This window comes from Callionymus lyra, chromosome 8 (genome assembly GCF_982586985.1).
Source record: "Callionymus lyra chromosome 8, fCalLyr1.hap1.1, whole genome shotgun sequence".
Classification (NCBI taxonomy): domain Eukaryota; kingdom Metazoa; phylum Chordata; class Actinopteri; order Syngnathiformes; family Callionymidae; genus Callionymus; species Callionymus lyra.
The window spans coordinates 1,903,166-1,958,461 of NC_141825.1; the positions used below are offsets into that span (position 1 = coordinate 1,903,166).

The 55,296-nt window shown below is 41.9% G+C and overlaps 3 protein-coding genes across 8 annotated transcripts; all 3 read right to left on the reverse strand.

Annotated features, from left to right (window-relative positions):
* Positions 1–1,051: 1,051 nt before the first annotated feature.
* spire2 (spire-type actin nucleation factor 2) lies at positions 1,052–34,668 on the reverse strand. Of its 3 annotated transcripts, none has more exons than XM_087797693.1 (16): positions 34,639–34,668; positions 24,708–25,099; positions 17,993–18,030; positions 17,537–17,920; positions 16,864–16,944; positions 16,626–16,790; positions 16,481–16,567; positions 15,925–16,042; positions 13,665–13,837; positions 13,313–13,523; positions 12,970–13,088; positions 6,830–6,967; positions 6,690–6,757; positions 5,779–5,806; positions 5,349–5,446; positions 1,052–2,991 (listed from the first exon to the last, which is right to left on the reverse strand). In XM_087797693.1, the coding sequence occupies exons 2-16, from the start codon at positions 25,003–25,005 to the stop codon at positions 2,721–2,723; spliced, it is 2,277 nt and encodes a 758-aa protein (XP_087653819.1). In that variant the 5' UTR covers positions 25,006–25,099; positions 34,639–34,668; the 3' UTR covers positions 1,052–2,720. The 3 variants fall into 3 exon arrangements, with proteins under 3 accessions (XP_087653819.1, XP_087653820.1, XP_087653821.1); XM_087797694.1 differs by lacking the exon at positions 34,639–34,668 and adding an exon at positions 32,212–32,222; XM_087797695.1 differs by lacking the exon at positions 1,052–2,991 and having other exon boundaries at positions 5,401–5,466.
* Positions 34,669–35,364: 696 nt separating this feature from the next.
* On the reverse strand, positions 35,365–39,335 carry chst6 (carbohydrate sulfotransferase 6). Of its 3 annotated transcripts, none has more exons than XM_087797295.1 (3): positions 39,249–39,335; positions 38,696–38,838; positions 35,365–37,457 (listed from the first exon to the last, which is right to left on the reverse strand). In XM_087797295.1, exon 3 carries the CDS (start codon positions 37,442–37,444, stop codon positions 36,248–36,250), a length of 1,197 nt encoding a protein of 398 aa, XP_087653421.1. In that variant the 5' UTR covers positions 37,445–37,457; positions 38,696–38,838; positions 39,249–39,335; the 3' UTR covers positions 35,365–36,247. The 3 variants fall into 3 exon arrangements, with proteins under 3 accessions (XP_087653421.1, XP_087653423.1, XP_087653422.1); XM_087797297.1 differs by having other exon boundaries at positions 38,696–38,847; positions 39,249–39,321; XM_087797296.1 differs by lacking the exon at positions 39,249–39,335 and having other exon boundaries at positions 38,696–38,970.
* A 9,917-nt stretch (positions 39,336–49,252) lies between these two features.
* tmem231 (transmembrane protein 231) lies at positions 49,253–53,119 on the reverse strand. 2 transcript variants are annotated; one of them, XM_087796898.1, is made up of 7 exons: positions 52,742–53,119; positions 51,778–51,944; positions 51,565–51,693; positions 51,198–51,341; positions 50,193–50,274; positions 49,803–49,908; positions 49,253–49,579 (listed from the first exon to the last, which is right to left on the reverse strand). In XM_087796898.1, the coding sequence occupies exons 1-7, from the start codon at positions 52,878–52,880 to the stop codon at positions 49,417–49,419; spliced, it is 930 nt and encodes a 309-aa protein (XP_087653024.1). In that variant the 5' UTR covers positions 52,881–53,119; the 3' UTR covers positions 49,253–49,416. The 2 variants fall into 2 exon arrangements, with proteins under 2 accessions (XP_087653024.1, XP_087653025.1); XM_087796899.1 differs by lacking the exon at positions 52,742–53,119 and adding an exon at positions 52,026–52,715.
* Between the last annotated feature and the right edge of the window lie 2,177 nt (positions 53,120–55,296).

The following is a 55,296-nucleotide window of genomic DNA, read 5'->3' on the forward strand; positions in this document are numbered from 1 at the left end:
ATTTAAAAATTCTGGTTCTTACTTTCGTAACTATTCATAGTCAGGCTCCTCCTTACATCAGTGATCTGATACAGACTTACACCCCAGCTCGGGCTTTGAGGTCTGTGGATCAGAATCTACTCATGGTTCCGTGCACATATGCTCTATGTGGTCTTGTTTTTTTTAACTATGTGTTGCTTTTGATTGTTCAAGTGCTTTGTGACCCTGGTCTAGAAAGGCGCTTTACAAATAACTGTTACTTAATTTCTTACTTATTTACACAAATATATTACACACATACGCCACAAACACAGTGTGGTCTCTGGAATGATGAAGCATCTCGTACTGTGGTGAATCACTACAGCACCAGATTGTGATGGTATAGAGGGGGTCCCAAAATAACATTTTGCTTAGGACCCCATAATGGTTTGGGTCGGATCTGGATGGATAGAAGAATAGGTGGATGGGTGGACATTAGGTAAAGTCATTCTGTTTTATCTTAAGGGCTCAACCATACCTTTTATTTTGAAATAACAACCAGGCACTTTTCAACAGCATCAGGTGACTTGTTTATGGTTTATTCATGATGATGGAGTTATTGATGTGGCAGATCCTTGCTAAAAAGGCAGCTGAAAATTTCTGTAATGGATGACACACTGACCTTTGACCTCCCACTCAAGCAAAACACTCTTGCCTCACATAGCAATTATTTTCAGTAAGTAATCTGTTCCTTTTTAGAGTTATAGACAAAAATGCAAGTACATTTTAATGACGCGAATGATGCTTAGTAGTCTTCGTCTTTAGCTTCCTCCAAAAACATCCATATACATTCAATACAAGATGGACATTACAGACGAGCACCAGGGAGGTATGTGGATTTTTTTAAGTGTATTTTTGCAGAAAGTAAAGACTACTGAGCATCATTCGCTACATTCAAATGAACTTACAATTTTGCCTGTAACGCTTAAAAGGGATGGATATCTCAAAGGATTATCCCCCAAAAAATGTTTATAGGTAACAAAATTGTATCTTTTCCTCATAATCCCTCCATTCAAAGTCATTACTTTCCAACAGTGTTTCATTGCTTTATTGACGTTTTCTTGTGTTTTCACAACCAGTTCAGAATTAAAGCGCGCGGACACACATCTGCATGCTGTGTAAGTTAAAAGATGCCATACTATGCAGCTTCAGTTGCTACTAACAGTGTCGCCGCTCTGAAAAAATAAATTAACTTACTCGACAGTCTAAAAATCACAGCAACAAAACTCTTAAGGTGGTCATTATGTCACTCTCATGGAGGTAAACTGGTCGTGTTTAAAGATTGTAAAAATTCCAAAGAGACAAAAGTGCTTAAGAAAGTATCAACTGTCTGGTTGACCATCTTCAGAATTTTATTTTCATTGTTTTTTTAACGAAGATGTTAAGGCTTTGGATGGGGTTCGTGCCACAATGACAAGTATAAAATACATTAGTTAGCAAAGCATGCCGTGTATCGGGAAGGGAAGGTACAAGAGGCACTGTCTCCTTGTCAAAGATGAATGCAAACATAATGAAAGGTTTTTTCTCTGATGTAGTTATGACAAATCACAAGGAAATGTTGATATTTTCCACGCAAATATTGTAAAAAAAATGTTTTAATATATTTAAGAAGAGATTTTGTTCTCACTTCAGATGTTTTAGCAGTGTCTAAATCATTCATGAAAGTTATTATCATGAAGAAAACTTTTCACAGCAGGTTCGGAAAGGATTCAAACCCCCCTGAAATTTGTCGGACTGGCCTCCTCGGTGCAAAACATATGCTGGTTCACATTCCAAAAAGACAACGATCCCGGGCACAAAGCAACAATAACGAAGGAAGGGTTCAGAACAACTCTCTGAATGTTGAATCTTGAAACGTATTTAATTCCCGAGAACTGGATACTGAGTAAGGGTGTGAACAGGAATGGTGATGTTTTTTGTTTTAAATCTGCTATTTTTTTATGTTTGTTTGCCTGATCTTGATGACTTCGACACCCCCAAACTGCTTGACAGAACGTCCTGAAAGATTGCATTTAAACTACTGGCATCTCAGAGGTTTCAATTATTTCAAGGGGAGGTTAAATTTCAATTACATTCTTGCTTTATGTTATACATATTTAATGAGAATTATTTCCATGATTTCAGCTCCTTTCAGCAAGTGTTAGGCGCATAATCCATCAGAATTTACTCTGTTCTCTGCTCCCCATCTCTTTTCAGATTTCTTGGGGGGTTATTCGATTTAAAAATATATATATTTCTCTAACACCTATAATATATCAACTACTCAAATTGTAAAAAGCAACAATTCTCCCTCGTTTTTAAAATGTTGCAGGACACACTTGCAAACGTAGAACTCAACCTTCAAACCTTTGGTTTTTGGCTTGTCAGACACTCAAGAGCCAGTTTGCCAACCTTTGTATAAGCATAGATCATTTTAATTTTACACACGTCAGGAAGGGACGCAAACACCTGCCAGAGCAAAAAGGAATGTGTTTACTTCAAAACTGCTACACTATGATCATCGGTGAATCAATGTTCATGTTATTCTCCTTTAAATGATTGACTTCGTCCTGAAAAAAAAAGTGATCAGGCATCTAATGACAGTGATCTGGAGGGTTGAGGCTGGTTCTTAAATATTTATTGGTTCTGCAAGCTAAAATCATGAGCGCTTAGAACAGGCACGTTGATCTAGTCTATAGTGTTCCTCTGAAGCTCTTTGTCCATCACACAGTGGAGCTTTGTGATTTGTGAGGCTGCTGTGGGTCGGGGCGAGGCAGGACGTCCTGCTCCGGGTGGTTCTGGAGCCGGACCGAGGTCCTCTGGGCCGCCTTGGTGGGTGTGTTGTTCAGGAAGTCCAAGCTGCGGCGGCTGGACGAGATCACGTCGGCCACGAACTTGGTGCAGTCGGCGCAGATATCCCGCAGCGAGCAGCCATGAGCGTAGAGGTGAGGGAACTCCTCTTCCACAGAGCGCCGGCACAGACTGCGGAGAGGCCTGTGGACAGACACCAATGATCAGCCTCAACGTTTTGAACACCCATCTCTTCATTTGGTCGTCGAACTACAGAAAGTCAACAATGGTTCTGAGACAGAGATTTCTACCAGAAAAACTTCTGATGGGCAATTTATATCAATCGAAGGAAAATCCATCTGATTCAGTGTGTCCTTTTTATTTCATGAACTCTGTAAAATGTACACATTTCTTTAAAAGACAAAAAGTGTAAATGTTAATTTTTTTTACAACATCAAAGTCTACATAGAAAGTCCAAATTTTCATTTTGAAGATAATTTTCATAATTTCCTAATGAAATTGATGCTCTTGATAGTTTACACTTTTTCCACCTGGAAACTCTGTTGTTGAAATGTTCTGCGGCTACGAACACAGTTTCTTAAAGTGACATGACAGACAGATGATTAAATCACTCAAACCCTTGCAGGAGCCAAGGTCAAGTAGTCTAATCAGATTGATTTGCTCATGTTGGTAGTTAGACAGTGGTTAAGTGAACTTACAAAACTAAAGATGGAAAGTGAGACAAACCGTTTTAAACAACAATAGTTTTTTTTGCTGAAACTTAATGTTATTAAATTATTATTGAGGAGCATCAATCAAATGATTAATTATTAGGTTCTCATTGTTATCTTAACTCTGTGATCATCATTATGATGATTGGATTATTATTATTTTTATACTCTACGGTCCATATCTGTGAAAGAAGCTCTTTACTGCCTTTTTTTTTTTTTTGTCAGATCAGGGCATAAAACAGAGACACTTGTTTTATGGCACAACTCAGTCTTCATTATAGTGGTTTGAAGTGTCACTGCTGCTCCCTCTTCTCTACAGACACATTTAATCTGACACACCATGAGTCCAACCTACTTATCTACTTAAAACACAAGCTAAGGTTTTGGAGAGCTCATCTTATCATTTAGCTGCAAAATCAAACTGAAACACGAATCAGTTAACCTTCTCTGAAGGTCAACAGCAACTCTCAGAACTGGATTAAATAATCCGCACCACTTCAACATGAATTATGAAGATGCAGTTGCAGATTGACAAGGTGTTACACTGTGGTCAAAACCTACTTGAATCTTGCTGACACAATGAGTGAAGAATCTCGACCAAGCACTGAAAAATTATATTCTTCTGCCTGCTTTCAAGTCTGTATTCTGCTTCTCTTTAGAGATGAAAAATAAAATAACTACAGTCTCGAAACAAGAAAAATTAAACCTTTAGGGGGTTTCTTTCAATGCGTCACAGGATATTCATATGGGTAGGATTTGGCGCAGGTTTTGACTTTATCAACAAAAATTGGCTTTAGTTCAGCAGTCAGCGAGATCTTCACCCAGTGAGTGTGTGCATTTGTGCGCGGCTCTCTAATAATAATTGTTAAAATTAATGTTTTCCTGTGTCGCGGGAATGCCACCTCCAGGAGCCGACAAGGTTTGTGTTACGTAAACCGAACCTGTGCAAATCCTAGCAAGCTGATCTTCCTGTCATGTGTTTAAAGAAGAAAAAACCCATAGGGGGAGAACCCTCTCGATTGCAAGTTCCCATGGTTATTCTGTGTCTGAAAGACATTTAGAAGGAATATTATGCATCATGTCTGTTCCTGCAAAAGTGATGGTGATGATGCTTAACTTAATTCAAAACATAAAATGTTCTCACTTTTGACCACTTCATGTCCTTCTAGTGCCAAGCATCAATTTAATCATGGAATTATGAAAATGTGATTCAAAAATGATTATTTTGAGTTAATATGTTTGTGATAATTTTATTATATATTATATATTTCTATGTTGTTAGAATGACTCAATTATTCTTTTTACATTGACACACCATTTTGTTCACACTAACACTTTTTCAGCGTTTTAACACATTGAATGAGGCAATAAAGAGGACCATGTTTTCAAATGATTGGTTTAAAATTTGAAAAAATATTCATAATGTATATCATATTTTAATCTTTTATCTGTCTTTGTTTTTTTTTTATTACATTTTTCCTCTTTATTTAACTTTTTCATTTAAACACTGCACTTCAAAAATAAATGTAATATTCATATGTCCGATTCGTTTAAGTATTACCTGTGGACCTCTGGTAATTTGTAATAATTGCGGAGAATGATAATTATAATAATAATAATTCTCAATTGTGCATATATGCCACTGTAACAGACTTTTAGGCACTCACCAATATTTACTTCCGCTGTTTTATTTTGGTTGAAACTGAGGTTGAAAAGGAAGTTCATCGCGTTCGTTGTTGTTGGCTTTCAGAAATGCATATGCAGTGGTGGAGGTTGTTCATCTTGACACCAAAAGCAATACAAGAGAATGGGTTGAATGCTTAGACTTACTTATAAATGTGACTTTTATATTCCTGGTTCTTGGTGGGACTCTGGAAGCCAACAGTATAAACGGGAATATGGGCCATCTTCTTGGAGGGGATTTTCATCTGCAGAGACCAGATCAGGACTGCAGCTGATTATTTGACCTGTAGATGCTGGAAATACTCACAGCTACACACGCCACTGACTTCACCAAATCACAAATCAAAAATGCTCACAAAGCGGAACACACACACATGGGTACACTCACGGCAAGGCAAAGTTATAAAAGCCACAATGTCAAACCTACAGAGCACAGAAGCAAACATCCAATATGGGCTGAGGCAACAGAAGTCGACAGAAACAGTTAACATGGCGCTGATCCAGCAGAGAACATGATAATGTCTTGACTTTATCTCATAATGACATAAACTTGTCTCAATATCCAGAGAGTTTTTACCTTCACGCTGCAGCAGCTGCACACCGACCTGTCGGAATAGGAAAGCAAATTTAAATATGTACATGTATTTTTTAAAACTTAAATTCCTATATGGCATGTTGTTAATAAATATCTTAATGACCTTTTTTTGTTATCAATTTTTCCCCTATTTGGGTGTAACGAACAATTTAAAATGGCAATGTCCTAAAAATGCAGCCTTACCTTCTTTTAATTTTTGTTTAGGGAATGTGACCCCTACTCTAACTGTACAAAGATTACAGGTACATACGTTATTAAAAGGAACTTTTTCTACACTTCCTTGTACATAAAGACAATAAATATGAGATCATGGAAAGATATAACCATGGATGCATGCAATATTAACAAATCTTGAACACATTATCAAGATCTTTTTTATTGTATTTTATTATAGTCTTCCCTTTACATTGTCATGAACTGTCTTCGTAAAATAATTTATACTTTACTCCGTTTAGTTGTGATTTAAATAATTCACTTTCATTTTAATATTTTTCCCACGTTAACCCAAGTTTTAAAAGTTAAAGTACAGACTATGGTACACCACAGTTGACTGTGACTCACCAATGTCACATTTGTTTACCTCTCCAATAAACTTCCGTTTGACCCCAATATTTAACTATTTTCAGTTTGTAATCTTTGCTCTTCCTCCTTATCCACTCAAATATTTCCTTTTCTGCTCTTCTTTAAACTCACTTTAAATTCCTTCATTGTAAAAAAAAAAAGTGTTTAAAAGTGTTCTAAATTGTAATGACGTAGGATGACAGAGAACATGTAACGTTTGTCCATTAAACTGATTTAAATGTATCCTGTATTTTTCTCGCCTTTAACCAGTGTGTTTGCAATAGTTTCAACCATTTTTTAAATAAATGATGGAATTCCCAACGAGTCCATACCTTTTGCACAGTAGACAGGTTGATGGCCAGGAGAAGAGAGGGAATCTGGCTCTGCAGCAGCAGCAGATCTGACACAAACGCATACACACAACATTTCATCCCAGTAGGCAAATATTGGGGGAAAAGTCTGAGTGTCTCACCCGTCCTTTCCTTAGGTTATGGTAAAGCTCCTTGTTCTGAAGAAACTTCTCCATCTCTGCCTTTACCAATACTCGGCGCACGTTGATGACCTCGTCGACGGTTAAGGCTAAACTCTCCACAGGGTGACTGAACTCATCCTGGACACAGATCAAAACCAAACAGGTATCATTTTTTAAAGATTAATTCATCTTTACTACCCCATAACACACATCATGTATTTTACAACATTCAATGTGTTCCTGTCATAAACACGTCATTCTATAATATTAGAAATATATTGTATTCTTTTGTCGATTAACATTCTAATCTGCAACATATTTAACAATGTTAGAGTTGATATTTAAAGGGCAACTAATGTGGAATTCGAAATGTAAAAGTTTTCCTCTCCAAGTTGCAGTAAGTCCCTCATCATAAGCATCATAAACAATTTCCCGATGGAGGCCTCCAGAGGGATCAATGAAGTTTATCTCTCTTTAAGAATGTTTTGAAGAGATCACTTTATAAAGTTCTCCCCTCACTGAAATCTCGGCAAAAAAGAGGTTACGAGAGCAAGGCCATTGTGACTCAGACGTTGTCCGCAATTATAACCTACTCCAGCCAGTTGTAACAATAAGTCCCTTGGAGGTGGAGACTATGGGGAAGAACATTCATGCTTGATCAATCACAGCACAGTGGGCGTGGTAAATTTCATTTACAGAAAACAAAGTGTTTCCAGTGGGCGAACTTAAGCACATTTTCAAATCAAAATATTTCAACCAAAAGAGAGTTTTGTGCAATGAGACACTTAAATCAACACATTATTTGCGCATAAATGTAACTGATATCTTTTTCTAAATTGATTTAGTTATATTCAATTATATTTGGAGGGTATTATATTTACATATGCATCTGTGAATTTGTACAGGAAGTTTGGCCCATTCTTCCTTGCAAAACAGCTTAAGCTCATAGGGTGTTGAGCGCTTCCGAACTGCAGTTTTCAGATCTTTCCATGTATTTTCAATCAAAAGTAGGTCTTGGCTCTGACTTGTCTATTCTATCAGATGGGTATTTTTTGTTTTCAACCATTCCATTGTTGCCATGGCTTTATGATCAGGGTCATTGTTGGAAGACGAACCTCTGTCCCAGTTGCAAGTCTTTTGCAAGTTTAAATCCAAAATTGCTCTGTATTTGATCCCAGTATCTAACCTATAAAATCCCATTCAGCCAGGTGAAAAAGCAAAAGTAAGGTTTAAAAAAAAGAAAGAAAAAAAATAGGTTAAAAAACAAAACAAAAAACATTCAATTAAAAAAAAAGATTTGGTTAAAAAAAAGAAGATGAAGTTAAATGAAGTAGCCATTTACAGTTTAGGAAAAAATTACCGTTGCTGGAGTTTATATGTTGATAATTTGTACTTTGAACATAATCAACATTTTGTGATGAACTCAACATCAAAAATCAAATTAAATCACGTGCAAACCCCTGCAATGCGGCAAGAAAGCATGCCAAAATTACAACATTGAAGGATTTCGGAGTTACGTGAAAGCATCGCACATCCCTTCACACCCCCAGTCAGTGTAATACCTAGTTTTTCTGGCGGAACATTCCGTCATTTTCACACAGAGTTTATTGTAGGTACTGTCTTGTAACATCTCTCACATCACTGTGTTTTTCATTTATCGTGAGGAAAGACTTGGTTTCATGCAAACCCCTTTACTTTGCATATGTGTAAGCAAAAATATTTTTTTGTTTTTGTTTACAGATTGAAACATTAAGAGCGTCACAACATGACCCAAAGGTCATTGCTGGGTATTTTATGGACACTGTGACCAAAGTCTCTGGTTGTACTACCAGAGTGAGACTTGATCATGGAACAGAAAATAGCCATCTTACAGAAATTAGGTCATTTTCCTACAGAAAACCTACCTCAGACAGACAGTGTCACTTTGATTTGACTTTAGACTTTCTTTTATTGTCATTGCACAGAAAACACAGCAGTGAAACTGGCAACGAAATTTCATTGCAACACAGCAGAGTGAATGTATATATAAAAGTATAAATATAAATATTAATAAGTTAAAAATAGCGAAATATAGTATAAACATAATAAATAAATAACGTTTTAAATATTGCATAGAATTAATGTATATAAAAGTATATATATTAATAAGTTACTTAATATTTTTAATACTGCATAGCTCAAGTTATATTTCATTCAGTCAATTCAGTCTTATGGCCAGAGGAAAGAAGCCATTTCTAAATCTTTCTGTTCCGCAGCATCTGCCAACAGTCCATGGGGGAGGTGGGTGGGGTCAGTCAGAATTCTGTGGGCCGTGTTCAGAAAGCGTGTTTTTGCAACGTCCTGGATGGGGGGAGTACTGTCCTAATTATTTTCTCCGCGGTCCTCAACACTCTCTGCAAAGACTTCCAGTCGGTGGCCTTGCCGCTCCCCGACCTGATGGAAATGCTGGTCAGTAGGCTTTCAATGGTCCCTCTGTAGAAGGTGAAGAGGATGGGAGGCGGGAGAGACACCTATCTCATCTGTTTTAGGATGCTGGGCTTTCTTGACTATGGGAGGTGGTGTGAAGTGTCCAGCTGAGGTCCTCTGTGATGAGCACCCCTAGGAACTTGGTGGTGCTGACAACCTCCACCATTGTGCCGTTGATTAGGAGTGGTGTGTGGCTTTGTGGGGATCTTCTGAAGTCTATGATGATGTCTTTGGTCTTGTCGACGTTCAGAAGCAGGTTGTTCACCTCACACCAGTCCACCAGATGTTGCACCTCCTCTCTGTAGGCCAGTTCATTGTTGCCCACACAGACAGACTGGGTTATGTTGGTAAGGAAGTCCAGCAGCCAGTTGCACAGGGGGGTGTTAAAGCAGTCCTGCAGTGCAGACATAGCGCCCTCTGGTCACACTCTCACCTTCTTCACAGCAGGTTTTTCTCTTGTGAGAAGGGGCTGGTATGCTGAAATTAGCATAACAGAGAGATTGTATGAGAAGCCGAGGTGTGGGCGAGGAGCTTCTCTGAAGGCCATCTTAATGTTGGTGTAGACCCAGTCCAGTGTGTTTTTTCCTCTGGTAGCAAAATCCACATGTTGATGGAATTTAGGAAGCACAGTCTTCATATTGGCCCAAAGTCATGTATCATACTACTCGTCCTCCAAACAATGGCAGTGTCGTCAGCATACTTCTGGTCGAGACTCAGCTCGGAGTTGTAGCAGAAGTCTGAAGTTTATATGATGAAGAGGAGAGGGGCCAGTACTGTCCCCTGAGCTGCTCCTGTACTGCACACCGCAGTGTCAGACGTGATCTCCTTCAGCCTGACATACTGTAGTCGATCAGTGAGATGGACCAAGATCCAGGTGACCAGACCAGGGTCCACATGCATCTTTTTCAGTTTGTCCTGGAGCAGAGTGGACTGGATGGTGTTAAAGGCACTAGAAAGGTCCATAAACAGGATCCTCACTGAGCTGCTTACTTTATCCAGGGAGAAGTTCCGATGTAGGAGGTGAAGGATGGCATCTTCTACACCAACCACAGGCCGGTAGGCAAACTGCAGGGGGTCTTGTGAGTGCTGGACTTGTGGCCTTAAGTGTTTGAGGACCAGCCACTCCAGTGTCTTCATCAGCTGTTAAGTCATTGCTACCGGTCTGTAATCGTTACCCTCGCTCGGCAGGATCTTTTTCAGGACTGGAACGATACAGGAATTCTTCCACAGGGTTTGTACTTTCCCAAGCTGTAGACTGAGGTTTAAGACATGCTGGAGCTGCTCAGTTAGTTCAGCAGTGCAGGTGTTTAGTAGCCGAGCAGACGACTTGTCTGGACCAGCAGCCTTCCCTGGACGAATCTTCTCTACATCCACGATAGCGGTGCTGAAGTTCCATCGGGATATCGTGACGATCTCCAGCCCGTGCCATTGACTTCAGTGACGGCAGATCCTCTCTTGAGTAAACAAGATGATTCTGTTGTTCAAAAGTATTCATAGAAGAAATTATAATAAAAATGAATTAAAACAAGAAAGTTATTGATCGTAATTGATCGTTACTTTTGAGCTACGGTGCCTTGTGACGTAACATCAGTTAAATAAGTACATGTTTTGGCCTGGGATTTTTGTCTTTTAACAGGGGTATGTAAAATGTATTGGAATAATTTCCCTTATTTGTATTTATATTTAATTTTAGTTAAAGTGTTGACTCAAAGCATTACTACAAGTGATCTGGTTTTAGTACTCCTGGTTTGTCCACAATTATTTAACAAATACATTGTTATCAAAAATGTAATCTTTATTCAACAAAACAATAAATTAGAAGCATATCTCAACATTGACACAAGACCAAATACTTCATGGTGAGTAGCAGACTTTACCAGAGCCTCTACCACTCTTTGGTTCTTTGTCCTGGTGGTTTGAGTCGACAAATCTGATGAACTCTACCCATTTCTGTTTAGTATCAGAAAGTAGATGGAGGACTTTTACACGTTGACAGTTTTGATCAAACGTTTCCCCCTCCGTTTCTCATCAAAATGGAATCTCCTGATTATCGGCTGCTCTGTCAGATACCAGGTGAGTGCCACAAGAAATCGAGGAGAGGTTCACGTTCTAATGTACAAGTCAAGAGAAGACGTGCCGCAGATGCAGCTGGCCTGGACTCTGATGTCATCGGACATGCTCGATGTCTGTGCTACATTCCTCCATGTGATGTGTGACAGCACTTACATCCTGGAGCCTACACAGTGCTGGAGTGGTGGTCAAACATAAAACATGCATACAGAGCCATAACCCTCCCTCATCTTAGACAGTATACTCCTCAAGACCAGTGATGCTGCATTCAGGTCCAGAGATAAAGCCCTATACAGAACTGCTCGAGAGGACCTGAAGAGAGGCATTAAAAAAGCTGACCACAAGAGAAAGATCGAGTCCCATCTGTCCAGCAACAACACACGGGCGGTGTGGCAGGGCATTCATGACATCACCAACTACAGAGGCTGCCCTGCCACAATGACAGGAGACCTGAGTGAGGCGCTAGCAAAGGAGCTGAACTGCTTCTATGTTCACTCCGAGACTTCACAGCAAGAGTCCTCAGCCCCTGCTCTTGCTCCTTCTCCTCCCTCCAGTTCCAGTACCTACAGACTCACTGTTAACGAGCATGAGGTCAGACAGGTGCTCCGGGCAGTGAACCCCAAGAAGGCTGCTGGTCCAGGCAGGCGCTCAGCACATGTGCCTCCCAGAATACAACCATTTTCACCACTCATCAGATTTTCAACCTCCCCTGGCCCAGGCAGTCATCCTGCCCTGCTTAAAATCCGCCACAATCATCCCGGTACCCAAGAAGTCTCTTACCACCAGCCTAAACGATTACCGCCCTGTGGCCCTCACTCCGATAATCATGAAGTGCTTGGAGATATTGGTCCACTAGCACAAGAGGCTTCGATCTTCACCAATTTGCATGCCAGGCCAAAGGATCCACTGAAAACGCCATCACAAGATCACAGGGAATTCAACAAGAACTCCTCCATGCTGCTGATTGAGAGCATCCTAATGTACTGCATCACAGTCTGGTACAGCAGCTGCACCATGGCAGACAGGGAGAGGCTTTGGAAAATCCTTAAGGCAGCCCAAAAAAATCATTGGCTGTGCCATAAACTACTATACAAGAGCGAATGTTAAAATAAACAATAAACACTTAGTGCACCAACATTTGTTGGAGCAGACTTACCTTCCGCCAAACTTACTGCTCACACAATTTGCATGAGGTTGTAGTTTTGGTGTTGCTTTCTTGCCTCGTTGCAGGGGTGGTCACGTGATTTAATTACATTTTTTACGTTGAGTCCATCACAAAATGTTGAGTATGTTCTTAAGTACAAAGTATCAACATATAAACTCCAGCAACGGTCATTTTGACTAGCAACTTTTTTTTTTCTTTTTTTTTTTTTTAAATCAAACCCCTTTTGAATGTAAATAAAAATAATTTACTATATTACCAGTAATTGTATCACACAGTTGTAATGAGTCTGTTCTCAAATATTGCCATATTAATGACTCTATGGGCCATGTTTGACACTAAAGAAAAGGAATTTGATTAGCTGTTGTAACTGAGCTTTGACTGTTGCAGAACATGATAATACTCAGTAAAAGTGAACTGTGTTACCTCATTAACAACTCACCATCCACTGATGTTCCTCTCCAGTCCTGAAGGTGGACTCGTCTGTGGTCTCGTTCATAGAGTTGAGGGACAAGCGCGCCGGGGAAGCTGGTGGGACCCAGCCCTGGACAGGGAGAGACGCTGCAAGTGCGTCATAGTGATATAAAGTGGAGGAAAGATCAACAGATGAGACCAAGAAAATCTGACTTGAATTAGACTTGAACAGAATCACTTCACAGAACTTATCTCAAGATCATGCTTTATTAATCTGAGGCTCTGGAACTTCACATTCAGAGAATTAAAAAGGGACGAGTGGGTCCAAAGCTTTTAGCCAGAAAAAGATATTTCATTTCTGCAGTACTGACCTCTTTGCGTGGGCACAGGTCCAATGCCAGTCAGAGTTCTGGACCGATCACCTCTCAGCCTGACTGCTCCGTCCAGCTCGCTGGACTCAAAGACAGACGGAGGACTCTGCCCTCTTAGCAGGGCCAGGTCGTGCTCCGAGAACGAGCGGTCTCTCTTTATGGGTCCTCCGACCGCCATTCTGAGTTCCTCGCTGTCAGGAGAGTCGTCGTCCTGCAGACAGGAAAATTGTCAACTGATACAGAGAACAAGATGGCAGACTATAGGATGACATCCTTCTATGAACAGCAGCATGATTTCAACCTGAAACCTTAAGTAAGTGGAGCAATTATAGGACTTTGTCTCGTCCTTCACCTCAGACAGGTTCATCTCCTCCATCTCAGCCAGAGTCGGCGCTTTGAGCAGCACTCGAGGGCGAGACGGCGTTTTGAACCGGCACCCATGGCCTGACAGCGACAGATCAATGCAGGAAGTGGATTTGATGTTACAAGGGCAAGCCTGAGCCAGACAGGGCAGAGATCCGAACACTAGCGGAGGAGAAAGAAAAGCAGCATTGTAAGGAAAAATGGCAACTCCAAAATAATAAACAATAGATTTGCATGTCTGCTACTGAACATTTGATCAGTAAAATGTATTGAATAAAATGTTGTATACAACTCATACAAGATAGAGTTATCTTGAAATTATCTGGATAAACTATGTTATCTAGCTGTTGTTGATGAAGATGTCGATGTTAGATTAACAATTATTATACACTATACGTATACGCCATACTTAAATGAATGCTAAAAGATAATCAAAATATAAAATATAAATTACTAGCTTCATCTAAGAGCTTAAACGTTTGAATACACATTCACAATCAACATTTCACTGAGACTGATTCAAACGGTTTCAAGAAAAGCTTGGAACAGAATTAGTAAAATGACAGCGGTTGGTTAAACGTTTGTCTGCCCTTTTCACACCTGGGGTCGTGAAACAAAGAGCGAAGCGGGACACACCCAGGAAAGGGGGGCTGGAAGACAAAAGCATCCAACCACGCAACAGGGAAGCAAGGAAGTTACTCTCCAGGTGATCGAGACATAGACAAACTTGAAGACCATCTGCCCCGGAAGAGACGACCCCCTGGACGGGGAACCTTCCCGTAAATATAGCGATGCTCTACAGTACGAGACTGTCTCTCCTGGAGCTATCGACCTGAAGAGCTGCCGACAGAGAGCGCGTCCGATCGATCGTAAAAGCTTGTATTTTGTTTGACTTGAAGCGGCGAAAAAACGACCCGTTACACTCTGCATTGAACATTTGTCTCCATAAAGCAAAGTATAAGACCCGGATGTGACGGCGTGTTGGAACTCCCGGAACGGACCTGAGTTCTGACCGTTTTTTTGATTATCAGTAAAATCCAGGTTAAGTCCAGGGAATCACTCTGATAAGGTTATCAGTCATTAGGAAGGCGTGTTGAGTTGTTGAGAAGTTCAGCGGTGATTGTTATGAAAAAAAAAAAAGTAGAAGCTTTGATTGTCATTCTTCAGACAATCATCTAGTTACAGTCAGCTTCTTCAGGTTGTAGTCCACTACTACGCAGACAAGGTCAGGAACAACAACCAGCAACGCTTGAGTCTGAGAGCTGACAGCATTCCACTTCCCTTCACAGTGTTAAAGAAATTTGCCAGTTGCAGTTTCCAGAAACCTGTTGAGTCATAAATTCTGGTATTCGGACAATTCTTCCACAGACGAAGATTTAATATCACCTGGGAAAATGATTTTCCATGAACATCAAAGCTGAAGCTCTTTATATTGGTGTTACACACCGATGCACTTGACACACCACTGACAAACATTTGCACTGAAGTAATATGTGGAGTCAACAAGTCTTGAATCAACACGGACATTCATTTACTTCAATTTCCCCTCACACACACATACACACACACATATACAAATGCATAAGTGGATATAAGGTTAACAAGCTCTACTTTTAGAAAGTAGTGTTGAAAGCTCAGAAGAAGGAATCAATGGAGCTCTTAGTCCACTAGAGTCTGAGACAAGGCTTTTATTTTTGCAGATTTTTGTTTTTCCCTCTATAATCTTCTTTATATCTCTTAGGTCTCGTCAGGCGGGGGCAGCAGCAGAGGTAAAGAGGCCCAGACACGTCCCCTCTTTTCCGAAACTTTCGTTCCTCATTAGGAATACAGAGACGTTGTCTGCAAGACATTATCTGCCAATGTGTCACCTTAAATGCCTTCTCTTGGAGGAGCAGTGGTTACACAAATCTCTCCTTGATGACTAAAGCTTATGTTTCTCAAGATGTGTGAACAACAAAAGTGACAACACATGTACTTATAACACATGAGCGAGTAGTTCTTGGTAAAGAGTCAAAATGGTGAATCAGAGTCACAATTAAAACATCATGTAATGTGGAAGTATGTATAAAAAATGATGTTGGGTGCATGCATTAAAAAAATTAAAATAAACATCTAATAAATAAAATAATAATAAATTGTTTCAGCCTTCATAATTAGATTATTTTTGTTTAAGTTTATCTGACAAACAGTGCAGGTGTGTGCTTGACTGATGACAACTTGTCGTAACTTTGTTGAATTATGTTTCTTACATCTGGAGTTGGGTGGGTCCACAGGCCGGAGCTTTCTTTCCTTTTTGATCTCGGCCAGGACCCGGTCGTGGAGTGACGGCTGCTGCAGAGGAGGAGGTGGGAGCCAACGCTCAGCCGCCTTGGGAAGAACAAATACAACTACGTTACTGGTCATGCATTTATTTACATTTGCAAAACATTATTTTGCTTTGAACTGTTCTTATTAATTTGTTTACCAGATAATGTAAAGTAAATAGGGTCAGTTTCGCATCGACAAGTTTTGGCATGGGTTAGTTCAGGGGGGGGCAAACTGGTCCTCAAAGGGCCGGGGCGGTGCAGGTTTTTCCAACCGATCGAGCATGAACAGTTGAGGTTTCAGCTTAAACAAGCAACACCGACAATCGATTGACTGATTACACTCCTAAGACTCCTGATTGGTCCAAAGGTGTCAACTTGATTAGTTGGAACAAAAACCTGCACCCACTGCGGCCCTTGAGGACCGAGTTTGCCCCCCCCTGGGTTAGTTTCAGCTCTTATTTTTCGTGCTCTCTGTGGTGACCAATTGAAGCCGACTCACTGGCTTCAGCGGGGGTCTGGATCTGATGAAGTCCAGCATCAGCTCGTGGGCGTTCATCTTCACCCTGGTGGGAATCTCTCCGTTGACCTGAGGGATGGATGGTTTAGGTGTTCTAGCTACTGTAGACAATACTTCCTGATCTCACCATGACTTTGCGCAGCTGGAAACTGCGTGTGCGAATGTCCTGCATCAGCATCTCGAACGGGGTTAGGCTGAACTCGATGGGCAGCAGGTTGAAGGGCTGCTCCTCGACCTTCTTCAGCTTCACACCCTGCCGGAGCTCCTTCATCAGCCCGACCCACAGGCAAGCCTGAAGACCCAGAGTCACACGTCTAGACCTGTCACCATGACAATAGCACCATCTGTGCCCCACCGTGTCTCACCCAGTCTCTGTGTTTGAGTTCGTCCAGTTCGTCTGTTGCTTTGTTCTCCAGCGGGTCCTCTTTCGAGATTTTCTTCAGCATCTGGAACACAAAAATCCAGATGATGTTTTCATGTTGATTTAACCTGTACTGAAAGTACTTTACTGCACTTGTCCAGGCTAGGTTTCCTGCTGGAGCAAAAATTGTTAATATGAAAGAAAAATATGTGTAAATAAATCAAAGAAAGTAATGAAGCCACAATGATGTAATGAAGGGGAATATTCTAATTGTTTTTAATTTAGAATCAGCAATCAAAATATCAATAATTTTACTTAATAAAATTGCTGATATTTTAAATATATATTTGGAAAAAAAACAATAAAATGTACAAATCTGTATTTGTTTTCAAGAGATAAGTCAAATAATAAAAATATCTATTTAAAACAAGTGTTGTACATCTTACTGACGTTACATGAGTAAAATAGGTTAACAGATCATTTAACATGAACACATAATATATATATATATATATATATATATATATATCTCAAATTCAGTTTTTATTGTGGTTTTAATGTAAATAATTTAGAGAGAATTTACCTTTAATTTATAAAAAATAATTGAAAAAAACTTCATCAGTCATGTGGTGTTGGCTGACCTCTCACATTGTTGCTATGGTAACTGATAGGCTCACCGCTTTGGCATCTTTGATTTTGATTAGAAATGTTTGCAGCTCCTGCGTCTCCACAAAAAGAGCCCTGCAGACGGCCTGGTAGTGCTCCGGCGCTAACCTTCTGTCCGCCAGCCGGGCCGCACACAGCGCCATCACTTGGTGGAAAGAGCAGACTGGCCGGGTGGACCTTTCCGTCTCCTCCTCGTCCTCCAGCTGCTCCTCCTCCTCGCTGTAACCTTCATCACACGTGCCATTACTGCTGCAGACGTCTCCTTCGGCTTGACCGATGCCTCGAACCATCTGCTCAATGAGACGCTCAAGCCGAGGAGTCAGCTGGCGCTCCTCGCTGTCGTCCAGACCCCAGTCCAGGGCCTGGTAGATGGCCACACCCAGAGACTGGACCAGCTGGAAAGAAAAGGGATCAGGAAACATCTCATGAAGGTTCCAAAAACATTATTGTGTTTCTGAGTGATTCACCTGACGCTCAGCGGCTCGCGGAACTGGAGGACTTTCATCTGAGGAGGAGGAACAAAAATATGACTATCTTCCACTTTAACAATTCAATTCAATTTTCAATTCAATTTTATTTAAAGTGTCTTATCAAAAAAAAGTTATCTCAAGACACTATACAGTTGAAATAAGACTACAGTTGATTAAGGAAAAATAGATCCCAGCAATTCAACAAAGAGCAAGAAACAAAACACTGTATAGTGAGCTGTACAGTGAGCAATGGCGAGGAAAAACTTCCTTTTAGAAGGCAGAAACCTCGAGCGGAACCAGACTCATTGTTGACGGCCTGACGCTTTGACCGGCTGGGAGGAAGGATGGGGGGCCAAACATTAAGTCAAATGAAGACAGGTGTGTGGTCCAGGAGCTAGGACGCAGTCATATGATCAGTTCACATGGACACAAGAGAATTTAAATATTGCCGTCATCTGCCATTCGACAAAAACGTTTTTTATTTGCTCTTAAAATAACCAGCGACTCCACAGTCTCTGCCTAGTCCATCTTTTCACTGAACACAAACATATTTACAAGAACAATACAAGAACCCCAGTAAGAGCACCAATGATTGATCCCGATGAGCAGAAAGAAGGAGGGGGACCTTTTTGCTGTGTGTGTGTGTGTGTGCGTGCGTGCGTGCGTGCGTGCGTGCGTGCGTGCATGAGACTAAAAGCTCTCTGTCCTAGCTCAGATGTCTGTTACGACACCCGAGAGGCCTGAAACTCTGGGATCAGCAGCTTTTGCTGCAGAGAAACCAGAGACGACATAACGAACGGACGGTGAATAGCTCCAGACTCTCTAGAGAAAGAAGAAACACACACAGAGAATGAGAGAGTGAGATGATGTAAACAGAGTTTTGCTTGAGACCCCCTCTGTGTGATACGCCCCTATACCTGCCAGGCCAGTTCTGTACAGGTCTACGTCGAGTCACCATTGAGACCTCTGCAGGTTCCCACGGTCCTGGGTCAGCTGAAACACGAGACCAGAGGAATCGGGCCATACCTGGATCCTGGAGAGCTCAATTTCTCCATCATTGGTGAAAAAGACCCTAAGAGACTTAAAATTATCCATTTAACTGTTACATGACTCCACATAGCTCCGACCTGGACGGCACACTCGGACTGAGAACCATGGTCTCGGTCTTGTAAGAGATGGCCCTCATCCCAGCAGATGATGACAGTGTGTTTCTACAACTCCCTCATACTCAGTGATCCCGGAGACACAGGAGAGTAGAATGAGAGTAGAAACCTGAGAAACAAAGGTTACTACCTCCTCCACCGAGTTTTGGGGATCAGCAACTAAAACAAAAGTCAACTAGTGGACCAAGCTCAAGAATTTGATTAAGTAATTTCAGATTCACTCAAGTCAAAAACCAACAACCTTTTCCTTCACATATTCTGAAGCTCTGAGCAGACACAGACACTAGACTCTGACCAGGGTTTGCCCAGAGGCAAGTAGTAAATCTGAGAACCAGAGTTACCTGCTGAGAATGTGAATCTGATATACTTCCTTAAGCAGAACACAAAGACACAGCCTCACTTAACAGCTGCTACATTGAGACTCCACCTTTATGGTTTGCCAGAACAAAGACCCATCTATCCTGGTGACCTGTAGCAGTTTCCCGTCATCATTTGTGTTATGTTCTATATTCACTGTGGCATCAGGTCATGTCTTAGTTTGTCCTTCGTGTGGTTGTTGTTTAAATGCATGATGGTCCCTCTGGCCTGGCTATTTCAACCCCCCAACCCCCCCCCCCCCCTCTCCTCTATATATCTTCACCCGTCACCGGAGTCTGTATACCTGTGTATTGTCTACATTTGTCCCAAACCCACACCTTTTTATTTCTCTCCCGGAGCCCCAGGGATCCACCTCCAGAGCTGCTGCTGATCCAGGATCTTCACCACGTCATCAGATCCCGAGTTCTCTCCAGCACCCCCATGGACCCTCCTACACTCTCCTCTTTTCTCTCACTATATCCTCCCTCACTCCTCTCCTTATCCATCTGTCTACCCCCCCATCCTTCCTCCCAGCCGGTCAAAGCGGCAGGCCGTCAACAATGAGTCGGGTTCCGCTCGAGGTTTCTGCCTTCTAAAAGGAAGTTTTTCCTCGCCATTGCTCACTGTACAGTGTTTTGTTTCTTGCTCTTTGTTGAATTGGTGGGATCTATTTTTCCTTAATCAACTGTAGTCTTATTTCAACTGTATAGTGTCTTGAGATAACTTTGTTATGATAAGACACTTTAAATAAAATTGAATTGAATTGAATTGGTCATGTTTATTCTGATTTAATAGTGTGTCCCATTTTCTTTTTAGTATTTTTGACATGCGATTTCCTCTTTGTGATCGTAATAATTTCTATTTTTTATGGTTTTTGAGTTGTAGGATAAGCAAAACCACTAGAGTGAGAAACAGACGTTGAGCTCTGCACACAAATTAGTACTTAATAATCATGTTATTGTATTTTTACAACCTCAAAAAGAGGTTAATAAATATAACTTAATTAATTGTGTTTGTCTTGGCCTTTTGGAATATATACATTTGTATGCATTTTAACTCTGTATGCTTGATATCCTGCTGAACATGAAAATAAAGTCAGATTAAGGTTGTTTTGTTTTTTTTACAAGAAAAATTAATAAAATAACTAATTAACTAATTAATGACATTAACATCTTTTTTTCTCTTAATAGACTCCACAGAGTATTTTTGAAAACTATGAGGGATAGTCTTGTAGATCCCTCCTCTCATGGCTTTTCTGTGTTGACTTTAGGTTTCTGCCATAACACCTTCACAAAAGTGGGGTTTTTTTTAATCTGTGGCTTCAAATCTCTGCAAGAGTCAAAGATGTTCTTGTGAAACATCACTTCAGTTTTATCAAACTGAATCTGCAGGTTCAAATGAAAGTGCACCCATCAAAGCCATCTCCTTGAAAAAAATAATCAATACACCATACCAAGATACAGTATCTGTCAGTGTTTTCATTTTATTTAAAACTCTGTTTTAAGGCCAAAATTAGTCCAAACATCAGCTTTAAAAGCTGAGTTTAAATATATATTTTACCATAACATTTTACTTTAATTCGAAGTTATTTTATTTATTAGTAAAAAACAATCAAAAATCGTGATTAACACATTTTAAAAGTAAGTTAGTAAAGCGTTTAACAGTGACTAAATAAAATTTGTAAAAAGGATTTTTCTGTCACCATCGATCACCCTGAAGTTGTGTGAAATTTAAATTTAGAACAGCTGACGTCACAGAACTGCTTTGTTTTGTTTCGTCTTTCTCGTTTCTTCGATCTGCTCATATCCTTTTTTCGTGATGCTTCTGTAGATACTTAATAAAGTTAGTGCTGTTGAATCCTGCGGAGGGATTTCTCCTCCAAACGTCCGCACACAGCAACACTGCAGCAGAGCCGCTGCTGTTAGCTCTGTTGTTAGCAGCGGCTGCGTCACTGGCGTTGGCGCGTGACGTCAGCGCAAATATACAGTATATAAAAAAATATTGAATAAATATTTTCTTACACCCCTAACTTCCTAGTGGGGAGTGAACACATTTAGAAAGTTAGAAAGGACAAGGTCAATAAACAGCATTTATCTCTCTCTTCCCTCAACATACAAAACATGTAATAGCTCCATCTGGCTTTTATTTGTATTTATATCTATATTTATATCTAGCTTGCCTTGTCCTGTGATTGGAGAAGCACCACTTACAGTCAACTAACATGTTTGTGTTGTGTCCTGTGATTTGTTGGGTACTTTGTTAGGGACACATGTTTTAATTTTCGTAATCTGGTGATTATGTCTTTGGATGAAAACTGCAACCTGAAGCCTGATCAGGCATAATCAACACATTCAAAGACACTTTTCATCCTTTTGGAAATTCAAGAATCGATTTGGAATTGGATGAACGAGAATAAACATTAGTTCCCTCTTCATTTATAATACTCTTCAAATGCCTTTCACTAATGTTCAAAGCATGCTTGCGAAAAAGCATGGATCCAATATCTTTATATTTAAGGCCAACTTCCAAATAAAATTCTACACGGTTGTTGTCTCCCAGTCTTTATTGTTTTGGTTATTGGGCCAGGATGTAAGTAAGTAAGTAAGTAAGTAAGTAATTTTTATTTGTATAGCGCTTTTCCAGACCAGGGTCACAAAGCGCTTAAACAATCAAAACAATATTTAATAAAGTATATATTTTAAAGATCAAGATAAAACTGAGTTCCAGAAAATCAAGGAAAAGCCTGAACAAATAAAAAGGTCTTAAGATGTTTCTTAAAGGAGTCAGTAGACTCCATCAAGTGCAAAGAGAGAGGAAGATCGTTCCAAAGCTTAGGAGCAACAGCCTGAAAGGATTTCTCTCCTCTGGTCCTGAAGCGTGTGCGAGGAACCATAAGTAGATTCTGATCCACAGACCTCAGAGCCCGAGCTGGGGTGTAAGGCTGGATCAGATCAGTGATGTAAGGAGGAGCCTGACCATGAATAGCTCTGAAAGTAAGAACCAGAATTTTAAAGTTGATCCTGAAAGAAATGAAAAAAAACAAAAAATGTATTTCCTACTCATTTCGAGATCTCCAAAAGTATTGCGTGATCTCGCAAAAAGGTATCGCGAGATTCGCAATGTATTTTTTTTCTTCCAAGTCTCCTTAAGTGATCTTTACATTAATATAAAAGAATCGTCTTTGTAGAACAAATATGTTAGCATGTGTATTGTTTGTGTTGGAAGTATCATTGAAAGAAGTGGGATTTTAAGCATCACCGGTTGCAGGTCAACTTTCTGTGCATTTGCATCCTTGAAACTCCCACAGTGCAACACTAAATCATCCCCAGGATTTTTAACTACATTGTGTTAGAAAGAACAAACTGGAGAGACATCCAAGTTTGTGTCCAAGTCCAAGAGATAAAACAAGCTAAAAACCCAACTATAATACAGTTTGTTGTGTTTATTCATTTTATGTTCTATCCAATATGATTTTGTGATTTATAATTGATCGTTTCACTTGTTTGTCAGGGGGCAGCACAATTGTGGTGTCTATCCGATTTGAAGTGAATTTGATTTAAATCATGTTCTGAAAAAACAGTGCGTTTTTGATGTTGAAGAGGTCGTATACGAACATCAAACGTTCTTCATCTGAGCAGCAGCAGGTGAGGTGCAGTCTGCTCCACCTAAATAAATCATGTGTGCACGTCAAATTAACATTGATCACACAAATTCTCATTTGCTCCAATGTATTTAAAGCTTCAGGGAGATTTAATCAAGGATCAAGAGGAATTTAACAACACAAATGGTAAGCGAGTGATCACTAGCAAGTGAACTCCGCCTAAGGGGGAGGACAGGCCTGTGTTGTTGCATCGGAGTAGACCGGTACACAAGACTCACTCAGCTGCAGCGAGGACATAAACACGTCACATGCAGGAGGTGCAGGATCATGTTAGCGCAGAAACAACAGGAAGACAGTGGAAAATACCTTCCTGGCTTCAGTATAATATTTAACAGAACCAGTTTCTTTGGTGAACCAATGAATCATTAAACCTTCATCGGCACACACAAGTCTTCCCGGCAGCAAGCAGAATGCGACAAAATAAAGAATAAACTTCTGAATTATTTACGGATCATGTTTTCTGAACAGTGAAATCACACATTTGTTCAAACCAATTTGAGACTCAGATCATTTATGATCTCGAGTGATGTTTTAGGACTTAGTCCAACATTGAATTACCATCATACCATTTCATCCATTAAAGATTCAAACCATTCAACCAAATATTAATCAGTAAGTGATTAACATTTTACTTCAAATATTAAACAATGTTATAAAAAACAAAAATGTAATTTCTTATACATTGTGCAGCAATTTGATATGCAATACTTGTTCTGTTACAAATCCACAGTTCAAGTCACATAACAGCAGATGACACCCTTGCAGGAGCCAAGGTCTCCAGAAGTTTTGTCAGATTGATCTTGTTTCTATTTAGATAGTGGTTAATAATAGTGGTCAACTTGCATAACATATTAATTCCATAATTAAAATGATACCATAATAGTATATCCTTTCAACTGAATCTTGTCTCAATCTTGTATTGAGTATGGTATAACACATAATTGATAAATGTTAGTACAGTAAAGTAATGGTTATTTGTCATGATAATGTTTGTAACTGCCGTGAAAAGTGAAGTGTATTTTAAGATTGTATTATCTTGTTCTTTCTCTTTATTTCTCTTTGTTCTTGTTCTTATTTTATTTTGATTTATTATTTTTTTATGAAAATTGCTGTATTTTCTGTGGCTATCGGAAAAAAACAATTTCCCTCCTGAGGGATCAATAAAGTTTTACCTTACCTTAAAATGCTACTTAGTAGCTTATACAAAAACACAACACAGAACATTAAATTCCTGTATTTTAAGGATGTGATAGAATTACTTAATTATTCATTACCAATGTTAATGTCTAAATTGTTCAGCATTTCTAAGCTGCAATACATATGTCATGGCAGAATTCCTAGTGTGAATATGAACTAAATATTGGACTCAACGTTGCAAAGACATTCATTGTGGATATAAACAGATTCGAACTCAAGAATGGCTCGTGATCTTTCTAGATGGACCATGTGTGCTACTTTGCATGGAAGTTGCAAACATTCAGCGAAACTTTAAAACGTTTCTTTTTGTGATAAAGTTGTGTACTGCTCTCACCTTTGGGAGTCGGTTCCGGTTGTATCGCCACGGTTCCGTCCCTGAGCAGCAGGATGGAGGAAGGGCCCTTCACCCGCTGGACCTTGACGGCCTGCAGGCGGGGCGCACGGAGCCCGCTGCAGCACTGGTAGCACACCGCCCACGCCTGCTCCTCGTTGATGGGCTGCTCGTAGGACTTCAGCACCTCCTCCAGAGACAGTTCCCGGGACTCCGCCAGCTCCCGCGGCTCACCGCCGTCTGCCGGGCCGCTCACCCGAGAGTCCCCGTCCGCCGAGCTCCCGTTGGTGGATCTGGCCATAGCTGCGCGGCTCTGGAGACCATACCTCAGTCCGGAAGAGACATCCGTGGGAACTGTTCCTGCGCCTTTAGTGGACCTGGAGCTGATGCCGCAGCTGCACCTCGACACAGTGACGTCAAGTTAGCATTAGCAACTGGTGACTTCCGGTTTATTAACAAGTAAAACACAGACCACGTTACCATAAAACATACACCATCAATAAAACAAAATCAATAGATCAAAGAATGACTACAACATTTGAATGTATTCTGTAAACGACCTCCTCGAAAATACGTACATTTTTTCGCTAAACATGTTGTCACTATATAAGCGTCAAAAAACTTAAACTAGAATAGAATAGAATAGAAAAGCTTTATTCATCCCCAGAGGGGAAACACACTTTCACAACAGCGCAGTTTAAAAAAATAAAGTGCAAGGAAAAATAAATAATAAAAGAGATAATACAAAATAAAATAAAAACGATCTTAAGAATATACAATTATTTACAAAATTAGAAATTTAACACTATTAACAAAATAAAATAGAATAAAAATAAAATAAAATAGAAATAAAAACGGAGAAAAAAAATAAAAAACCCACGAGAAGAAAAACACTACGGATTAGCATCAGGATATTTAAAGTAGAGAGTTAAATATCCTGACACCAGTTGGGATGAAGGACCTTCTATAACGCTCCGTCCTACACTGGGGGTGCCTAATAATAAAATAATAATAAAAAAATAAAAATTATAACTCAGCAAGTCTTAAAAAATAAAACACAACATGGATGGGTGCCATTCTCACTTTTAAGGAGGATCAGTGCCATCTGAATATAAGATGGTTTAATTTAAAATGTTAAAACTTTGATTTTTTTTAATTGTTTTTTTGTCACCATTTAATTTTTTTTAATATTGAAAGGTTACATTTTTTTGGATTGAAAAATGAATTGAATAATTTCAATGTTGTGATATTTGTTTTTCATCGAATCATTTATTATAAAAATCGAATATTTCCAAAATAAATTACATTATTTTACAAATAGAGTTTGATATTGCAACCCAAACTATTAAAAATACAAGTTCGCATAATATGCCACCAGACAATACCGAGCTTCTCGATCATGTGCTTCTACATCAGGGCCGGGTCTAGACAGGCATGTACGAGGGGGCAGCCACAAATCTTGAGGGGGCATTGTGCTGTTACTTACTTACTTACATGTAAGTTTGAGGGGGCACAACATTTATTTGAGGGCCCCCTCTTGCCCTGCCTAGACCCGGCCCTGTTCTACATTAAATGTTTTCCTGTCTCAATTTGATGTTAAAAAAACATTTTTTTTAATTCCATTGAAGGTTTACATCATTCACATTCTAATTTTCAACATATACATTGAAGCAAAGTGTTACGTGTGCTACATTTGACCTACTACAGCTGTGGAGGATTTCAGATGATTTAAGTAAGTAAGTCATTTTTATTTATATAGCGATTTAAGACCCAAAAATAGGATGTAAGATAAAGTAAAAACCTCAAGTTCATAGTTGAACTTCTTTTGACCAGAACACCAGTGTGCTGAATTTCCTGAGCATGTGAGGAGATGTTTATACCAGGAGAGCCGAATCCGGTTGACCTGAAGTTAAGAAAAAGAGATGTACTGCCAGAACGGAGCCCGGTCAGCCAAGACCTCCCTACATGGAATTGTTATGAATGTTGAGAAGAAAAATATCTGGAAGATGTGAGTAGACAGGAGGTCGTGGTCGATTACCGGGAAATCATGTAACTTACGGCAAAGGGGACTGCCCCCCGAGAACGGTCTATAAAATGATTGTGTTTTCAAGAGTTTGATGATGATGCTTCGGTGTTCTCGATGATCCGGGTGCATTGCTACTAAACGATTCATCCGTTATTCTGAGACTGCTGAACTTAAATAAAGACACCTACTCATCGCGTCATTGCTGTGCCTTCTGCTTCCTCTGGGCCCATCCTGCCACAATATAATTGGTGAGCTAGCCAGAACAACAAACACTAAGAAAGCACACACAGCTATCATTGCCTCTCACATATCACATACATAGAAATTGTTTTTTAACTTTCTATGTATGACCTGTAACAGGGTTGTATGTAAAATTGCATCATTTAAATTATGAAATAAATGTATATAAATATAAAAAATACAATAACATTTTTTTTTAACTTTAATTTATTTCCCAATTAAAATTATAGAATGACCAACAAGAGACTGAAGTGACTAGTAGCGGAAGGTTTATAACGAAAAAGAATGTTAGTTTCTCCGTGTTCACGTCAGGTTTAACTTGTACGGCTTATGTGTACTTGACCTGGCTTGATTATTAATCGAAGAAGTCGACATTAAACCTGTTATCACTTTACAGATTGTTATGTGTTGAAAAACATCTATACTAATGGTTCTACAGGCTGTCGCTATGGGTTACTCTTTCCACTTGCTGAGAAAACTTAATGCACTCGCCACCCAGCAGCACCCTGTATAAGGCCTCACCTCCAACAAAATGGCAGTATTTTTTCACTCAGCTTTTGACAAAAGGTTATGTGCTACTGCTTGTCAGGATTAATCAGGAGATGGATCCCCACACATGTGTCTGATTATGGAACTACAGTTCAGCAAGATTGCAGTTAGCACGACCGTGTTAGAATGGCCAGGCAGCCAAGAGCATGCAGGCACAGGTGTGTGGAGAACGATTGTTGTTGACATGAGGTTAATCGTGTTGCTCAATACTTCCTGGCCAGGCTAAAACCAGGGTGGATGACCAGAAGGCAGCATGAGATATCCTCTGTTTACTCACAAACCACGTGCGCCATGACATCGGGAGTTATGAGACCACGTGAGACCACGTGAGACCACGTGAAACCAAGCTTTGGTTCACGATCCGCTGTCTCTCAGGCTTCAAACAATTCAAAGACTGTTTACATTTACCTGCATATCAGGGAATCACCCACGCAGACATGCCCACTCGTCATGACGTACACTTGAGTGTGACGAGCGGGGAGCAACGAGGGGCACCTAGGATAACAGCTACCTGCATATGAGTGAGTTCCAGAGATGGTTTGATCGACCCTAAGCGGGACCGAGGTCGAAAACCAGCTCGGGTTCTGCAGGACATCAATTTGATGGAACTCTCTAGCCAACCTCAGACGGAGAGTTCCATTAGGTTGCGTCCTTCCTTACACTCAAGTGTTCACAGACGCATCTCTGACAGGTTGGGGAGGCACCTAGAGTCAGATCTATGCCAGCAGGGTCTGGAACAGACCGGTGTACAGACATATCAACTGGCTAGAGTTGAAAGCAATTCACAACGTCCTGCTTCACCTCTCTCTCCAACTTTTGCAGTCCAACACCCTAGTGCTATCAGACAGCTACACCGTTGGTGTATGTGAATTGCCAGGGTGGAGTCAGCCCTTCTGAGTGTCGCAAAGAAGATTTGGCTGTGGGCAGACCTTCACCTGCTCTCTCTCAGAGCTCAGCACGTGCCGGGCGCGCTGAATGTAGTAGCAGACAGACTGTAAAGGGGGCTGTCCACAACAAATGGGGTCTGTCCGAGTCGTGGCTGCAAAGATGTGGCCTTGGTTCGGTCAGCCGGTGGCGGAGCTCTTCGCCAACAAAGAGGACTTCAAAAGTCTTCTTTGGTTCTCCCTCAGGGCCTCTGATTGCCCCCCACTAGGCGTGGACGCTTTGGCCCACTTGAGTTGGCCAGCCGGCTACTGTTCGCCTTCCCTCCTCCGCGACTCCCACTCCCCTTGGTACGGTGAGCGAGCAGGAGACTCTGAGGTTAATCGTGGTGACGCTGTACTCCCCGGGCAGGGGGGACTCTGACAACACCCCCAGTGCTGGGTCTGCCTCTCAAAGTGTGGCTCTTGCATGGGACGAGCTGGCGGGACTCTGGACCCTGACATTCTCCACACACAGGCCTCCAAATGAGGGATGGTCTCTCGCTGGTGTGCAGACAGGTCCCGGGACCACAGCTCCTGATTGGTCTCTGCTGTCCAGTCTTTCCTGCAACATTGCTGAATAACGGACGGACTGTGGCATCAGCCATAGCAACAAGGCACATCGGGTGCTTTGGCACATGCCCTTTTTACTGGGAGCCTGCAGGCTTCGACCTCCTGTGAGGCCTTTCTGCCCTCAGCGGGATCTCCAGCTGGTGCTGGATTCTCTCGTAGGCCTGACATTTGAGCCTCTTGACCAAGTCCCACTGGACATTTTGTTTGAGGTCTCGCTCCTTCTGGTACAGACATCCACGAAGAGAGCAAGCGAGCCTTGCGCTCTCTCCATTAGTCCAGTTGACAACACAGTTGCTGGAAGCTTGACGTCATGTGTCAGCAGGCGCTGTTGTGTCCCTCCTGGGGCTCATGGCAGCAGCTCACACGGCGGTGCGGCTAGGCTTACTGCAAATGAGTGACATTTAGTTTTTTAAGGTTTCACTCCGTCTGGTCCTGACATTCAGGAAGAGAGCGAGTGAGCTTTGTGCTCTCCCCTCAGCCCTGAGTGTCTTTCCTTTTGAGTCGAGGAGTCATCAGTGTCATTGCATCCGAACCCAGCGTTCCGTCGTCCGAAGGTTCTCAACTTCTCCTTCAGGGCAACAACTCTCACGCTGCTGGCCTTCCAACCGCCGCCCCACTTGGACCCGGGTCAAGATATTCTTCACCTGTTGTCCTGTGAGGGATTTGTTTTGCTGCGCCTCATTCGGTCGCTCTGATGCCTTATTCATCTGCCACGATAGATGTTGGCTGGGTGAGCCGGTCTCCCCTCAGAGGTCTCTCATTGGGTGAGATCGGTCATTATCCAGGCCTACCAGGCAGCGGGTAGATCTGCTCCTAGCCTATCTCCTCGACATGGCAACAGGATCAGTAGCTCATACTGTTTTTGAGCGATACCATCCCCCCCGAGGCCCGTGGCCCCAGTGGATTTGGATCCTGGATCAGGGCCTTAGTGATGCTGCTGTCAGTAGCGGTGTCCAGCTAGGGGTACATTGATCACATCGAGCTTCGCCTTGGTTTTAAACCAATAGCGAAGCGGTTAGCACCAAATAACCCCTGAGTTATCATCATAATCTCAGGTTCTAAGAATTCGTGAAAAGCCTCGTCACCCAGCAGCCGGCTTTCTCGCTGAGTTTTCAGTTGGAGGAAGTGCAGCGGGTATTTCCCGCCTTTATAGGAAGTGGACTGCATCCAGCTGGATGGCGACTTCATTAAGCTTTCTCAGAGACAGGACAGATCCAGTTCAATCAAAAATACCTGACCTTCGCTATCATCGGCAGTTCTAAAACAGTACATGGAGGAGTTTGGACTGGCTGATAGCTGGAGACTGAAACATCAGGATGAGAGAGGATTCACGTACTCACAGGTACATCACACTCGGTCTAGAATAGATTAATTCTTAATAAGCAAATCTCTACAATTAATTATATCAGAAACAAAAATCCATCCCATAATAGTAAGCGACCACGCACCAGTCACACTTGATCTAAATATTAAACCTCAACTGAGTCTTCCACTTGATGGAGGTTTAACACATCTCTACTGAAAGATTTTGATAATAATTTTAAGAAAGAATGGTCCTTCTTTCTAGAAACTAATGACACACCAAACATCTCTGCTTCCCTTGTCTAGGTAACATCTAAAGCACTACTACGTGGAAAAATAATCTCCTTCTCTTCACATAAGAAGAAGACTGAGGACCAAGGAGAAAAAGATTTAGAGAGAAAACTAAAAGAATTTGAGGTAGATTATTTAGACAACCAAACCGATACTCTTCTCTGTCAGATTAGGAAAGTTAAATTAGAATTAAACGATATCTTGAATGAAAAAGTGAAATTCCAAATAAAAGACTATGCCTTACTGAACTCCAGCACAGCAATAAATCAACCAAATATTTGGCAAATTTAATTAAACGAGAAAAAGAAAAATCATTATATTATAAAGGACAATAGTGGAAAATCCTTTCACACACAGGAATACGTTAATAAAGTATTTGAGGACTTTTATATAATGCAGATTTAACCCAGACACAGATGATATCATGAAGTCCCTCAACGGATTAAAATTACCACAATTTTCTAGAGAACAAGTAAATAGTTTAGACAGGCCCATATCACCAGAAGAAATGTTCATAGCTCTTAACAAGATGTCCAACAATAAATCTCCAGGCCCAGACGGGTTTCCAGTTGAGTTCTACAAATACTTCTGGCAGACTATCTCAAATCTTTTCATTCGAATGGTAACAGAAGTCACATCAACAACTAGGATTCCCTCATCAATGAACACTGCTATGAGTACGCTACTCTTAAAACCTGATAAAGACTCAGCTAACTACCTCCCCCTTTCACTGATCAACACAGACATCAAGAACTTTAGTAAAGTGTAGGATCTAGAATACACTCTAAACTGGTCAAAATCAACTATTTTGCCACCTGTAAAGGCCAAATAATGTCTGTCAACGTTAGTTTCTCCAAACCGTCTAACAGTAGATAAATATAATATATAAATATAAATAAATATTTAGGAATCTAAATCGCCTGAATCCCCTTATCTATTAGTATTGTTCCCCTTGAATTTCTCTCCACTACTTCAAAGGATACAGGATGACCTAAATCGCTGGACAAAATTACTTTTATCACTTATAGAAAGAATAGAAACAGTCAAAATGTCAATTCTGCAAAAAATCAATTATCTATTCACAATGATTCCCATCACTCCAAACTGTCTCTGTTTCAAAGCTTTAAACTCTGCAGTTAACAAATTCTATTGGAAAAATAAATCTCCAAGAATAAAATCAACTACATTGCAAAAACCAAAGACACAAGGTGGACTTGAAGCTCCAAATTTTCAACTTTATCATCTATCCTACCAGCTAAAATATCTAACCCAGTGGCTAAAAGATCCAAAGTCTGATTCTTCCTGGCTTGAAAAAAATGATTAACAGCAGCTTGAAGGAAAAGGGTGTTACACACCTTCACCATATTGTACAAGAAAACTCACTCATAGGCTTCTCTGAACTTGGAGATACATTTAATATGACAAATTCATACTTTTTTAGAATATATGCAATTGCATTCTACAATTTTACAAATAATTAGAAAAAATGTATCATCAGAAGATTCACTTCCAGTGAATAAAATGCTAAACATCCCCAGTAAAAAGAAAATAATATCAAAATATATTCGGTACTAAACCAGGAGGACACCTCTACATGCATACCAACCTAAAAATGGGATGAAGACCTCTCCAAGATCACCAACTCCGACTTTTGGAGTCTTCATATGTAACAACGTTTTCATTAGGAATACAATTAAACATTAACAGCTTAGTGGGTGCTGCGGTGGGGTCGGGGGGCTGGTGGGCTGGCCGACTGGGGGCGGCACTTGGACTGTTGGGGGTGGGGCTTGGGGTTTGCTAGTTGTTCTGGATAGCCCTCTGGCCTGGTTGGCCTTCCACCTTGTCCATGATGGGGGGCCGTGGGTGGGCTGGGCTTGGGATGGATGCCCACTGCAGTTGTGGCTGCGCCTTTGCCCTGTGATGCATGTGCCGGGTCGGGGGTGTTTGCCTCCCTGGCTGCTGGGTGGTGCATGGCTGGGGTGGTTGGTCTTTCGGGGGCTACCCGGGAGGCTTGCCGCATAGTAAGCTGGGAAAAATGGGCTGGGGGCCGGCGGACATGATGGGCAGACCTTGGTATCACAGAGACCGTGGTCCGGTCATTGAATGCTGCTGGCCCCCCTGCCCTCATGACCTCGGCTTCTCTGTGACCCGGGAGACACTCACCGGAAGACTGGACTGGTACCTGACCGTGCTGCTCCCCGGCTCCTCGGATGGTACACGGCCCAACTTCTGGCCGTGTTAATACAAAGATTACTCACTTATACACATGTAAATGTAGGCTGTGCAGGTCCTATCAGTTCCAATATTTAATGAGCGACAACAACAACTTAGCCTAAATTAGCTATCTATGAAAAACTGTTGTTAACAATGGATAGCTCACCACAGGATGAACACAATACTATTATACTGTATTTGTTATTTTTGTTTTTTTCTTATATATGTTTGTAACTGGTGAAGGTATGCGAATAATACAAAAACATTTTTAAAAGCTTTCTAAGAGACGAGGCAGGGCCTTGAGGATAAACCAATAGCAAAGCAGTTCGAGGGCTTCGCACCAATTTGTAGAACCTGAGATTATGATGATAACTCAGGGGTTATGGAAGCTCCCAGTAAGTAAGTAAGTAAGTAAGTAAGTAATTTTTATTTGTATAGCGCTTTTCCAGACCAGGGTTACAAAGCGCTTAAACAATCAAAACAATACTCAAAAGAGTACATACTTTAAAGATCAAGATAATACTGAGAACAACACAGGAGTTCCAGAAAATCAAGGAAAAGCCTGAACAAATAGAAACGTCTTAAGGTGTTTCTTAAAGGAGTCAGTAGACTCCATCAAGCGCAAAGAGAGAGGAAGATCGTTCCAAAGTTTAGGAGCAACAGCCTGAAAAGATTTCTCTCCTCTGGTCCTGAGCCGTGTGCGTGGAACCATAAGTAGATTCTGATCCACAGACCTCAGAGCCCGAGCTGGGGTGTAAGGCTGGATCAGATCAGTGATGTAAGGAGGAGCCTGACCATGAATAGCTCTGAAAGTAAGAACCAGAATTTTAAAGTTGATCCTAAAAGAAACTGGAAGCCAGTGAAGAGTTTTAAGGATCAATACGTTTTAAGGATTAACATTAAGGATTAAGGATCAGTCTATCACAGGCGAAATAATTTATTGTTAGATAGATCGATTGATTTTATTAACTCTTCTGGTCTGATCTCCTTCGGGAAATGTTCTCATTTTTGAACTGATTGTACACTTGTAGAAAATGTCCTGATGTTTTAGAGTAAATTAAAAAAAACATTTTTTTATTTTATTTATATAGCTAAGACTCAAGTCATTGAGTTTCAAAACGTCGATTTTATGAAAGATAAATAGGAAAACAAAAAATAGAGTCTGTGTAAATGTAATCTCAAACATCAGGGCGTTTTCTAGCGTACAATCAGTTAAAACATGACACAATTATTTAGCCTGAGATTAAAAGTCATTTGAACCAGTAGATGGTATGGACATGATTCATTATTTTTTCCTCTCATCTTTCATAAAATCAAGGCTAAATAAATAGTGGTGTATTTTGAACGTAACGCACATGCGCACATGGATCGCTGATTTGGATCGATTTCCACTCTACTTTTGGCCGAATCTAGTTCCCGTAAAAACATGTAGGATCGAAATATGTCACTGCGCATGCGTTCCCGGATCGCGCAGGTTTCCCGGTTAGTGTGCTGTTAGTGTTTTCCCTTAATGTCGAAGTGTTCTCACTTTTGTATTTTCATTTTGGATAAATGTCGAAGTGTTGGCATTTGTTGTGAGCTTTGTCGGCCACCGTTTTACGGGGATTAAATATTGGTACACATGTTTTCTGTATATCATATTTAATTTTCAATAATTGTTCCCATTTTCTCATCCCCTTATTAAAAAAAAAATAAAAAAAATCATTATTCATGTATTCTTCTTTTAAATATATATCGAATCAAACATTAGATTTTTTTGTAATATGTTCCCAGGTAATTGTTAATTTCTAGTTCCAACACCTAAAAAGATACAACTCACGTGTTTGTTGGTTGTTACTTTCGAATCAAGTGAGCTGGATAAGGAGTGATGGAGAGTTTACTTTTACATTCATGATGAGGAGCAGCTTTGAACCTCACCTGGTCTTGTAACAAGGAGCGACACGAGGAAAGAAAGATACAAAGCAAACAATCAAAGAGAACAAACTGCTGCTGCTTTTTTTTCTTTGGTGAGTCGGGACAATAAAGGAGACCTGGAGGTCTTGCACGTCGCTCCTTCAATGCTGACACTGCAGCAAGATTTTTAAAGAACAGTCGTCATTGACTTTTCAAGACTCAATGACCAAAAGATAATCTTACACCACACAAAGCTGTACAAATTAGCGCACCATTACAAATGTCACAATGTTAGGTTTATTGTTGACCTTACATCAACCTTCTGTGGTACACATTTCTTCCCAGCAGGTCGAGATCATTCTTGTTATATTCTCCTTCCAATAGCATTAATAACTCTACATCTACATTTGCCCTTTTCAGACATATTATTTTTCATGTTTGAACCTTACCTTCAGGTAACCATCAGCCTCAATTAATCTCAAGACCGGCCATCTTCTGTGATGTGATCAAAAACTGGAGATCTGTTCTAATGGTGCTGACGATATTTAGACAGGAATACGTTCTGTCGGCTTGTTCAAATACAGATTTGAGTAGAGGTTTTACATTTTTAAATCTTTATACATAAAACTCTCTCAGCAGGGGACACGCCAAATAATCAATCAAGGTTTTTATTCATCACCACCATCATTCGTACCAGAGTTTCCACTTTAAGTTTCAGAATAAATACAACTGAATCACTTTTTTTAACATAACTTCTTACCCGTTTTTTAAATCCAGTCAGAAACATTACATCACATGAAAACAGATTTAACTAGAAACATTTTGAATTGAGTTCAAATGGTCTTATCTTTTGGAGACAGAAAGAGAGGGAGAGAGAAAAAGGAAACAGGGGGTACAGGAATGATGTTAAAGACTAGACAATTAAACAATGTGATAAAGGCAGGAAGTGGTAGAAAGAATGTATGAAAGGGAAGGGAAGCTGCAAGTAAAATAAAATCAACATACATTATAAGGGAGGTGGTCATGATTAGAAAATGTATTTGGCTAAAAAGTCAATGTGACTTAACTTCAGTAGTGATTGTTCAGCAGGGGGCGCTAATTCTCTCCTTTCAAGTTTTGGGGACTTAGTGACATCAAGGGCTGCAGCGACTTATTTATAGATTTTATAGTTCTCATTGCTGTACCGAATATCTTTCCAGTTCTTGTCATCTCTAGGTGTGTCACCATTGTTCATAGTAATTAGACGTGGAATGTAACCAGACCATGCCTTTCCAATACACCTAGGAGACAAGATTGTTTTTTCATGGCATGACGCCTAACATGCAACAGAAAAGACTGAACCTAACTATAAACTAAACAAGAGGGTGAGATCATGCTGGGCACACATCTGGCTCAACACTACTAAGAAAATAGTCTTCATCCCACAAGCCGACACTGCTGGATGCCTCTTTTAAGTGTTTTGGGAATGTGTCCGTGACACAGAGTACCCCAGAGTACAGACTGCTGCAGTCTTTAGGTCAATGTCAGGTCAGTGTCTATCTCTTCCGTTGTTGATCGTTCTTCTGTGGTAACCAGCTGAACTTGTATGGTTCACGCGGCACAAGCAGGTCGATGTCCAATTTCTTCTGCTCTTTTTCACTGTTAACGGTCTGATAGCCAAGCAGCGACATGGCCGACGCGCACAACTGCTGGATACGTTTTACCTTGCGGTGCGACAGCGTCGTACGCCAAGCCTGAGAAACATCTGCAGCGTTCCGTGAAGTAATCTTAAAGGCGTCCCTCCTCGTGCCTTTTCCTTTCCCATGAGTGACCTTGTAAATCCATTCCCTGAGTTGCGTGGTCATATCCAGACCCACAAACTCATACATGGCGCTGATTTCCTCCAGTGGATTATTAGCAACATCCTCATAGCGAACCATCTTGTAGCGCCCTTTGAGAAAGGGGGGCGGCTTCAGGACGGCGCGTTCATTGATGCGCACGTGGCTGCGGCAGATCTCCTGCATTACCTGGTACTGCACCTCCATTTGTGGAATGGCTCTCTGCTCTAATACAACGGCGTTATCGCTCACGAAGGCTTTGGCGGACTGTTCTCTGGAGCGCATCACCGCCCGAGGATCACGTACAAGATGGATAATACGCAAGTCCAGACTGGGGTCCTGCAGAAGGGGGTAGAGGGACTCCAATTCAAAGAATCTTACTTCCTTTAACACCACATGGCTGTAGGTCCCACAGGCCTCTTGCACCTTCTCCAGCCCACGAGCATCACAGGACTTAGCACAAATGCTCTGGTTGCTGAATTGGTCTCGCGGTGTGAGTGAGCAGGCTGGCGGCGAGCAGAGTGCCCGACTGTGACTCCACATGAACAGAGAGGACATGTTGTGTTGCTCCGGTAGGTAGGGCTCCATTACAGAAAGGTCACACTGGAACACATTTCGTATGAGATCCCTAACCGCCATCCTGAGGGTGTGTGCACCTGGTTTCTGAAATTTGTTCCAAAGGTGCCACGCGGGCTCCATCAGGTAGAAGGCCGACGGGTGCTGGCTGAACACCTGTCCCACGAAAGACGAGCCGGATCGCCAGGAGGACAGAAGCAGCACATGGACTTTGCCGTTAGCCGGAGTGGTCCCACAGGGACTCAGCTGAACGTACCAGCCACAAAACAGGACAAATGCTGCCCCCTGCAAGACCACCAAGAAGATCACGGAGCTCAGGTTCACTCTGCAGCGAGGCATGATGGCGGCAGCCCTGAAAGATGCAGAGAACAAAGAAAATGTGACACAGTCCCCTGGTTTATCCAGCAAAAGTTCAAATCAGATTCTCAAAAAATTGTTTGGATGTGTAGGACTAAAACAAACAAGACAATAAGCTGCCGTCCGAGTCACTCGAAGAGGGAACATCCTCAACAAGCCCCAACACGAGGCCCTCGACTCCAGACCCTCAGGATACGAAGACAAACAACGGAACACCATAAAGGCTTGCTCTACTTCCTCACCTCCCTCAATTTGTGCTTCCCTATTGTTTAACCCTTATAGCGTAAGATTCTGTTTTAAAGTTGAATTTTGCATTTAAAAAGGCAATTCAGGCAAGTTCTACTTCTACTAACACTAGCCAAGACTCATTTGTATTCAAACAGAAGCTTTTATTTTGAAGCGCATTGAAGAGATGTGTACTTGCCAGCGTATTCTGGTTTCCTCCCTCTGTTGTGCCACATGTGTCATACTTTTTCAATTACTCATTTTACAAGCACCAAGGTTATTCTTCTTTCAGAGTGCAAACGTTTTTGGTGTTTTGAGTTATTGTAAAGTAAAAATATCTGAATTAGTTATTTTTATATTTAAAAAATTGCATCAAAGTACTGCAAGTAATTTGTTTGTACTTTAGAAACTGTGAACTGTCTTCTGTTCTGCCTATTCTGCTGATCTGAGAGACTTATTCTCACTTTTTAATGTCGTTTTCAGGATAAAGTTGTCTGATCCTTGCACTTGTAACATTTTTTTTCCTCCAACATTCTGCCTTGTTGGTACAGGTCAAATGAGGGTCCCACACAGTGGAAGCTTAAAGCCCCAGCTGAGACATCTTCAACAACAACTCCAACATCTGCTATAACTTACATTCAAGCACACCTGTCCAATAATGAGAGTCAACATTTATTTAGCTGCACATGTCGAGGGTCAGAAGTGTCTTCTGGCTGTGTAAACTTCTAAAATGAAAAGTTGAATCTAAAATATATAAAAATGTTACACAAACATAATTATATACACGCAACTCCAGTTAATACCTTTTTTAATGAGACTATTTTAGGAAATCACCGCACTTAACACTTAATAATCGTATACATAGTAATTATATTTGTAATAGTTTATATAATGTGCTTGACAGGATTTTCGGGTAAGTGTCCGCTCACGGATACCACGGAAACCAGCTTACCACTCGAGGTTTACAAGGTGAGCAGCTCGCCCAAAAATCTTGACGAAAATTCTTACTTTGTTTGGTGTGTTGTGTTCGAAGGAGGAGCTGGACTTCTTTCCTCAGGAGGTACTCGGGGTTTTTCGTTCGTCCAGAACCACGGTTCTCCGCCGTCCTGTCCCCCGGTCAGCAGCAGCCCTGCTCACCGCTCCAGCAGTGCCTACATTCGCTTGAAGTTTGAGACGTGGCCAGTGGCAGAAGAAGAATTGGATCTCTCTCTCTCTCTCTCTCTCTCTCCCCTTCCCTCCCTCTCTCTCTTTCTCCCTCCTTCCTTCCCTCTCTCTCTCCCTCCTTCCTTCCCTCTCTCTCCCTCTCTCTCTCTCTCAACACTTGGTATGTATTTGACCAAGGGAAATCTATAGAATATGCAATATTTTTTAAATCCTAAAGTAAAATGAATTATAATAACATTATATCCGATCAAATTAAAACCTAAGCTTATTTTCAAATTTCCTTTTATTTATTTATGTTTGTCCAATTTTCCCATCATCACTTCATTCTTTTGGCTTGGCAGCCCCTAATAACAGCCAAAATATAAAATGTGTCCCCTGAGGAAATATATTTACTCACCCCTGTGCCCAGGTGCAAAACAAATAGACTCAAGGACTCATTCATTCCTCGGGCTATTAAATTGTACAATTCTGAGTTCGGAGGCAGGAGTGGAGTAAAAGTATCTGGATGTTCTTTTCTATGTTAGTCTTTGTATCCTTTGTCTTTGATCTATGTTCTTTATCTTTATCTTTAGACTTAGATTATATCATCTTGTTCTTTCTCTTTATGTTCTTGTTCTTATTTTATTTTGATTTATTTTTTATGAAAACATGCTGTATTTTCTGTTGCTATTGGAAAAAAAACAATTTCCCGAACGAGACCTGCTGAGGGATCAATAAAGTTTTACCTTACCTTACCTTATCTTACCCTGCCCCAGAGGAAAATGAATGGCCCACCCCTGGTCTAAGGCGTCTGAGCCATTGGTCTGCCCATTGACAACACCACCTTGCCGCCATGTCGCTGGGAGTCCAGTCATGTGGCGGACTGTCTTATCTTGTGCGCTGGTTTTGTCCAGCTTGAGCTTGATATTGCAGCCATGGCTGCTGACCAGGCCAGCAACGCGGATATTCTTTCTCTATAATTTGGGAGTACTGGCCTAAAGCTTAGGAGGCAGCGATCAATCCAAAAGAGAGAAGCGAAGAAGAGCTAAAATGTGATAATAAAACTTTAAAAAACAAGTAAAGAAATAAATATCAACATAAAATAAAGATTTATATGCCAAAACATATTTATAAACCTTTTGTTTAAAATAAACTGTTTTTTCCTCTTAATATGATGTCAATATTTTCTCCATTCATTTTGAGGGTCAAGAAATGTTCACAAAAGTTACCAAAAAGTGAAAAAGAAATCTGAAACAAAAAACTTCAGAAGGTTTTATTTAGAGTTATCAGAAAAAACACAAAATATATATTTTTAACCGTCAGTAGAAATGCCTGTGTTCTACTCTGACATCTTGCCCAGTCAACTGGCTGCATGTGGCCCCTGGGCATTGCTCAGGCCTAGTATTGGCCACACCTTTTTTGTTTTGTTTTACGCACCTGTTCAAAATGGTACATAAAACCACAGAACCATAGAACTAGGTGGCCGGAACGTGTCCCTTTGTCCTCCACAACCATGCAGATCTTACACATGCATGTCTTTCAACATGGGTCACATGTTTTGGGGCGCCTTCTGATATCACATCCGACAGGGGGGCCCAGTTTGTTTCAGAGCTGTGGTAAAGTTCTTCTGTACTGCGACTCACATTTCCTCACTATTACCAAAATGACACGTTTTCACTTCTTGAAAAATGAAATGGACCAACACAAAAGGTTTGGTCAAGTGACCTAAATTAATTTTATATTTAATAATGAGAGAAGTATTGCTGTGGTGTTCCTATGTCTGTGTTTCTTCACGCTAAATAACCTTAAAATATAAATATAAGCTTGTTTAGGTTTGTTACCACTGAAAACATTTAAAATATTTGTTGGAGGTAGTTTTATGCTTGCTGTTGATACAGAGGTGTGAGTGCAGTTGGAATGGTCTAGAAGTTCTATGCCATCAGAACTTTATTATCGCACCTGTATCATTTTGACACACATTTATTCAGACATTCTAGTGCTTATCGCCATCCGTCTCCACCATTTGCACACCGTGCGGCACACTATAAAGGAGACATCACTCACCTTAGGAATAGAAAACCGAGGAAAGAGTGGACATCCAAAGAAGATTGTGGCAGCATAAAGGATGCACCTGGTTCCTGTGTGAGCCAGACTCATATCCTGCTGCCATGAGTATTTTGCGCTTCATAATGCACCACACATTTTCAATGGGCATCTGGGCCGCTGGCAGGCTGAGTCTAGGACCTGCACTCTTTTACTATAAAGCCATGCTTGTGCAGAATGAGGCTCAAGGGATGTTGCTTGGATGGAAGCATGTGTTCCTCCAAAACCTCTATCTTTCAGCATTGATTGGTGCCATCACATATATTTAAGTCGCCTTTGATACACTAACACCCCCCCATACCATCACAGATGCTGACTTTTGAACTTGGCGATGGTCAAGCATCATTTTCCCTTTTGTTCTTAATTGCTCCTAAACCTAATCAATGATATCCATTATACAGTGATGTTTTTTTTAATGCAGTGCTGTCTCTTCTGTGTGTGTATACATTTTCCTACTTGAATAGGAAGTCCAGGGGAGTGCAATTACATTTCCTAATGGGCCTAATTACACAATTATTTTTTCTTTCATTTTTAGGGACTAAAAATACATTGAGGATAAAAGAATAGAAGGAAAACTGTAAGTAAGTAAGTGATTTATATTTGTAGAGCACTTTTCCAGACTAGGGTTACAAATCACTTAAACAATTCCCAATAAAATATATGCTTAAAAGGTCAAGACACCACTGAGACAAACACATGAGTCTCAGAGAATCAAGGAAAAGCCAGCACGGATAAAAATGTCTTAAGATGTTTCTTGAAAGACACATAGAGAGGGTCAATCTGACCTGCTTAATAAAACCAAGTAAAAATGTCAGTAGAAGACCTATTAAAGAAAATCTAATTCAAATAAATCTAAATCAAATAAATACTACCATTGTAGAGGACAGGAGAATTAAGTGTGGATTGTTGAATATCCGATCCCTGTCCTCAAAAGCTGCACTAATTAATGAACTTATATCAGATAAAACCATTGACTTATTATTCTTAACCGAAACCTGGCTGTCTATAGATGATAACGTATCTTTAAATGAATCAAACCACCCAGCCACACTAACTTTAACGCCCCTCGACGCTCTGGTCGAGGAGGTGGAGTCGCAGCCATCATCAACTCATGTCTGTCAACCTTTACTAGACCACAATGTGATTTCAACTCTTTTGAAAGTATTATACTTAGCGTATCTAATACAACCTTGAGATCAGGTCAGTCACTTCTCTTTGTTGGAGTCTATCGTCCCCCTGGACCTTATTCTGAATTCTTGTCTGAGTTCCCTGAGTTCTTGACCAGCCTGGTGCTTAAATCAGATAAAGTGATTATTGTTGGTGACTTTAACATCCATGTTGATATGGTCCATGATAGCTTAGCTAACAGGTTTGACTCTATCCTGGAGTCATTTGGTTTCTCTCAGTATGTACATGAATCGACTCACTGCTTTAAGCACACATTAGACCTTGTCCTAGCATACGGACTTGAAATTAAAAATGTTATTGTCTCTCCTCAGAATTCAGTTCTTTCCGACCATCAATTAATAACCTTTGACTTCATTTTAAATGAGCCAAGTCTACAGAGCAGGAGCACTCTCAAAAGATGTCTGTCTGAAAGTGTCGTTACCAAGTTTATGGAAATAATTCCCTCTGTGCTCAGTAAAACGCCTAGCCTCAGTGTGTCAAGAAACTCTACCCATAGTCACCCAGACATTGATAACTTTGTGGGCAGTTTTACAGACTCGTTGCACAATACGCTTGACTTAATCGCACCACTACCTCAAAAGACTGTTAACAGAAGTAGTCTTGCTCCCTGGTATACTCAGGAAACACGTAAATTAAAACAGGATTCTAGACGACTAGAGAAGAAATGGCGTTCATCAAAACATAATGAATTCTACCAGGACTGGCAGGATAAGTTAAAAATATACAAGGCATCTCTTCGGAAAGCCAGAGCCAGCTACTACTCATCACTTATAGAAGCAAATAATTCAATTCAATTCAATTCAATTTTATTTAAAGTGTCTTATCATAACAAAGTTATCTCAAGACACTATACAGTTGAAATAAGACTACAGTTGATCAAGGAAAAATAGATCCCAGCAATTCAACAAAGAGCAAGAAACAAAACACTGTACAGTGAGCTGTACAGTGAGCAATGGCGAGGAAAAACTTCCTTTTAGAAGGCAGAAACCTCGAGCGGAACTAGACTCATTGTTGACGGCCTGCCGCTTTGACCGGCTGGGAGGAAGGATGGGGGGGTAGACAGATGGATAAGGAGAGGAGTGAGGGAGGATATAGTGAGAGAAAAGAGGAGAGTGTAGGAGAGTCCATGGGGGTTCTGGAGAGAACTCGGGATCTGATGACGTGGTGAAGATCCTGGATCAGCAGCAGCTCTGGAGGTGGATCCCTGGATCAGCAGCAGCTCTGGAGGTGGATCCCTGGGGCTCCGGGAGAGAAATAAAAAGGTGTGGGTTTGGGACAAATGTATACAATACACAGGTATACAGACTCCGGTGACGGGTGAAGATATATAGAGGGGAGGGGGGGGGGGGGTTGAAATAGCCAGGCCAGAGGGCACATACCTAGCACAGCAGATCCAGACACAGGGGCCCAAGCCGTGGCAGGAACCCGCGGGAGACCAGGACCCGGCAGGCGAGATAACCACCAGAGCCGACCCCAAACACCAGCGAGAAGGCGGACCACCACCGGGGGTGCGAGAGGGCAAGCACAGGCGAGGACGACCGAGGAAGCAGAGAGGGGGAGGCACCAGGCGCAGGCACCGGGGCAGAGGGGCAGCCAGAAGAACCAGTCAGGGGATAGAGCCCCGGGGCCAGGCCGGGCCACGGAGGACCCCCAGACCGTCAGGCTGCCACCAAGTCCATAGCAGGGGACCGAGTCAAGGAGATAGGGATCCACCACAGCAGCGGCGGCGGAGCCCCCCCCCAATACCCTGCGGACACGGCCAGTAGCCGGGTCGAGTGCCACCGCATGAGCCCGGGGGAGCAATGGCCAGGCACCGGCTCAGGTCCTCCGGTGAGAGTCACAGGGGGGCCACGGTTGTGCGGGCAGGGCGGGGGTAATGGGGCTGCAGCCGTCCGGGAACGGCCCCAAATCTTTGAACTGTAGACCGTCCCCAACAGCCGCAGCCCACCTACCCCATGTCATGAGGGAAGTTTGGGGGGCCAGCAGTATTCCATGGGCGGTCCACGGTCTCTAAGGTGTAGAGGCCCCGCCCATCACACGTACTGACCCCCAGCCCCCGCCCCCACCCACCATGCAGCACCCAGGGGGACAGCAGCACTTGCATGGGCGGTACATGGTCTCAATGGTAACATGGGTCCGCCCAATGCCTCCGCCGTCCCCCCAATGTGGCCCGGCCCAGTGTGGCCCCCCCCCCCACCCGGGAAGCCCCCGAAAGACCGACCAACCCGGCCACGAACCCCCAGGACCAAGGGCAACAAACTCCCCGACCACAGCACATGCCACACAGGGCGGGTAGAGGACCACAGCCACCGCTGCAGCAGACACCCACCCCAAGACAGGCCCCCCACCACAGACCAGGCGAAGCCATCGGGGCCGGCCCGGCCAGCCCCAGCCCCACCCCTAACAGTTCACCCGCCAACCCCGTCAGCGGGACCAGCAACCCCCCAGCCCCAGCACCGCCCCCAACGCAACCCCCCATTCACCCCCCCAACCACCCCCGCCAGCACCAACCCCCACACACCACCAAAGACCCCCCGGAAGCGGGCCACCCCCCCGCCGGCACACGGGGCCATCGCGGCACCAGCGGTCACCACCACCAGGCCCAAAGGCACCCACAGGCCCCACCCGCCGGGCCCCTCACACCCGAATCGGCCAAGCCAGAACGGCCCCGGCGAGAAAAGAAGGATATACAGAGCTCGTTGTCTAAAACTAAAACTAAAACTCCTCCAGCATTCTCAGCCTATAGCAGCTTAGATAAACAGTTTTGTTAGTTATGACAGCTAGAGATAAACAGTCAAGTTAATTATAGGCTTTATCGAAAAGTAAGGTTTTAAGATTATTTTTAAACATAGAGAGGGTGTCTGCCCTCCGGACTGAAGCCGGTAGTTTGTTCCACAGCAGAGGGGCTTAAATAAGAATAACCCCAAGTTCTTATTCAGCACTGTAGCCAGGCTGACACGGAGCCATCAGTCCATTGAGCAGTCCATCCCTTCTCATCTTAGTAGCAGTGACTTCATGAACTTTTTTAATGAAAAAATTGTAACTATTAGAGGAAAGATTCAAGACCTCCTAGATTCTTCTAATACAACCAGTGCAGCCTCACCGGTCACAGACACTATGACTGATACATACTTTGACTCCTTTCTACCAGTGAGTCCTCGACAGCTGTCCCAGGTTGTTTCCTCCTCAAAGTCCACAACATGTCTTCTCGATCCTATTCCCACATGGCTACTTAAAGAACTGTTCCCCTTACTTAGCACTTTCATACTTGACATTATTAACTTGTCAATAACATCAGGCTATGTGCCTCAGATTTTTAAAGTTGCAGTAATTAAACCTCTGCTTAAAAAACCCACTCTCGATCCAGAGGTCCTCACTAACTATAGGCCTATCTCTAATCTAGTATTAATTTCAAAACTTCTGGAGAAAGTGGTAACGAGTCAGCTCTGTGATTATCTCCAGGACAATGATCAATTTGAGGTGTTTCAGTCTGGTTTTAGGGAACACCAAAGCACAGAGACCGCCCTGGTAAAAGTAAGTAACGACCTACTGATGGCCTCTGATCAGGGCCATGTTTCAGTTCTTTTTCTTCTAGATCTCAGTGCTGCATTTGACACTGTCGACCACCAAATCCTTCTACAGAGGCTAGAATACCATATAGGCATTCGTGGAACTGCTCTTAACTGGTTTAAATCTTACCTCGGATAGAACGCACTATGTACATGTCAACCACCTCTCATCGACACACACTAAAGTCAGCTATGGTGTCCCACAAGGTTCTGTTCTTGGTCCAATACTATTCACAATCTATATGCTCCCACTAGGGGACTTGATTAGAAGACACTCTATAAACTTTCACTGTTATGCTGATGACACCCAACTTTACTTGTCCATGAAGCCAGATGAAAGAAATCAGCTAACACAATTACAGTCCTGTATTACAGATATCAAGTCATGGATGACCAAAAACTTCCTCCTACTGAACTCGGAAAAGACTGAGGTTTTACTAGTTGGTCCGCAACATCTCAGACAATCATTAACTAATGATCTAGCTTTACAAAATGGACTTGCTCCTGCTACTAGCACCACTGTAAAGAATCTGGGTGTATGCTTTGACGAGGACTTATCATTTAACTCACACATAAAACAAATCTCACGGACTGCTTACTCCACCTTCGTAACATTTCAAAAATTAGGCACTTCCTTCCTTTAGATGCCGCTGAGAAGCTCACCCATGCTTTTGTAACCTCCAGGCTGGACTATTGTAACTCTCTTCTCTCAGGATGTTCTAAAAAATCTCTCAGAACTCTTCAGCTCATTCAGAACTCTGCAGCTCGTGTCAGTACGTGTGATGGGCGAGGCCTCTACACCTTAGAGACCGTGGACCGCCCATGAAATACTGCTGGCCCCCCAAACTTCCCTCATGACATGGGGGAGGTGGGCTGTGGCTGTTGGGGACGGTCTACAGTTCAAAGATTGGGGGCCGTTCCCGGACGGCTGCAGCCCCATTACCCCCGCCCTGCCCACACAACCGTGGTCCCCCTGTGACCCGGGGGACTCTCACCGGAGGACCTGAGCCGGTGCCTGGCCATTGCTCCCCCGGGCTCATGCGGTGGCACTCGACCCGGCTACTGGCCGTGTCCGCAGGGTATTGGGGGGGGCTCCGCTGCCGCTGCTGTGGTGGATCCCTATCTCCTTGGCTCGGTCCCCTGCTATGGACTTGGTGGCAGCCTGACGGTCTGGGGGTCTTCCGTGGCCCGGCCTGGCCCCGGGGCTCTATCCCCTGACTGGTTCTTCTGGCTGTCCCTCTGCCTCCGTGCCTGCGCCTGGTGCCTCCCCCTCTTTGCTTCCTCGGTCGTCCTCGCCTGTGCTTGCCCTCTCGCGCCCTCGGTGGTGGTCCGCCTTCTCGCTGGTGTTTGGGGTCGGCTCTGGTGGTTATCTCGCCTGCCGGGTCCTGGTCTCCCGCGGGTTCCTGCCGCGGCTTGGGCCCCCGTGTCTGGATCCTGCTGTGCTAGGTATGTGCCCTCTGGCCTGGCTATTTCAACCCCCCCCCCCCTCTCCCCTCTATATATCTTCACCCGTCACCGGAGTCTGTATACCTGTGTATTGTATACATTTGTCCCAAACCCACACCTTTTTATTTCTCTCCCGGAGCCCCAGGGATCCACCTCCAGAGCTGCTGCTGATCCAGGGATCCACCTCCAGAGCTCCTGCTGATCCAGGATCTTCACCACGTCATCAGATCCCGAGTTCTCTCCAGCACCCCCATGGACTCTCCTACACTCTCCTCTGTTCTCTCACTATATCCTCCCTCACTCCTCTCCTTATCCATCTGTCTACCCCCCCATCCTTCCTCCCAGCCGGTCAAAGCGGCAGGCCGTCAACAATGAGTCTGGTTCCGCTAGAGGTTTCTGCCTTCTAAAAGGAAGTTTTTCCTCACCATAGCTCACTGTACAGCTCACTGTACAGCTCACTGTACAGCTCACTGTACAGTGTTTTGTTTCTTGCTCTTTGTTGAATTGCTGGGATCTATTTTTCCCTAATCAACTGTAGTCTTATTTCAACTGTATAGTGTCTTGAGATAACTTTGTTATGATAAGACACTTTAAATAAAATTGAATTGAATTGAATTGAAAGAGTCAGTAGGTCCATCAAGCACAGAGAGAGAGGAAGATCGTTCCAAATCTTAGGAGGAACAGCCTGGAAGGATTTCTCTCCTCTGGTCCTGAACCGTGTGCGAGGAACCATCAGTAGATTCTGATCCACAGACCTCAGAGCCCGAGCTGGGGTGTAAGGCTGGATCAGATCAGTGATGTAAGGAGGAGCCTGACCATGAATAGATCTGAAAGTAAGAACCAGAATTTTGAAGTTGATCCTGAAAGAAATTGGCAGCCAGTGAAGAGATTTATTCTCGCTGCAGAGTTCTCTATGACAATTTTCTCCATTAACATTCTATTTCGTCATGTCATTTTCTTTTCCTTTGTTTTACATAGTGTAGTCAACAGCGGTTCCAGGCATTGTGTGGTGGATCACGTAATGGCACGCAACTGCCAACAATCTTTTTTTTGTTGGTCTCTTTTTGTGAGCACTTTTAGTTACTCAGTTTTGATGATTTTTTATTGTGATTAACTTTTTCTCTGTTATCTTCTTTTTCTGGTGCATTTTCATGCATCTGGCCGCTAGCCAATTGTTGATCTTCCTCCTTTTTGTTTTCTTTTGGAATGATTAAGATTTGGACACTTTAGAAAGGACAATACCCCCCTCTTGTGGACTATTGTTAGTTGGCTGTTCGTGTGAACTGGACTGTGTCAATTGTAAAATCAATTGTACCCCTCATCCTACAGGCCTCTTCACTTCCAAAGTGACTGCAGCGGCAGTCTATATTTTGCTAGGGCAGGGCAGAGAACATTGGGATGAGTTAGTTACATAGGTTGGACCTTGAACAGGAGAACACGCTGCTTCATTGTGAGGTGACCTTAAGATGGTAAACAATCGGTCAGGGCTACATGAAGGTGTGGCAACTCTTTTCCGTTGGTCAGTAATCCTGAGTTCATGAGCTTAAAAGATCCGGCAGCTGCTTTTGAGTTAGGCTTTAGGTGTTTGCTAAAGATGTTTCTGAAAATGTTTTTCGACATGACATCATTGGCACGATGAGGATTACAACCTCCAATCTCTTGTTATAAAAAGACTGATGGCTAATTTTACTATGTCCTAAAAGGACTTGTTAATTTGATAAGAGCTGCACTTAGAATGTACTCAATTTATACTTTCTTGCCCTTTATCGACAGATACTAAACAAACGTTTCTAAGCATTAGCGCGATTACAACTTTCGTCAAAGGTTGAGATGAGCAACATTATGTGTTAGGTGTGCACAAATCCACATTTATATATTTGTTGTGTGTTTGTCTGAGTAAACACCAGAAACATAATGATGCATGTTTTTTGCAAAACTATTTTATCTTTGTAACTTGTTTCTTGGTGCATTTGCATACATGTGTACACTTAGCCTTGTTCTGTGTGCATCTTTTTTTCAAATAAATTAGAGTTACTTCTTGTATGTAGCACATTCATTGTGGTGTCTTCCTGTAAGGACAGTCACATGATCATACGTCTGAAAGAACGAGAAAGACTCCAAAGTACAAAATTCATTTTCAGGTGTACCAATGACTGGAAAACAGACTTCTTTACATAGAATGAATGATCACCTGAGGTTACTGCTCAACATAGACTGTAAAGTTAAAATACCTAATCCGACAGAACAAAACTATTTCTGCTTCTACTTTGTCCAGCTCGGTCAAGACTGGTGAGGCTTTCCCGCCGGGATGGGAATGCTGGTGAGTAACTGGTTCTGGAAAACAAACGTCTGGATGCGTCCGAACACCCAGAGGAAGATGAGTAGGATGCTGGCATACTGGATCCACGCAAGCTTGATAGTTTCCCAGAATCCCGGGCGGTAGGTAAAATACATTGGTCAAGGAGTGAAACCGATGACACATTCAGGACCATTAACTAGATGTTGACCTTGTTCATTTCAGGAGGGTCGAATAGATAACTTTAGCTGAGTGACCTACATCTACGATTCTTTCTATACTCTTTAGTGTCAACATTTTTGTATGCCTAATTGTGAAAGCCTAAAAAACTCATGAAACATTAGACTCGCTTCTCTTAGGTCAAGGATATCTGATGGCCTCCACAGGGTAATGGATCTCTGCGTTAAGCAGGAAAGGAGCTCCAGCAGCTCGACCAATAGTCCAGACAGGAGCAGGAGCAGAGAGTACTGTTGATACTGATGTCAGACACACAATACAGCAAGATGTTACTCAGCCATGGAATTCTTAGACAGGAGCTACAATATCAAAAATAACTAGTATAGTATAGGACACAAGTGGAAATGTTAAATAATATTATTAATTATTATTAAATTGCATTATAAATGTTTTTTTTGATTGGGTTATGTGGATCTCGAGCTAAGGTGCGCAGAACTGGACTGATAGAAGAGCCTGGTGTGGCTTCAGAGTGGCACACAGGTCAGATCTGAGGCATCCTTGCTTGATATCTGAAATAACTCACAGTTCCTCCGGCTGTAGCTACTCATGATGTGCTCCAGGTCGTAGGTACTTAAAAAAGGACTGGACTCATCCACGACAGACACCTGGGAGAGCAAGCAGACAACTAGATGAGATAAAGAGATGCAAGATGGTTTTGTTTAATATGAGGCTTAATATAATTTTAGAATCGGGAAAGCAATAAATACACAGACTTTACAGACTGAAAAGAAACACCTGCACCCTTGAGGACATCTTGACATCCTTTCATACAAAGAAAGAGTGTTAAGGCTACAGTGCACAATTTATTGGTTTACATAATATTTTTTTAACATACATTCTCTTTGACATAGGGTCCACCTATGTCGGGCGTTTTGTTGGCGGATGTCATCTGTTGTGAGTAACTGAAGAGAGATTGTAGTCCCTGTGGTTGTGTTAGTGGGAGCGGCGTACCAATAATTAATTAATGTTTTGAATTAAATGCAATTCAATTTCTGCAAATGGTGTTTATTTTGTACTCCTATCTGATATTACAAATTCATCTCTGCCATCACTCTTGCCTAAATACAAATCATCTTTAGATAAAACCACAGAAGGTGCTTGCAGTCAAAGAAGTACAAGCATAGGCCTAGGGAATAAAATAATTAAGTGTGTTCCAAAATGATTCAGGTGACACAGTGACCTTGGAGTAGCTCACAGTTGCAAAAAAAAAAACTGGCCATTCCTTGTTTTTAGAAATTTTAAATGATTTTGTTTTAATGTTCTTTGCTAGAGGACAATGACCTTGAGTGTCCAGAAATGGGCCTTTGAATAAAATCCATAATTATTTTTTTGAATTCAAAGCACAACGGACAAAAAATGGACGACATTTTACAATAATGTGATCGACTGAACTGATGACAGAAAACCGCTGCAACCACTTTTTGTGTGAGTGTGGTTTGAAACTTCAAAAGCTTTTTGAGACTCATGTTCTTTTCTTGCATTTATATTTTTGATTAAACACATTATTGAAACTATTAAGGAGTCTTACGTTGTAAATGTTGTATAGTCCACTGTGAGGCAAAGGGACCCTCTGTTTTAGTCTCAGGTCTCCACTAACAAAGAGTTTGCCTCCGGGCACTGAGGACGAGTGCTGCAGGAAGGCGAGGGTCTGCATCACCACATTGGTCATGCGCTGAGGAAAGATAGAAAGATATTACATTTCATAAGATGGTTTTCATTTTTTTTAGGCGTCCTGGTGATGCCTTGTCTTTTCATGACAGTCGTTGTCATTCTTATTTGCTGTAGGATCTTTTAGCAGATCTGATGGTGGGGAAGCTGTTGTCTAATAATACACCTCTAGTGTTATCACACAGCTGAAGCTTGAAATTAATCTTTTAAAATCAAATGTTACATACAAAAAGCTGGTAGCTGAACGTCAGCAGCAGCTGGACGCTGTAGATTTGCTCGTCCGTTTTTAATGGCAACTTCAGCTGTAAGAACAACGTGTCCAACTTTCCATCCTGGTTCTCATCTTCTTCACGAACCTGTTCACTCAAATCACACACGTGAGGAAAATAAAAAAACTCACACTGTGGTTGTGTAGTGTCACACTGGACACATCTACTTACCGACACAGCAGGCATGCGCAGATTTGCCCCAAGCATGTTGTTGAGATTCGGGAAGGTGCTCCAGGCGACATAGTCTCCCTGAGTCGAGGTGGCAGCCACAAGTAGAACCTGGTACTGGAACCTCACCACTGGTTGCTCTTCATAGGAGCTTCTTTTTATCCAGAATCCTGCAAAACATTCAAATAATAACAGGTTGGACAGATTGATCAGAAGGGCTTGCTCTGTGGTTGGCATGAAGCTGGACTCACTGGTGACAGTTGCTGAGAGGAGATCACTGAACAAACTACTGTCCATCATGGATGATGACAGTCATCCTCTCAACACTGTCATCAGTGAGCAGAGAAGCAGAATGAGAGCACCAAATGCCCCGTCCCAGGGGCAACACTAATAAACTCAAGGACTCATTAATTCCTCGGGCTATTAAATTGTATAATTCTGAGTTCAGGGGCAGGAGTGGAGCGAAAGTATCTGGATGTTCTGTTCTATGTTAGTCTTTGTATCCTTTGTCTTTGTTATTTTTCTTTGATCTATGTTCTTTATCTTTAGACTTAGATTGCATCATCTTCTCTTTATTTCTCTTTGTTTTTGTTCTTATTTTATTTTTGATTTATTATTTTTTATGAAAAATTGCTGTATTTTCTGTGGCTATTGGAAAAAAACGATTTCAATAATCATTAACGTTTTACCTTACCTTACCTTAATAGTTCAAGATAATTAGGCGAGGATCTGTGAAATCTTTCTAGAAATTAATCATAGTTTGTGAGATGAATTTGATGAAAGAGCTCCTTATTGATCTGTAAATATATGGAATAGTTTATTCAATAATAGTGTATGGTCCTTCTATCGTATTTTTCAATTAACTAAATGACATAGTTTTCCTTCCCCATACTCGAAATTATCTTCTATATGACTTGATCCGTGCAAATAAACCTATGGTAGCTTGTATGAGTGTCTTTGTTGTTACCTTGACTTCGGTAGGCGACCAGCAACGGAGCGATGTAGGTGAGACACAGAACCACCAGCGCGAACAGCGTCGCTTTCGTGCAAACACTGGTTTTGTAGCGAATCAAAGAAGGATGCGCGTAAACTTCATAGAAGGCCATCCCTTACCTTATCTCACGTGTCTAAATGGTATCCGCTAACGTAGAGCTCAGTGTAGCATTTAGCTACCTTGCTAACTACGAGGAAACTCCTTGTTTAGAAAAAAATAAACTGACGCCACCACAGCTTCCTAGCATCAAAGCACATATTACATTCGTTCAAGTAGATTCAGTTGTTATTAGAATACGCATTCATATAAATATTAACGCTAAGCTAGCAGCGTAGCATACGCCATTTTTCAAGTAAGCGTCACTCCGTTACCATGGCTGCCCATGGTCACGTGGTTTAGTCACGTGATTAAAATGGAGGTTTGCTGAGCTATATAATAAAAACTCAACTCGTTCACTCACAGCATAAACGTTCCTGGATCAACCACACTTCAGAGTAGCACAATATGCCATGATTAAAATAACAAACAATTTTAAACCATATATACAACACATATAAACAACATAAAATTCAAAAGAACAAGGAAAAATAGCCTTTTCAGATAGAAGTAGACATCTTTTTAAGAGAGAGAGAGAGATTCCGGGGCCCAGTCCCCAAGTCTGCTTTTCCATGCTGTGGTTGGTCGATGTAAGAGGGTTTTGTGGCTCTTCACACAGTTCAAATAAAAAGTGCTTTTTGTGGCCCTATGTACTGTTAAAAGGTATTTGTTGGTTGTGGTCAGGAGCTCAGGGCTCAGGCGTAGGTCCGGGAAGAGGTCCGCTGGCTCCGCCCCGCTGTTGATGTATTGGCGGAGTAAAGTTCTTTCTGGAGCCATTAGTCTCTTGTTCCACTCTTATAATAATATAATACAAAAAGTAATACAATAAAATGTATTGCCAGTTCCACTGGCCAGGTGGAATAGGCCCTGGCCCCATTCTTCACAAGGTAAAAACAAGACTGACTGTGGCAGCCAATGAAACCCATCCCACAAGAAATGGATCATTTTTGCCTGTATTTTATTGAGCAGGCCAGGGAGAGCGATGCCACAGCAGTGACGCTATAAGATAATTTTAAACAAGTGTTGTCCCTCTAAAAGACATTTCTTTTTGTATCCATTTCCAATTTTTTTTCCACCTTTTCTAATGCACAGTCCCATTTATTTTTGCAAAGTCTTAATTTCCTAAAAACACACCCAGGTATATAAAACCGTCCATGTGAGGTAAAACTGGGGGGCCGTCCAGCCATCCATTCAAACACATGGCCTTTGGAGAGGATCCTGTAGTCCGTGCAGAGGAGGGAGACTGGACGCCAGTTCTTTATCTCCTGGAGGTAATGACGGACCCTCCTGCAGGACAGAGGAAGTGAGCCGGAATCCAGGCTCTCGTTAAAACATCTATGCCGTCAGGAGCAACAATGTCCCAGAAAGTATTGTAAAACTCAACACTGAGGCCATCTATGCCTGGAGTCTTTCCAGTAAGCATACTGGCTAGTGCGACGTGGAGTTCTGGTAGCGTGAGTGGCCACACCAGCCGTTCATTGGCCTCAGCGGAGACTTGGGGTAGTCCATCACAGAAGTCATTAAAAAGTTCATGCTGCTCCTGGTACTCACTCGTGTACAAGTGTTGATAAAAGTGCACTGCTCTCTGCCAGATCTGCACAGGTTCAGTGAGTTATTTTTCGTCGTCCTACCACAGGCAGTGGATGAGCTTCCTCTCTCCTCTTTTCTTCTCCAAGCCGAAGAAGAAGGCAGTCCATCTCTCGTAGGTTCTTTATCCGGGCCCGGGCCATGGCGCCCTGGACCCTGGTGTCCAGCAGGTTGGCTAGTTGCATCCTTTTACTTTTGAGGGTTTCAATGTGCCATTGGTTTCCTGTGAAATTAGTTAAACCTTCTAGCTCCACAATCTGAGTCTCCAGATCTGTGATTGATCCAGTAATGTGAGCTGCTGACATAAAAGCTTGATCTGGACTTGACAATGGTCTCAGCACTGTCTAAGACAAGTAAAATCATGTTGCGTTCGTCTAAAATAATTCCAAAAATAAGTAAGAGCATCTCTAAAACTTTGGTCACTGTTTAAAACTGAATTCAAATACCAGTAGGCGCTTTTGGGTAAAATATTTCTTAAAAAAAACGTTACATAAAATTAAACAATGATCACTAAAAACAATTGGCACAATTTTACAATTTGACGTGATTTTAAAAACACTAAATAGGTATTTACAACAAAAGTGGTCATGCCATGCCAAAGATACCCTGCGTTCAGTCAGATGGGACCTGGTTGTGTTGATTTCTCTGTGAGATTTTTCTATTGAGATTAATAAAGTATATTGATTGATTAATGTGTATTATCAGCAGCCAGCATGCATCTTCCTCCAAATCCCACCCCTACACTGTTTGTGCCGTGACCTAACTACCACTTCCCCTTCCCACTCCAGTCAGTCTTGCTGTTAAAGTCATAATAATAAATAAAACGTCTTTGTGTTTGGACCTCA

Coding starts and splice junctions, on each gene's coding strand:
- chst6 (XM_087797295.1), bottom strand. CDS start 37,444: ATGCCTCGCTGCAGAGTGAACCTGAGCTCCGTGATCTTCTTGGTGGTC.
- tmem231 (XM_087796898.1), bottom strand. CDS start 52,880: ATGGCCTTCTATGAAGTTTACGCGCATCCTTCTTTGATTCGCTACAAA. Junction 51,945..52,741: donor GGTCGCCTACCGAAGTCAAG/GTAACAACAAAG, acceptor AATGTTTTGCAG/GATTCTGGATAAAAAGAAGC. Junction 50,275..51,197: donor GACTATACAACATTTACAAC/GTAAGACTCCTT, acceptor TTGCTCTCCCAG/GTGTCTGTCGTGGATGAGTC.
- spire2 (XM_087797693.1), bottom strand. CDS start 25,005: ATGGCCAGATCCACCAACGGGAGCTCGGCGGACGGGGACTCTCGGGTG. Junction 16,945..17,536: donor AAATCAAAGATGCCAAAGCG/GTGAGCCTATCA, acceptor TTTGTGTTCCAG/ATGCTGAAGAAAATCTCGAA. Junction 13,524..13,664: donor AGGAGATGAACCTGTCTGAG/GTGAAGGACGAG, acceptor TCCTGTCTGCAG/GACGACGACTCTCCTGACAG.